This window comes from Anser brachyrhynchus, assembly GCF_964034855.1.
Source record: "Anser brachyrhynchus genome assembly, chromosome: 1".
NCBI classification, from domain to species: domain Eukaryota; kingdom Metazoa; phylum Chordata; class Aves; order Anseriformes; family Anatidae; genus Anser; species Anser brachyrhynchus.
The window spans coordinates 159,512,111-159,584,199 of NC_137694.1; the positions used below are offsets into that span (position 1 = coordinate 159,512,111).

General features: G+C 35.9%; 2 long non-coding RNA genes across 4 annotated transcripts; one reads left to right on the plus strand and one right to left on the minus strand.

The window, feature by feature from the left end:
* Positions 1-30,180: 30,180 nt before the first annotated feature.
* LOC308188346 lies at positions 30,181-35,709 on the minus strand. Of its 3 annotated transcripts, XR_013945428.1 has the most exons (5): positions 34,140-35,709; positions 33,955-34,040; positions 33,702-33,721; positions 33,212-33,257; positions 32,084-32,990 (listed from the first exon to the last, which is right to left on the minus strand). It is a non-coding gene; the product is annotated as an uncharacterized lncRNA (long non-coding RNA). The 3 variants fall into 3 exon arrangements; XR_013945426.1 differs by lacking the exons at positions 32,084-32,990; positions 33,702-33,721 and adding an exon at positions 30,181-32,075; XR_013945427.1 differs by lacking the exon at positions 33,702-33,721.
* Positions 35,710-35,828: 119 nt separating this feature from the next.
* Positions 35,829-38,765, plus strand: LOC308188352. The gene is made up of 3 exons (XR_013945437.1): positions 35,829-35,959; positions 36,724-37,006; positions 38,714-38,765. It is a non-coding gene; the product is annotated as an uncharacterized lncRNA (long non-coding RNA).
* Positions 38,766-72,089: the final 33,324 nt, after the last annotated feature.

A 72,089-nucleotide genomic window follows, 5' to 3' on the forward strand; every position in this document is an offset into this window, starting at 1 on the left:
CAGAAGTTTGAGAGGAAAAATGCTCTTGTTTAAATTGGTAACTAGAGAGTCTCAGCCAGCAAGAGTCCAAACAGAAGCTCTGTAAGAAAGCAAAGACTATGAAACAGAAGTCTTTAAGATCACTTGTTTCTCCTTTTTGATAGTATTTATCCTTGGCTTCCTTACTGTGATAACATAACGCTTAGTGTTGCTAATGTCCCCTCTAGGTAACTTTTTGGGGGGACTGTGCACTGCAAAAGGGTACAGGCAGTTTTAAAATGTAAATCAGTCATTTATTTGTTAGAACACAGAAAAATAGATAAGATTTAAGGAGATACCAGGCTAAGCATTTCTGTGTTCAACACCCCTGGTAAAGCACCCAGGCGCCTTTGCTGCTGAGGCAGGCATCTGTACAGAGCATTTTCCTAGATGGATACTTAGCGTTGCTGACTTGCCATCTTTCCCAACCTATACTGGTGAATATTGGATTATGTTCATTAAGTTTCTAAGTGAAAATTAGGGGATATATAAATTTATTTATTTATTTATTTTTAATTTTCCCAAGGACAGACCAAGCACTTTTACTTGTCTCCATAAAAAAGAACTCCATGAGATAATGAAACTATTCTGGATCCTCTCCTGTTATAGGAAATAAGCAGTAGTAGGCCAGAACCTTACAGTAATCTCCACTAACACACTCTTAATAGCTTTCTTTCCAATTCTTTAAGCACCTGTGATGAGCATTGCTTGATGTCTGTACTAGTGTCACTTAAGACCTTACAACTGTGTTTTTGAAAACTAGACCACAAGTTTAGGTTGGTCGGTGACTGAAAAGATGTTCAGCATTACTTAATTGATTTGTTAGATATTTGACAAATTACAATGAAAATTATCCTTTTGTTTTTGTATGGTGAAACCATGTCCAGATTATGAAGACAATAGCCCTTTATGAGCATTTTCCATGTTTAACATGTCGTGGTTTAAGCCTACAGGCAACTAAGCACCACATAGACTTTCACTCACCCCTCCCCACCACTTCCCTCCTGCAATGTGATGGTGGAAAGAACTGATAAGAAAAATGCAAGACCTTGTGGAATGAGAGAAGAACAGCATTATACAAAAGAAAAAGGAAGGGGAAAAAAGAAATGAGATAAAAAAAAAAAAGAAAAAGAAAAAAAAGGAAAAAAAAGGAAAACAAAGCAAGTGATGTCTTCCCCCTTCCCCCTTCCCCCTTCCCCCTTCCCCCTTCCCCCTTCCCCCTTCCCTTCCCCCTTCCCTTCCCCCTTCCCTTCCCTTCCCTTCCCTTCCCTTCCCTTCCCTTCCCTTCCCTTCCCTTCCCTTCCCTTCCCTTCCCTTCCCTTCCCTTCCCTTCCCTTCCCTTCCCTTCCCTTCCCTTCCCTTCCCTTCCCTTCCCTTCCCTTCCCTTCCCTTCCCTTCCCTTCCCTTCCCTTCCCTTCCCTTCCCTTCCCTTCCCTTCCCCAAATCACCCTTCTTTTTTTTTCCTAAATTGTAACGATTTGTAGCAGATTTTATCATTGTTTTTTAAATGAATTATGGTTTCATAAAATTATATTTCATAAAATTATATATTCATAAAATTATAATTTTATAAATGTTTGGAGTCTTGGGATACTTACGCTATTCAAGACTGTTAATTACTATGGCTGATGAAGTCTTTTCAATTTTGGCGTAAACAACAACAAAATTAAATAAAGAATCACAGAATCACAGAATCACAGAATCGTCTAGGTTGGAAGAGACCTCCAAGATCATCTAGTCCAACCTCAGCTCTAACACTAACAAGTCCTCCACTAAACCATATCACTAAGGGCTACATCTAAACGTCTCTTAAAGACCTCCAGGGATGGCGACTCAACCACCTCCCTGGGCAGCCCGTTCCAATGCCTAACAACCCTTTCGGTAAAGAAGTACTTCCTAACATCCAACCTAAACCTCCCCTGGCGCAACTTTAGCCCATTCCCCCTCGTCCTGTCACCAGGCACGTAGGAGAATAGACCAACCCCCACCTCTCTACAGCCTCCTTTAAGGTACCTGTAGAGAGCGATGAGGTCTCCCCTGAGCCTCCTCTTCTCCAGGCTAAACAATCCCAGCTCCCTCAGACGTTCCTCGTAAGACTTGTTCTCCAGACCCCTCACCAGCTTCATTGCCCTTCTCTGGACTCTCTCGAGCACCTCCATGTCCTTCTTGTAGCGAGGGGCTCAAAACTGAACACAGTACTTGAGGTGTGGCCTCACCAGAGCCGAGTACAGGGGCACAATCACCTCCTTAGACCTGCTGGCCACACTGCTTCTTATGCAAGCCAGGATGCTGTTGGCCTTCTTGGCCACCTGAGCACACTGCTGGCTCATATTCAGCTGCCTATCAACCAGGCCAAAAATCAAACCAAATCAAACCAAATCAAACAACAAAAACAAACAAACAAACAAAAAACCCAAATCAAACCAAAAACCTATCAACCAAAGCCAAAATCTTAATTTCTGCTGTCCACTCAAATACCATTAGTGAAGCACACAGCTGAGACACAAGAATGTACTTCAATAAATCATTTAATCCAATCCCATGTGTTAATTCTGCAACTTTATAGTCACTGTCAGATACATTTGACTAATCTTTCCCTTAAAAACGTCTTGGAAAGATGACTGAAATAGACTCTACTAGTATTTCACTACTCATTCCATCATATATATATATATTTTCCTATAGTTTTCTATAAGTCTCACTACTATCTGTCATCAGAACATAGGTGTTGTCAGCCTCTGCTCTGAAAAAGTATGGCTACACTCCTCATACTCTAATATCTGATTTAAAACTGTATGAGAATGGGAATGAGATTTTCAGTCAGAATAATAGAGTTCATATCCAGATAGCCTCATGAGGGATTTGCCTGCCTCAACCAATCTGTCTGGTATCGTTATTGATACTCTAATAGTTCCTGAGGCACCTGCAGATGTTTAAAAGATAACGTGGAACATAGCCCTTTGGCTTTCTTTGTGACAGCTGGAAACTTGCAGGATGTAGTAAGGTACAGAAAATGCATTAGACATCAATTTTTACAGAACTGAATCCTGCCTACAATGTCTAAATGAATCTAGTTTTAAGGCTGGGAACCTAACGGCGTGGTCTATAGAAGTGCCTACTTTACCATGAGACTAGAAAATGCTGACTGTATTAGTAATCTCCTGTATTATGGTGGAATCTAGATGCCTAGCTCACATGTAGATAGATACATGTATTAAATCTATTTAAGTTTAGGTGAAACCTATTCCACCCAGTTTACCCAAATACCATGATAGTGAGCATGTGATAGCCACCTGGTTTTTGAAACTTCTGTCAGATTTGACTTTAGTGTAAATCCCAGAAACCCAAAGTAGAATTCTCTCTCAATTTAGGGAGTTTATTATTCATGTTATCAAGGAAATCTCTACCATATATATGCCTCAGGGAATCTTATGGCCCCAATATTAGTGGCAACCGAAAATGAATATCAGTAATGTTTATAGTTACTCAGATGGATCTAGGAACGCCAATATTCAGAAACTTGCCCTGCTTCATAAAGGCTGCAAACAGGGATGTAGTTTTTTCTTTCTTTCTTTCTTTTTTCTTTTTTTTTTTTTTCCTGAGAAAAGTGCCTAAATATTGTTAGAACAACAGAGTGTCTGTTTTTAAATACATTTAGATGTAAGAGATGTGGGTTTAGATGATTGCTACAAATCACCTGCACTAAAAATATCACTGATTAAAACTATATCAATAAGGCCCAGTCTGTTAATCCTATTGAACAGCTGGCATTAAAAAACAAAATAAGTTTATATACTATTAGAGCTTTTTTATTTTATTTTATTATTATTATTATTATTATTTTCACTAAGAAAGCTGTTACACAACCATGAGTAATAGTCTTAAATCAGCAGTCCAGCAATTCTCTCCACCTCTCCTGAGCAAACATAATTGTTGTTGCCAGGTAGAAGCAATATCTAATGTAATAAACAAGTACTTATTTGCTGTCTTCCATAGTCTTGTTCTTCACAAAAACAAAATAAAACACAAAACAAAACAACAACAAACAGAAAAAATCCTACAGAACTTCTTCAGAAACTGCCTAGAAACAATATAAGGAAAATGGTTCTCTTTCTGTGAAGAATGTGTAGCTTAACGGAATTTGTTACTTTTAAATCTTTTAAATTATGCAAAAGAGTATATAGGACTTCTCTTAATATTAAATGTAATTTATGAGAGGCTGCTTATGCTTGATTGATAAGATAACAGCACTGATAAGAATGAGACAGTCTTTTAGTTTAAACTGGGTGTGAACCTCACAGTTTACTGAAGAAAAGGGGCTTTATGGTTAAAAGAGTCCTAAAGAGGTCATTTATTAAAATGACCTGTAAAATAGTTTTTCTCCACAGTATTTTTTTTAATACTCCATCAGTATTAAAAATATTAATCTGTACTTTTTTTTTATTTTGATTAACATGTTTATCCAAAGTGTGATGTACAGCTGAATACTTAATATATAGGATTCATATCATCTGCTCTGAATGAGTGGCTAAAGATGTAATGAAACAGGCCTGAAGGTGACTCACTGTACTTATTATAGAATCATAGAATGGTTTGGATTGGAAGGGACTTTAAAGATCAGCTAGTTCCAACCCCCCTGCCATGAGAAAGAACACTTTTCACTAGACCAGGTTGCCCAAAGCCCCAACACTTCCAGTGATAGGGAATCCACAGTCTCTCTGTGCAGCCTGTTCCAATGCCTCACCACCCTCAATTTAACAACTAATAAGTAATATTCTTCTTACCTACATATAAATCAATGAGAAAAATATCATGACTTTGATCGATAGATATAAAAAATGTCAGTAGTTCTTAAATGCTTCAAGCTCCTAAGTAGTCATTCTCACATAGCTTTGCCATAATATCCGTAAATATTTATATATATACAGTTCTATGATGGTTGCTAAAAGTTCATCTCAGAAAACTATGCAGTATATGATTTTTATACTTATAAGCATCTCAAGATTCATTAACTGCTCAATTCGGTTCAATAATTTTGGAAAGCTTTCATAACTGCTTTAAGGCTTTTTCAACAACTATATTTTACAAATATTTCAAATAGATTACTTGATTGAATAATGTATTAATTATATTTGGTCTAAGGGGTGAAAAAGCTTCTGGTTTCTTTCATTGCAAATTGTATGGATTTCCATTCATGTGGAATTAAACTGAACATTAGATTTTAAATTAGACTGAAAATCTTACAGTTCTATTTTCAGGCATTTGAGAAGTAAAATGATCAAAAATATCAGTTTTCAATAAGGGTAATGAGTTTTCCATACTTCTTATCTGTTATTATTGATGTACCAATATATCCTGTATAAGGATCTTTATAGATTTTTATAGATTTTTGTTGTTGTTTTGTTTTCATTAAGTGTCTATCATTTTCCTCTTTATAAACACATTGAAACTAGTCATAGTTCTATGGTACAGGAATTAGAAGAATTTCTGTTCAGTTTTTAATCTTATTTTTGTTTTAAAGATTTTTTTTAAGATTTTTTTAAAGATAATTAAAACAATTTTAGTTTTCAAATTTTAAATCTTGGTAGCCTCATGATTTTCAATGATAACTTGACCAGGGCCAGAGGAACATGCCTGGCAATTGTGGTGGTCATGCACTGTCACAGCATTTCCCGCCAAGTGGAATGAAGTTTGTAGCATCCTTCAGAGAAGAACTAACTGTAGAAAAGAAACTTTATGCCTCTCCATTACTTCCCACTTTGTGCCAATAACTATGCTTCTGTTGCAAGCAAATTTGTCTACATTCAGCTTGCATACAAATTATACATACATAAAATATGTCAGGTAACATCAGATAGAGATGTATCAAAAGTAGAGTGAAAGGAATCTATATAAGGATACACCCAAAATCCTTATAGCAAAAGCCACTATTTCTGCTGCATATAAAGATGAGAACAAAGTGAAAGAAACAACTTTACATGGGACTAATTAATTTAACAAGCATCCTCAGCTTGACCTTTGAAGAAATGGAAGTCTGAAGAAAATGTTAAGACACAAAACTACACATGCTCAAGTTACAGATAAAAATTGGAAATAAGAAAGGAAAGGATAGGTAGGAGGATAGGTCGAACTGTAGCAGAATGTAAAGGCAAAGCTACTTTCTGAAGGAGGGAAGATCTTTTCACCTATTACGAGCTTAAACTTACTTCTAGCACACTTTGCATAGAAGAGATTGTCTAAGCAGTCAACTTTATCAGGGAACTTAAATTGCTGCAGATTAGGGAAACTATTTAATTGAAAAGCCATTCACAACTCCCATATTTCCTGTGAGATAACGCTTTTGTCCAGTCTTTCTTATTTGAACATATACACTAGGGAAATAAATTTTTCTGTATAACATTATTGTGGTTTTATATGTTTCTATACTGATAGATATTCATCATGGTAGCAATTTAGATTCATATTTTGCTTTCCCCCTTTTGGTAATATTAAAAAATTATTATGCTTCATGGGTCACAGTCATCATAATGTTTGATAAAAAATACTGAAGAAGAAATATGAAGATTAATTTTTAAATAAAGTTTTGAGATATGAAAGAACTTCACCAGAATCATCACGTGAGGACTGCAGACAAATTTTTACAAGAGACATAACAGACTTATCACTTTAAGGCATATAAGTGTGTAAAGTTGAAGTTCTCAATATATAATATTAGGAGAAGAAGAAAAAGCTTTCACACTTATTTATTTAGTATCTAACGTTTCTGCTGGGTTTCTGCATTTGTATGTCAAGCATACAATAAACAGATGAAAATGGGTCCAGAGGAGCCATGGCCTTCCTTTGGATGGTTAGTAGTTCCAGAGGAGCCCTCCAGAGGGCCCACAAAGATGGTCAGAGGGCTCTCCTATGAAGAGAGGCTGAGAGGGCTTGGGAAGAGAAGGCTCCATGGAGAACTCATTGCAGCTTTTCAGTACTTAAAGAGGGCTTATAAGAAGATGGAGAGCAACTTTTTGCTTGGGCAGATATGACAAGACAAGGGGGAATTGTTTTAAACTAAAAGAGAGAAGACTTAGATCAGAGGTTAGGAGGAAATACACTCAGAGGGATGTGAAGCACTGGCACAGGCTGCCCAGAGAATTTGTGGGTGCCCCATCCCTGGAGGTGTGCAAGACCAAGTTGGATGAGGCTCTGGACAACCTGATCTAGGGGGTGGCATCCCTGCCCATGGCCGGGGGGTTGGAACTAGATGATCTTTAAGATCTCTTCCAACCCAAACTATGTTTCTATGATATGAAAATAAAAAAGATATATTATAAAACATATTATAAATTAAAACATATAAATAAATAAATAAATAAATAAATACAATAAGTAAAACATTATAAAAACATATATTATATATTTTTAGTAGAACTAATGATGTATTTCTGTGGTTGTATTTTTTCATTTACTTTACATTTTTAAAACTGTTTTGAATTTTGAGTCTTGAATTATGTATTTTGAATTGGGACTTTAAATGAAACAATAATTCATTAACCTTTCCGATTTCCAACATCTCCCTGAGAACTGGTTTAACCAGTGAGTCTATTTTTTGAAAATATACACAGTTTCTCATCTGAAATGACTGAAATGGGAAGACCTATTTTTTAATAATGAAGTATTCTCCTGGGAAATTATTAAGGGTAGAATAGTGCCCCCCAGTTCACCCCAGCTCTTAAAAAATTATAAAGGAAATAAATAAACCAAACCATTGTCTTAAAAAAATGCAAGAAGAATCACAGTTTGCTATTTGGAAATGGTTTCTTTTTTTTCTTTTTTTTTTTTTTTTTTTCCTGTGCAAAGGCTTCTACTCTCTAGCCTCTTCTTAAGGTCACTATACCTAATACAGAGACTTGTGCTTATTCTACATTGCCAAGGGGTCCTTGATAGCTTCAGTAGCATCTGCAGTTAGATACTGAAAAGAAAGTAACTTCTAACCCATCAGGAGATTTTTCAACATTTATTCCTGGAGTCTTTGAAATCACTAACTAAAGTTCTAAATTATCAACTTCTAGAAAATTATTGTATTCCCCAAGCTATGACTTATATTCTACAAAAAGAACCAAGGTTTCTGTGTGTGTTGTTTTCCTGACACCTGACCCACCCAGTCATTGCAAGCACAAAGATCTATTTACTTCATTACTTACTGCTTTTTCTTCGAAAGACTCCATGAGTTCTAACTGTGTTGAGCATGGATTTTTTTGCAAAGCAGAACTTTTTCAAACATCCAACACAGTTCAACAGGAACTGTACCATTAGATTATTTCTTTAATATATACTTGTTATTTAGTTATTCCCTTGTGGTTTAACCTGGCAGGCAGCTCAGAACCACACAGCTGCTCACTCACTCTCCCCAGGTGGGTTGGGAGAGAGAACTAGAACAGTAAAAGTGTGAAAACTCATAGGCTGAGATAAAGACAGTTTACTAGGTAAAGCAAAAGCCATGCATGCAAGCAAAGCAAAACAAGGAATTCATTTGCTGTTTCCCATTGGCAGGCAGGTGTTGAGCCACTTCCAGGAAAGCAGGGCTCATCACGCGTAATAGTTTCTTGGAAAAACAAATGCTATCACTCTGAACATCCCCCTTCCTCTTTCTTTACTCCTGCTTTTATTGCTGAGCATGATGTCCTGGCTGTGCCCCCTCCCAGCTTCTTGTGCTCCCCCAGCCTCCTCACTGGCAGGGCAGCATATCAAAAAGTCCAAAACACAGCATAGTGTGAGCTTCTATGAAGAAAATTAACTCTATCCCAGCTAAAACTATTACATCCTTACAGTAATTTTTGTTAGAAATATTTTTAAAACACCAGTGATGGGAATCAGCTTATCCTCTGACTCTAATCAAAACATAGTTCAGGCAGGATACCTTTAGACCATGGTCTCAACATTCACTTTAACCTGGGAGTGAATTTATTCATCCTGTATCAGCTACAGGGCTGGAACTTTCCTGTAACAACATCACTGAATTTATAATACTTTGCTATTCTTAGAACTTGATAGCTAAGCAGAACGGCAGCAATTCAAATTTGTGCCAAGGATCTTGAGGATTAATTTAGAAAAGATATTATCAATTTGATAATTGGATTCATTTTGTAATTTGTTATAATCCTTTTTTTTTTTCTTTTTCTTTTTACTAAAAAAAGATTTTATAATCCTCCTGACAAGACCCAATAGACAGCAACACAGTCCAGAATAAAATTTAAGGGCTTGCTTCTGAATAACCAGCTAAAGTTTCCCTCAGAAAACCTGGGATAATTGAATTAAAATTTCAGGTACTCAGATAACTAATTCTTCCACATGCAAACACGAATTGAAGGTTTAATAAATAATATTTTTGTTAAAGGCATACAAGAAACACTAAAAAGTTTCAAAAATAAACAGGGTAAAAATAACTTATTCTTAGAATATAATAACAATAGTTCTACAGTCTTTCCTCTATAGAGGCAAAGAATACCATCTAGTAGACTTGCCCTTCCTGAAGTAACCTTCAATTAATTTTAAGGTTTAGAAGGTCTTGTAGTGGGAATTGCTTTTGTTAGCTGTCCCCATTTACATAGGCTCTTCTGGTCTACTTCCAGAAGTTATTTATTCTGCTAACAGATCCCACTGCCCATCCCATACACTGTTCCTCTGTCTTCTCAACACGGCTCTATCTACTCTACAGTCTTCCAGCCCCTCTAGAAAACTCCAAAAGATGTGCTAACATATTTTTTTCATGTTAGTTTAAGCACAGACAGAATTGGAAAATAAATTTCAAAATAAATCCCATTTCCCATCAAACAGGAGGTGTATATGCAACTTATTCCAGTTTTTCCTAGCTTGAAGGAGACTTCCAGAAAAACTACTGCTTTCTTTACATCTTGATTTTTCACATGCTGATATCATAATTTTTTTTTTTGTTAGGCTGGATGACCACACACTTTACTACATTTAAACAGAGAAACAGAGTTAGAGAATTTAGACTTCTATACAATGTTACAATTACAAACGCTTTCATGGCTTTCATGCTATCATGTTTTTTTTTTTTTTTTTTTTTTTTTTTCAGGAATGCTTTTCAAACACAGTGATACAATACAATCAAAACTACCATATTTGAGGACTACCACTGGCCTTTCAATTAGTTTTGTTCACATTCCCCCAGTTGTCACTCAAGCAACTCCCTTTCTGGGGCTCCAGTCTTCCCTGGAGATGTCTGAAATGAGGGTGAAGGATGGCATGGTTTGCCTATAGTTTAGGCCTCAGCCATTAGGGTTCCATATGATTAGTGCTTCTGGTGGTTACATATATGAGATAATAAAATCTGCAAATTTAAGAGCTCTGTGGTTGTTGTTTTCCCTTTACATTATACTGAAATAGGAGTCTTTAGGATCACTATCAGCCTGACTCTTCCCTGTAGGATACTTAAGATAATGAGAACTTGTGATGTAGAGTCCTTTTTAACCATACTCATACAGACTGCTTTTTACAGATTATGCAACATTAAAATGGCAAGGCAGTATTAAAAAAAAAAAAGAAAAAAAGTCATTATTTCTAAGAAAGACTCACTTGTCTTTGATCATGATTATATTTTAAGGGATTCAATTTTCCTTTCCCATAATAAAATGCAGTCCTGACTTGCTGTTCTACAATTTTCTGCAAGTGTTCATTTTCTGAATTCAGTCCAGTATTTGTGTAAAGTTTGAGTAACGTAAAAGAGGATCATAGTATTTTAATTTCTGATCTGTCAAATTGCTTTTCCATCTTCCAGCCAAATTTAGACGGTTTGTCAGCTGAATCTGCATTTTTAGTAGCAGTGGCAGATGTAATGAGAGCTATTACTACCTCTCAGATGTGACAACCATCAGCTTTCAATCCTCCAGTGTGCTTCTTGTATACTGAACATGAAGTAAGTAAACTAAATGAAAAGGACACTACTAAGACTTTTAGTGCACACATTTACATCTAGAAGGTCAGATTATACCTCATTTGAAACTTGAAGCATATGGTCCAGACTTTTCCCTATGGACTTTCTTGAGGCTATTATAAATATGTGGTAGGTTTGTTCTTTTATGTGAAGCTAGGGCATCTGTTATGCTGCTCTAAATTTACGTATCCCTAAACCAACAAATCAGAAGGGATCACTGTGGTCAGGACATAGGACAACCCTAAATTAATAGTTAATTAATTTGAACTGCAATGTATGAATAAAAATTGCAAACTGTTCAGCACTGTCCCCCATGATATCCTTGTCTCTAAACTGGAGAGACACGGATTTGATGGATGGACCACTTGGTGGATAAGAAATTGGCTGGATGGTCACACTCAAAGAGTTGTGGTCAAAAGCTCAATGTCCAAGTGGAGATCAGTAACAAGTGGTGTTCTTCAGGGGTCTGTACTGGGACCAGTGCTGTTTAACATATTTTTCAGTGACATGGACAGTGAAATCGAGTGCACCCTCAACAAATTTGCCAACAACACCAGGCTGTGTGGTGCGGTCAATAAGCTGGAGGGAAGGGGTGCCATTCAGAGGGACCTAGACAGGCTTGAGAGGTGGGTCTGACCATACCTCATGAAGGTCAACAAGGCCAAGTGCAAGGTCCTGCACCTGGGTCAGGGCAATTCCAAGTACAAATACAGGCTGGGTGGAGAATAGATTGTAAACAGCCCTGAGGAGAAGGACCTGTGGGTGTTGGTTGACAAGAAGCTCAACAAGAGCCAGCACTGTGCTCTTGCAGCCCAGAAAGCCAAAGGTATCCTGGGTTGCATCAAAAGAAGTGTGGCCAGCAGGTCGAGGGATGTGATTTTCCCCCTCTATTCTGCCCTTGTGAGACCCCACCTGGAGTACCGTGCTCAGCTCTGGGGCCCCCAGCACAAGAAGGACATGGAAGTATTAGAATGAGTCCAGATGTGGGCCACGAAGATGATCAAGGGGCTGGAGCACGTCTCCTATGAAGACAGGCCTAGAGTAGAGAAGGCTCTGGGGAGACCTTATAATGGCCTTCCAGTACCTAAAGGTGGCCTAGAAGAAAGCTAGGGATATCTTCTTTGTCAGGGGTAGAACAAGGGGGAATGGCTTTTAACTAAAACAGGGTAGGTTTAGGTTAAATATAAGGAAGAAATCATTTACTCAGAGGATGGTGAGGCACAGGCAGAGGTTGCCCAGGGAAGTTTTGGATGCCCCATCCCTAGAGGTGTTCAAGGCCAGGTTGGATGGGGCTTTGAGCAACCTGGTGTAGTGGGAGGTGTCCCTGCCCATGGCAGGGGGATTGTAACAAGACGATCAACCCAAACCATTCTATGATTCTATGAATAAGGATAAAAAGCTCTGTTGCCATCTGTGGTCCTATAGGAATTCTGTGTTAAATGCATGTGCTTGTGTTAACATGCAGGTAGAAAAGGTCTTGAAAGAAACATCATGACAGTATAAAACTGTTTTCTTTTCTTTTCTTTTCTTTTCTTTTCTTTTCTTTTCTTTTCTTTTCTTTTCTTTTCTTTTCTTTTCTTTTCTTTTCTTTTCTTTTCTTTTCTTTTCTTTTCTTTTCTTTTCTTTTCTTTTCTTTTCTTTTCTTTTCTTTTCTTTTCTTTTCTTTTCTTTTCTTTTCTTTTCTTTTCTTTTCTTTTCTTTTCTTTTCTTTTCTTTTCTTTTCTTTTCTTTTCTTTTCTTTTCTTTTTTACATTCTTTCAATAAACATATGAATGTTCTCTATTTCCAGTTCTTCCTAATAATATTTTGCTTTTAAACAGAAAACAGGAAATATTCTCTCTTCAATAAAGTGAAAAATGACCTAATATGTCAAAGAAATGCCATTCAAATTTTTGTTAAAAATGTTAGTTCAGATAAAATAAATATACTGTGGTACTACACTGCAAGGATGTAAGAGCTTTACTAGACAAAGAAATATTTAACCAAAATAACACATTCTGTTGCATAATTTGTATCAGTGAACTTACTCAGAGATACATATGTATGTGAAGGTCTGAACAACAAAGAAACCCAAAAAACTGGATATATTTAATACAATTTTTAGGAACAACGTTACTATTATCTTTATAAACTGTGAGAGTTTTACCCATGGTCCCTCTTAGATTCTTTTAAACATTAATATGTTTTCCTTAGTGGATAAAACTTTTCCATTTAGTATGAGAAAAAGAAGAATACTGTCAGACTGACAATTCCCTAAAACAACGTGCTAGAAGTTACAAAATGCTTTAAGGGGAAAAGAAGAAAAATACTTTTTTTGTTTTATTAATTTTTTTAGAGAATTATTTTCACAAATGAGGCTACTTTGTACACAATGATCAAATAAACACGTTTGGCTGTTGAAGCACTATTGCAAAGGAACCTGATGGACAAGAAAGAACAAAACTGAATGCTGAATTTCCACTGACTGGTTCTTCCAGGAACAGTGAGCTTTTTAAATGTAGAATATATATATACAATAGGAATTATACTTATGTGATAGAAATTATAATTGATTCTATATGCCTGGCCTAGTTAGCTCACACAATTCTATCTGTTCTACAACATTCCTGAACAAAGTTTTTATACTTCTGCGTACTTCTTAGTTTATTGAACATTAATCATTTGCAGTACCATGAACACAGACAAAAGTTAAATCCCTGCATAGATGGCTTCTGTCTACAATTTTAAAATGTTTCATGGCAGTGAAAGGACATTTATTACATGACCAAAGTCACTTAAAATGGAGCTCCACATTTTTTCTTATTCTTTGGGTTTGAAAAACTTAAAATGGTATTGGAATAAAAGGGCAACAGTTCTTACATGATTTTTTGACAAGGAACAGTAGCAAAATATGATGTCATCAAAAGAGTTGTGCATAGGTACAAAGTAGTTTTCAGTAGGAAAAATAAATTTCTAGTAGTAACAACTTTTTATGTGATTTTTCACTGCCCTTGAAATGGTCAGAGTAATTTAAAAGAGCATTCTAGTGTTTATATATGCCTGTCTTCTATTATTGCTTATTGTCCATTATTCCAAATAAAGTTGTTCAGCCTGAAGAGAAGAAGGCTGGTGTGACTTCATTGCAGCTTTTCAATATATAAAGGGGACTTATTAAAAAGATGGAGAACAACCTTTTGTTCTCCAATGACAAGACAATGCAAACAATGCAAACAATGACAAGACAAGGGGGAATGATTTTAAACTAAAAGAGGGGAGATTTAGATTAAATGTTGGAAGGAAATTCTTTAGTTAGAGTGTGGTGAGGCACTGGAACAATTTGCCCAGAGAGGTTGTGGATGCTCCATCCCTGGAATTGTTCAAGGCCAGGTTTGACAAGACCCTGGGCAACCTGATATAGTGTGTGGTGTCCCTATCCGATGCAGGGGGGGTAGAACTAGATGATCTTTAAGGTCCCTTCCAACCTGATCCCCTCTATGATTCTGTGATGACTGTATGAAGGCTCAGTCACCTTTAAAAATACTTGGAATGTTACTTACTAACAGTTTCACCGTAGTTCAGCAGAAATTGAAGAGGATACTTACAGAACAACCATTAACAAGATAGACAGACTTATCTTGAGAAAAAAAAACACACATAAAACATCAATAATTGTTAATTTTGAAGACACTGTTCATAAAGAGGCAGGATATGGTCCAAGACCTGATGAAAAGAAATATGTAAGGTTCTTAACATAGTTCACGTAGACTGCACTGTCTTCTAACACCTTTGCATTCCTCAGTCTGGATTCTGGCTATAACCTGCCATCAGATAAATCCCATTTTCATGCCTCTCTACAAAATTAAAATCACTGAACTTATAAAGCTAAGAGAAAGAAAGATTCTTGAGTGTACTGTTAGGGTCGGGGGGGTGGGGTGGGGTGGGGTGTATGTGCTGTAATACCATGATACTGTGTATAACTTAGAGACAGCAGAACCCTGTAGTTGTGATTACACTGCTAAATAAAGGAGGGCTGGGAAATGGTCCACAGTCCAAACCCAAAGCAAAACAGACTGGTTGGCACCCATACTTATGGGAAGAGGGCTTTGTTATGGAAGATTTGTTTTGAAGGGAGCTCTTTAATATCGCCCCAAAGTGATTCTGACAGTGAACAGATTGTTAAATACTATGGATAAGGGAACTAGTGTAGGCATCCTAAGAAGCCATGTCTGTGATTAATTTTGTGCATGACCTAGAAAGGAAAAATAGTTATACTAGGATTGCTACTGGACTGTGCTTGGTACAAAAATGTAATTGAGATTCAAGTAGAGTCAAGACCATTTTTCCTTCCTGGGTGTGTTATTAGCTGCCACGTGATGTAAAAGAGCCTGAAATACTATGATTTATAGGAAAAAAACAAAAACTTCTCTTTTCCCAGCTGTATTCTAATTAAGTTCTTCAAAAGCTCATTTATTTATTGCTTTTATGGTTGCTGAGCTCAGACAGTATTCTGCAGTATTTGGTGCCAAAATGCTTCTTAAAGTAATCTGTTAAACGAGTGTGACTTTTATCAGATAATATCTTTCTTTTCAAATTCTAGATTGACAATATTTCTAAATGGAAATATAAACTTTTGAATCAACAGCTAAAAATTACTATAAATTCATATTTTGCTGGCATTGAATTCCTACTATACATATCAGAATCTTTGAAATGGCTAATCCACTTAATATTTTAGTTTGCACATTAAGTGGATTCACAAAACAGTGCTTATATGCAAGTGAGAAAGATACCACAGGAAATGGCAAATTGGTGATTACCAGGTTTATGTTTTTTTCTTTTTTTCTTTTTTTTTTTTGATAAATAGTAATTTGACAAGTATATTTCATTGTCAATATATACGTATATTATTTTGAAATAATTACAAAAGAAATTTGATATTGTAAGTATTCTGAACTATTCAAATGATTTCATATTGATATAGCTTCGCTCAAGTACTAAAAATTGTTTTCCAAATGGGTTCATGTTTTAAAAAAGAACAATTTTTCGTATTCTGTAAAATTTAAAATTGCTAAAACTGCTTATTCACTGCTGGCACTAGAAAAAGGACGAAGTCACGTAGGAACTCTTGAGTAAATCAAAAAATATTTTTCAGTAGAAGTTTGCTGAAAATTAGGGAAATGTGTTTTCCAGGTTGACTAAATTCACAGTTTTACTCCTTTATGTACTGAAACACAGGTTACAAGCTTGGAAAGGTCTTGCCTTCTTGTATGGGAAAGCTTGGTTGCATATTTCAAAATGTAAATTCTTTATGAGGACATAAATAATATTTGTAACAAAAATAGTGCGAATAAAGCATTTAATTAGGAGTCTACTTCTTTACTACCACAACGTTCTAAATGTACACAAAAATGTTATATAAAACAAGAAAATACTGAGAAAATTAAAACATAGCCTATGTGTCAAACCTTATAAAAAAACATGTCATAGAGGGTCTTGGTATGCTTGATTTCTTCTAATGCACTTGGACTGTTCTACGTGTCCTTTCAGTCTAGTCTGCCCTTTCTGATTTTTGCCACTGAAAGAATATAAGTCCCATAAACACTTATTCTCCAGTAGTTTTCTTCAGTGTCAGTTTTTGGTCAAAAAACATAGAAAGGGAATTAATCTGCCTTCTGAGTGTGCTGTCCTGGCATTTTTTGTTATTCAGCTCTTCAGTAGTGATTGATAGAATCTATCTTGTGGAATCATTTCTTTTATGCCATGTCTATCCCAGAAAAAATTTATTTGGAGACATTTATTAAAACGTTTCTTGAAGAAAATATAATCCTGAAAATGCTATTGACCAGGCCAGTAGTGGTAGTACGATATAATACTGTACCTTTGCCATACAAGTGACAAATAATTCATGCAAATGATAATAGATACCTGAACTCCTTCAAGACATACTGAAGCCTTTCCTATCTATTTTCTATGTTTTTCTATATTGTTTTATCTCTATCTCTATCTATCTATCTGGATATTTTGATTTGATTTAAAAAATCAAATTGAAATGGTTTGACGTTGTTCAAAAGATTTTTTCTGGAACCTTTAATTTTATGTTGTACCAATATTTTGACATCTCATGTAAATTCTGTAGGAAAAGAAATGTCAAAATATTAATATTGAAATATAGAAAAAAAAATCACTGGCTCAAGTTCTTTATAGTACCCATCACAAATATTTCCAAGCATAATGAGGTTGCAGTCCACACATTAGAAAAAAATCATAAGTCATTGTAGATGAATGATAACTAAACTGGGATAGACAGCTATGTATAACAGAGCATGTCACTATGACCTAGAGCCATGTCTTCACAGTACCTGTCAATGGGTTTTCTTTGGGACATAATATAACATATATAATAGTATATATAATACCAGTGCTAATGATATACTGGTGCTAAAAATAGTGTTTTGTCCCTGTTTAATTTACAAATACGTCCATAAACCACGGGGGTAAATATAATGGTTGATTAGCTTGTTATGAGTTCAGATGAAGCTTATATGTGTATATGTGTATCCACGTTTACATAATAAGGGTGCTAAATCCTTCCACACAATTTCAGTCACATACTTTCAGATCATCTTCAGTGAGGCCAGACTGGATCTTGAATTGAGACTTAAGACAGGCTGGCATAAATGAAAAACTGTCACACAAGTTGATCAGGTGAGCCTACTCTAGTTAAGTACATACATATACATATACATATACATATACATATACATATACATATACATATACATATACATATACATATACATATACATATATACATATACATATACAGCAAGAGTCTAGGCTTGTGTGAATTTTCTTAGTCGGTTTCAGGGCAAAACCAAATGGATGAGTTTTCAGCAGCAATTTAAAATGTCCATTTGTTTTTTACTGACCATTAGCAAGACACTATGTACTCAGTAACTGTGGCTGGGAGTCCTCTAACAAATATGGATGGCAATATCTGAGCTAGTCATTTATATCTTTATGTAAACAGTAGGAATGAATAGGCACTGAGTAGGCCTACCTGAGTTGTCTAAACATAAACATCTTGGATTATTTTAGAGCTTTAGAATGTCTGTCTGCATAGGGCTGGCGTAAGTCAAAGGAAGTCTGTCACAAGCTGTAACCTTTAGAATTAGCAGATGGTGATGAGATGGAACCTCTTAGTATATCTCAATTGGCTTCACATACCTCAGGTTAGGCAAGTGAATGTGACCTTCCAGTAAAAAAAAAATCTTGTCTACTTAGATTTGAATGTTAAATTAGACATTGGATTAAAATCAATTTAGATTATATATTAATTATAATCATATTAGAATGATATGTGTTAGTAATGACTTTTTTAGCTGTATCTGTTTGGTCAGATGAATCCAAAATTTATCTCAAATTTATGTGATAAATGACTGCTGAGTTTCTTAACCAGTTTTGCAAGACTTCTTCTCAGCTGTCACTACCTGTGATCTGCTAATTCCTTCGTTAAGATATAAAATACCTTCTCTAAAAGTTAAAATATCTTCTTTATATAAAGCCAAGATAGTAAATGGAGATAATCTCAGATAATATTAGCTGTCTAAAAGCCAGACATCTAGTCAAAAGCAGTATTTTAAGCTTACTGTTTAATCAAAGCTGGGGGAGGGGTGTGGGAAGAATATATAGAGAATAATTCCTCTATCTCAATGACTGAGTGTGGTGGGTTGACCTTGGCTAGCCACCAGGCGCCCACCACACCACTTTGTCACTCCCCCTCCTCAGCAGAACAGGGAGAGAAAGTTTGTTTTGTTTTATTTTATTATTTTATTTTATTTTATTTTATTTTATTTTATTTTATTTTATTTTATTTATTTTATTTTAAGAAAGAGCTACTGGGAATGATTTCATTATTTTCCAGTCTCTGGAAAAAGCTAATTGCATTAGTGGCATCATTGCATCTAGATTGTGAACTCTAGTATGGTATTGCAAAGCTAAGTGAAAATCAAATTAAATCCTACAATTGCTGAAAGCATTCATTAATTAAACAGTTGTACTTTCCCTTATAAATGCTGTTCCTATATCACAGTAAAGTAATTTCAGAGAGATTTGCTTTGAACAAACTGACCAGGACAGGAACATCATGCTATCCTATAATACCTACGGTGTTGCACTGTTATGAGCTATACTGTGGTATATTCTCATTAGAGAAATGAAGAAAATGACCAAACCAAAATTTGCTTTACAAATAATATTCTTGATTCTGCCCCATTCTCTTTATTTCATTCAGAATACTTTCAGATTCCGAGTATTTTGAAATATATCTACTTATTTTTTTTTTCCCAATGAATTCTTCCAACAGAATATTGCAAAATTGGAAATAATTGGCTATGTTTTTTTTTTCTCATATCACATACATATGTTTTACTTTCTCTGTAGTTAAATTGAGAGTCTTAGTATTTGAATGTGAGTGAGAATAAAAGGACTAGTTACCGTCAAAAATTTTTTTTTTTTTTTAATGTTCAGTAACTACATCCAGTTCCAAATGCCACCAAACAGCTATTAGACAGCAAGCCCTTTGAACAAAAACTCAGTGGTGCATTACACCCCTGATTAGATGCACTCTTTTCTGAAAGGGCCATTATTCTCAGTAGGCATATTTCATTACTATTAATCTGAGCTTAAATCATAACCATACTCAATGTTCTCTGTTGCTCTTTCTTAAAATTAAGCATATAAGAAGGAAACATCTTACTATTTCAATGCCTGCGTTTATCTTCAGTTGTAACAAAGCAGTATTCTCAGCAGTGTTCAAGTGTCATATTGTTTTCAATTATGTTTTAGTACTGGATTCTGTACCTGGGTTACTGGATGCCTTTTCTTTAGTAGGTTCTTGCCATTTCCAAAGAATAACATAGTAATATATTACTGTCAGGATTTAATCTGATGCATGCTGTTTGTCTACATCTTTCAGCAAACAATATCAATAAAATATGCTTTCTAAAAAATATCAGATTGGATGACGCATTTCAATGCTGAAAATAATTAGTTTTATCAATGGCAAAGGAAGATTTGCTAGTTATATTGGACCTTTGATTTAAATATATTTTGTGATTTGTTAGTGAGCAAGTACCGAAAAAATGTCCACCGTTTATTTTATTGACACAACCAATTTGCATCCTTATGTCTTACAACTCCATAAGACAACCTTATTAGAAATTAAAAACCTACACAATCACATAATGCTTGCTTTAAAGAATAATTTGACATTATGTGAAATTGAAATTATCTACATTTTGCTCACATTAAAATATCAATAAGTTAATATATAAAACTTTATAGAAATACTTCTTTTATGCAATGTTTTCTTGGGAAACAATGCGCTAACAGATGAGAAATGTAAACTCCATGGTTGAAAGATTATCCAGTACCTCTTCTTACATAGTTGAGTTTGATAGCATATGAAGGTATACACATACATGTCAGGATCCATGAAGCTGTTGCTATAGTACACACTTTCCTTTTGTGCATTACCTTCAGCCTTAATACAGATCAAATTCAGTATGTTTGCGAAGTGCCTGTTGTGAATGTGAGTGACTGTTGTGATTTTAACTTCTTTGAAAACTCTGAACAACTAAAGCATTTTAACTGTTTTAGTAGTTCAGTGACCCAGGAGGCCTTATATGACAGCACGCATTGAGAGACGAAATCTGAGTATTTATGTAGATCAGAAGAAAATGTCACTGTTAGAGAGAACTGGAATTTAAAGTGACATCTTAGTCAAATGTTTCTCTAGTCTTCACACTGAGTTTGGGAGCTGGGAGGTAGACTTTGTTGTTTCTATATTAATTTTCCTAAACTTTCTTCTAGGCTTGATTTTTTTATTTTTATTAGTGGAAAGTCTGTTAGAGTTACTACATTGCACTTTTTTATCTGTTCAGAAAAAAGGACATATAATTGTAATAAAGTTTGTCTAGTCTTCTATGAATGATATGTAGAGAGAGACTACCATTCTTAACAGATCAGTATGGTCATCTGTAGAGTTAGCTATCTTAGGATGGAAATATGGAGTTAGCTATGTCTTAGGGGACAACCTGAGGGCTTCTATTCAGTTGCTTAAGAGCAGTTGTCTAGAACTATAGATGGTTAGTCCTGTGTCATATCTGCCACTTCTGCCAAGTATTATGGCATCCACAGAGCCTAGCAGTTATGAAATAGGACCCGGAAAAACCATATATCTTTCTGAACATAGTCCTAGTTGCCAAACTGTACATCTGGAGATTAGCGATGTCACTCCAAACTATAAGAAGGTTAGGAAGGGTCCAGGGAATTACAGGCTTGTCAGTCTGATCTTGGTACCGAGGAAAGTTATGGAGAAGATTATCTTGAATGTCATCATTAGGAAAGGCAGGTCCTGCCTGACTAACCTGATCATCTTCTTGTGAAGGTATGTAGAAGGACAGTGTCTGCTCCTTCAAAGGTTTCTGTTCAAGGGCCTTTTTCCCAGACTAAAAGGGATAATTACAAAGGGAGACAGTGATAGGAACAACTGGTCAGTCACAACCGTTTATGAGAGCATTTGAGAATGTGGGAATGTTTATTCCAGCAAGGTTATCTGACTAAGGGCTTGTAAGGTAGGAGACAATCACAAGAAACAGACCTCCTGCTCACAATAATTGGTGGGATAATGAGTGACATGTCACTTAAGGATGAACCTTGCAACTGACAAGATTGTGAACCAAGGGGACCTGGTCTGGGAAGGTGAAGAAACTGCAGATCTCTGCAAACCCACTGGGGGAAGGGAGAGCAAGAGGAACAGAGAGCGGGGATAGGTAGAAAAGGGTATAAGAAGATTGGTTGCATGTAAAACAGGGATGCTCAGTATAATTGGATGAGCCCTGCACTTGATCAGTGCAGTATTGGGGCTAGCTTTGTTTATCTATCTTGTATTTTCTCTCAATTAAATCTTTTCTTGACGGTATCTCTGAGTATTTATACTTTCTCTCCTGTGTGTACGTGAACTGCAAGGATTAAGTGCCAGCTACCGGTGAGACCTGGAAGTGGGTGAGTGAACCTCAGCGCCTGCTGCTGGAGTCAGGTCAAGGAATGGGCACCCCAGCCTGTGGTGCCCACTACTGGAGTGAGTGCAGGGGTCTCAGTGCCTAGCCACTGGTGGGACCTGTGTGTGTGTGAGCGGAATTTGTGCCAGCTACTGGAGTCAGGCCAGGGGTGTGGGCCTGTAAACCGTGGTGCCAGCTTACTGGAGTGAGTAGGGGTCCTAGCATCAACAGTTGCAGGGGCCATAGCTCTCAGACTTTGTGCCCTGAGTACTAGCTACTAGGGCGGCTGGCATGAGTGGACTGAGTGCTAGCTACTGGAGTCAGGCTAGAAGTGTAGGCACCTGCAGCCTCTGTGTAAGCCCCAGAAGTCAGACAGGAGAGGTCCATAGGCCGGAATGGCTGGAGGAGGCCACGTTCTCGTTGCTCTTTACCTCCCTTAACACTTACATTGCAAGATGACCTGCTTGGAATCATAGAACGATAAAATCATTAAGGTTGAAAAAGACTATTCCTGATACAAGCCAGGATGCCAGTGGCCTTCTTGGCCACCTGGGCACACTGCTGGCTCATGTTCAGGTGAGTATTAACCAACACCTCTAGATCCTTTTCCTCTGCACAGCTTTCGAGCCACTCTCCCCCAAGATTGTAGCATTGCATGGGATTGTTGTGGCCAAAGTGGAGGACCTGGTACTTAGCCATGTTGAACCTCATCCCATTGGCCTCTGCCCATAGATCATCCTGTCTAGCTCCCTCTGCAGGGCCTTCCAGTCCTCCAGCAGACTGACACTTCCCCTCAACTTGGTGTCATCTGCAAACTTACTGAGGGTGCACTCAGTTCCCTCATCCAAATTATCAACAAAGATATTAAAAAGAATGGGCCCCAACACCAATGATTGAAAGTCTGTGGATGTTGCCTACTTGGATTTTAGTAAAGCATTTGACAATGTTTTCCACGGTATTTTCCATGGTATTCCACGTCTGCTCGTAACTTGGACAGGTATACAGTTCACTAGGTGGAGAACTGGGTCATTGGCAGGGCTCAGAGTCACAGCAAATGGTGTTCAATACAGCTGGTGGCATTCCCCAGGGCTCAGGATTGGGGCTAGCTTTGTTTATAATTTTTATCAATGATCTGGATGAGGAGTCTGAGTGCACCATCAGTAAATTTGCAGACAGTGGCAAGTTAGGCAGGACTGTCATTCTTCTTGAGGACAGAAAGGCTTTGCAGAGGGATCTGGATAGGCTATTTCAATGGGCTGTGTCCAATTGCATGACAGTCAACAAGGCTAAGTGTTTGGTTCTGCACTTGGGCCATAACCACCTGATGCAGCAGTACAGAGTTGGGGAAGAGTGACTGGAAAGTTGCTCAGCAGAAAGGAAACTGGGTGTCCTGGTCAAAAACCTTTTGGATTTAAGCCAGTAGTGTTCTCAGGTGGCCCAGGGGGCCAATCACGTCCTGATCTGCATCAGAAATAGTGTGGCCAGTAGACTAGGGGGGAAGGGATTGTCCTCTTGTATGCAGTGCTGGTGGGATCACACCTTAAGTATTGTGTTCAGATTTGGGCCCTTTATTACATGGAGGATATGGAGTTGCTCAAGCATGAGCAAAGAAGAGCAATGAGCCTGGTGAAGGGCCTAGACAACAAGACTTTTGAGGAGCCACAAAGGAAACTGGGGTTGTTTAATCTGTAGAAGAGGAGGCTGAAGGGAGACCTCATTGCTCTCTACAAATATCTGAAATTAGGTTGCAAGGAGGAGGTTATTGGTCTATTTTCTCAGGTCATGAGATAGGATATGAGGAAATGATCTCAAGTTGATCCAGGGGCTTTTTAGATTGGATATTAAGGTGGTCAAGCATTGGAAGTGGCTGTCCAGGGAAGTGGTGGAGTCTCAATCCCTGGAGGTGTTTGAGAGACATGTGGATGTGGCACCAAAGGAAACGGTTTGATGATAGGACTTGGTATGTCAGGTTGATAGACTTGATGATCTTGAAGGTCTTTTCCAAACTACATGATTCTATGATTCTATCTTAGAGTTTTTCAATGGCACAGGATAACAACACCCATTTGAAGTGGTCCCCTAATGTCAGCTAATTTGAAATATTTAGTGTCCCAATATGCCCTACTTTTTTTCATTATATACACATAATGAAAGAAAATTCTTTCCCCAAAATAAAATAACCAAGAGTATGAGCAGAAAGAGAAATGTTGAAGTATAGAATATATACTGATTCCAGTCTATCTTGGAAATTAAGATGAAGGTTTCTTTGTACTGTAACTAAGGTCCTTGCAAGATTCCTTGAACTTTGTAACTAGTATGCCGTCAAAACTGAAAATGAGTACTTGACAATATATTCTGCCCAAACTTGTAAATTCAGTGAAAATATCAGTGAAAATAAGTCAGTCCCATGTTACAAACCTGTAGAATGTCTGAATACTTGTTCAAAGACAGATACGGATTACAAGTTCAACATCAGACATCAGTTTAACAGAAGAGTAGTCACAGAGGTTGCATAAGTGCTAGATTTACTCACTTAAGCATGCTGACTCTTGCATGATTGAACAAGGAAAATACTCTATACTCTTTAAAAAGAACTGTGAATTCCAAAGAGGGTTTGAAATCACAGTCTCTGCTTTATAGTTCATTAGGACAACAGGGCTGCACAAGGAACTGAAATTCCTTTTAAGAGCCTAGAAAAAAAAAAAAGAAAAAGAAAAGAAGATCAAACATTTTTATTAAAGCAATAGCTGTTCACTTATCTTAATGTCATTCTAAGTATGATGTTTTTAAGCAAAGTCCCCATTATGTTGGTATTCAAATCTTTTCTGTGACATGAACTTTTAGAATGCATTTTGTTAAAATATTTAATTGCAGACTTGATACTTCCATTGCAGCAATGGCACATCTTGTATATGGAAAAAGTACATTAGAGAAATACTTACATAGTTTGGACATTGTTAAAATTGAAGAGTTATATAAAATAGTTATATATATGTAATAAAATTAGTAGACAATTAGACAATATTAGACAATATTTATACTTTTTCTATGTCTTAAACATTATTCAATGAGAAGAAAAAGGCTTAGGTCTACATGGCCAGCCAAGTCCCCGTAAAGAGCAGTTTAGACCTGAAGCACAGTAGTGTTAGCTCTTAGGTGAAACCATAAAATCTGCAGAGAAAAGGCTAGAATCTAACTTTTGGAACATTAAAAAAATCTTCTGCAATGTAACTTATGAGATATTTTGTAATATTCACTGTGTATTTTTTTTTCTTTTTTTTTTTTTTACTAAGGGATGGAGGGAACAAAAAACAGGGAAGTCATTCTTAACTGAATACAAGTGTTTTAAGCCATTGTAGGATGATCCTTCTGTGAAATAGATTAATTTTACAGGAACATACTAAAACTTTGTTAAGGCTCTAATTCTTGATAAAGTATAGAAGTTAAGTGTTCATTCTGGCTTTTAATTTCCATGTTATTTCTACATATATATATATATTATTTCCATATATATTTCTATTTCTGTCATCTTTTGACAGACACTAAGGACCTCATTCTAAAACTTTCTCATATCTATTCATTCTTATGCAAGAAATACCAATGATAATAAGCATCCAGGTTTCAGAGCTCTCCTTACAGTCTGGAATGAAGTCTGGGAGAAGGTTTACAAGACACAGTAAGGCAAGAAAATAATTCTGAATGGTGTAATAAAACAGTTCCTGTTGAATATAGCAATGGTTTTACAACAGTGATTTATTTTAACCCCCCAGAACCTGAACTATAAAATGAGATCTGTACAACTATCTAAGGTTGTCTACTACCTTTCCCATATGCTTCTTAGGTCTATAAAACTAAGACTCTTCATATTAAACTACTTGTATTATTTCAACATTTGCAAGTTTCTGATGCATCAGTTAGGCTACTTGTGTGAATCTCCACACAAGAGGATGTGTAAGTTTCAAAGTCTTTACAGAACTTAACTGTAGTGTTGCACGTGGCTTTTTTTCTTCTTCTTTTTTATTTGTTTATTAACTAGGTTCTTGCCAACTCCACCAAGCCAGACTTATGTTCAAATAATCAATAAAAACAAAGATAGCTTTGAGATTTCCATGTTTTTATAGATTTTTAGCCCAAGTGGTGTTACTGGATGCAAAAAAAAAAAAAAAGTTATAAATATTCCTTTTGGAACCTAACTAGGTGATCTACTGTTCTCTTCCATACATACTTGGAAGTATTTATTCTAAAGAGAGAGGTGCTTTTATATCTTCCTGCCTCTATGAAACAAATTTAAGTAGATAGGCCACCTGAAGGTCACCTAAATTCCACTGAAAACACACACACACAAAGTATAATTTTTCTAGCAGACATGTAACTCAGAGGAAAATGGAAAGCCTTTGAGGCTTTACCTACGTAAGCTCTCTAATGAATATACTTTAAATTTTTTTCCAAGAAAACTTTTTCCATCCTTCCTGTCAAAGATTATGGAGTCAAAAAAAACTTTTAGCAAAGGAGAAGACATAAAGGATCCTGGATCCAACTAGTCTGGAGAATTGAGATGAGGATCCCTGAACTGTTTTATTATTATTATTATTACCATCATCATCATCAGTATGTGTCCAGGCACCACATTTGCACTATTCTTTTATCCATGATAGACTTCTGAATGCCACTTGTGGGATCTGTTTTTTCTTCATCTGCTTTTCAGTTAACACCATGGTAAACAATACACCTGCAGCAGCTTTCATCCTCCAGCTTTTGACTTTTTACTTCCTACTAACATATTTCATTTGTATGCGTTAGAAAAAACAATAGCATAGACATTTGGAAATTGTTCAGGTAATTCATTGATGTAAGGACAACATCATTTTGTGCTTTATTAGGAAGATTAAGAGAAACATGCCACTCCATAATGTTTTGTATACAGTTTTATAATTGTAACAACAAAAGAGTTATCTGAAAGGAATACATAAAACTGAAATTATTGTGTTTTGACCAAAGAAGAAAACGTTTTCTGAATTATTACAGTATAATCTAAAACCTAACTTAAGGGGTCACCACGGGATCAAACAGCACACATGACCCAATTTTCTACTAACAGGGAGACAAAATACAGGTCTTGTACTTGACAATCATATGCATACTTGAGTTTTCAGCTTATATGATGAGACAGATCATCCTGCTGTGCACTGTTTTGGAAGCTAAAGAATACAAGGCATGAAGTAGCCAAATCTGGTATTGTAATTGTAAAAAGCAATTCAAAGTCAAGAAAAAGTGTAAAATTTGACTTATTTATAATTGCATGGATTTTTAGAAGAACAAAATGAACATATCAGGTAAGCCCCTATTACTTGAGTTAAAAAGAAGAGAGTTAAAATTAAAAGAAAAACAAACAAAACAAACACAATCAACAAAAACAACAAAAAAACCCACAGAACATTGAGTCCTTTCAGCTCCTCAGTTTTTCAACTCAGTTTGAGCCGCCACTTCCTTAACATATTTTCAGATTAAAAAAATGGATTTATGCAAGACTTATGATTTCAGTCCAGTGTTTAGAAAGCAGGTATACATGTCATCACTGACACCAAAATCAAAAACTTATACTTGAGGAAAGGGGGGAAAGACAGATATTATTGCAGAGGGTGCTGTTTAAGAACTTGTATAGGACTTTTGTACAGGACAAATACTTATTCATAGTCTTAAGCATGCAAATTTTGAGTAGGCCCACTGAAATCAGCAGAATTACCTGGTACATACAAAATTAATTATATGTGTATATAAGACCAAAAATTTATTTAGCAGGCAGAACATTATAAGAAAGCTTTCACTATAAATGCCCACTCTTTTTAGAGAATAGACATGATTTTAGACTCAAGAGTTTGGACAAATCTGGTGACACAGCACTTCATGGATGCTGTTAGAAATAGCAGGTGTGCCAGTATTTTAAATTTTGATAGGCCATATGTGGAGTAACTTAGCATGGTGCTAGATAACTATGTGAATTATGTTATGCAGATTGACAACAAATTTGGAATTTCTGAAACACAGTGAAACTCATTTAAGTATATATTACCTCATACATGATTTACAGGTTGATATAGCTGATTATCAAGCCTACTGGATTCCTTCAGGGACTGTAGGACTTGTATCTACTGAAACTCCCACTGATTTTACTAGGAAAGGGATTACCTTTAGTCAGTAGATACTTATAACAGCATAAATACAATCCCAACTGATAAACCAGAGCAGTATTAACTTTAATATTATTTGAAAATAGTTTAGTGCTTTTCAAGAACCTAGTTCAGGATTTTTACTCATAATAAATTCAAGTAGTAAAAACTGTCATGCCTGTTCCCAGAACTCAAGGGAAGCTACAAAAATATATCAAAAAATATATTAAAAAATAGAGACAAAAATCAGTGCTTTAATGCCAAGGTTATCTTTTAGTTTAAGAAAAAGAGCAGGAAAGAGAAAATGTCAAAACAATCACTGTTTTGAACAGTTCTGAGAAAACAGCGGAATTGAAATCAAAACACAATTTTTTAGAGCAAGTTTTATCTCTCAATCACCGCATCTCAGGTGTGAATTCTTAACACTTATCCTCAATAATTTTTGTACAGATTTTTCCTTTAATTCTGTACTTTCAAGTAGTTCTGAAATCTTATTTTGGCAATTTCATTATCTTTACCGAAAGAAATTCCATTCTATTATTCTAACCGATTTTACATTGTGTGTATCAGTATATATTTATTCAGACAACTTTTTGAGATTGTATTTTTCAAAGTCTGTAGCACAGACAATATTCTATTAAAATGGTGTTATTCACCAATTCATTATTGTAGTATCATATCAGTATACTGCAGTTTTTATTCAATAGTTGTCTGATGGGGAATAAACTACTTTTTTTGTGCAGTTTAAAATGACTTTACTAACCTCAAACTATCAGACTATTTTTTTTATCATTTATGCATTTTTATTTTATGATAAACCTTTGCAAATTTCTTTTTATAGCAGTAAAGATAATAAATAAAAATTATGATACTTATGATTCAGTGTTTTCTCTAATGCTTTTCACTCTATAACACGTTAGGTGGAGAAAAGACACTTTTATTTCAGTAATGCTTTCACAGCTGTCTCCCATAAAATCCCCATAGAAAAGCTAATGATGCATATGCGGGACAAGCAGACATTGAGTTGGTTTGAAAACTGGATGAATGACTGGGCACAAAAAGTTGCAATCAGAGTCACAAAGTCTAACTGAAGGCCCATGACCAGAGGTGTTCTGTCTGGACATCAGGAATTTTTGTTTTCTCGTGAGGGTGGTTGAGCATTGGCAAAGGTTGCCCAGAGGGGTTGCGTAGTCTCCCTCCTGGGAGTTATTCAAAAGCCATATGGATATGGTCCTGGTCAACCAGATCTAGGTGGCCTTGCTTGAGCAGGGGAGTTGGTCCAGGTGACCTTCAGAGGTCTCTTCCAACCTCAACCATTCTGTGATTTTGTTCTCTCAGTTCTCATTTGGTAGATATTGCAAATCCCAAACCGACAGTCTGTCTCCCCTTTCGTGTTTGAGTAGTCCATCTGAAACTTGTGAAATATCAATACCTGGTACCTAACAGCCCAACTTTTAGGCATTGCAGTCATGATTATTGTGATGCCAAGGTCTGTTCCCATGGTTTGACTTCATTTATAGGATGACAGACTACACAGTACTGAGACACTTAAGGCTAATCGTCACTAAAAATTTGAAACTATCCTTTCATTTGTAAAGATGGGCTCTCCAAATAAGTCTCACATTGAATGACAATTGAGAAGAAATACATAAAAAAATATTCAGAGCAAAGGCTCAAAAGTGATGGCTACAGGTTAAAAGTTACAATTTTTTTTTTCATTTTTTTCAGTCTGAATAAGAAAAATAGGGTATGATTTAACCAAGTGTGTTGATTTTACTGTGATTTTAGTTGAAACCCTCACGTAAAAGGAAAAAAAGTATGGGAGTACCTTGAAACTAGGTCTATTTGGAAATGGTATTTTAAAAATTGTACATTTCAGTGTTTTGATTTTATATGTCATTAACTGCTTTCAGGTTCTTCAGCTTTTGGGACTGGCACATTTTTACCTGAACTGTAACATTCTTGAAGGAGAAACAAACAAAACCAAAGCACAGTACTGGACCAAAAGGTAAATTTATCCTTCAAATACTATAATTATTTTCACATAGATAGAACTGGAAATGTTTATGTCACTGTCCTGAAAAATCTCTATTTGTATGGTTTTATCTGGTCAGGGAAAAAGTACATTCACAACAGATTGTTCACCTATTTTTTCCCAGTAATCTCTGGAGAGAGATACTTAATGAATCTCAGGGAAACTCGAGGAATAACCAACATGTAATCCCTTACTCTTTCATCTCTGAGTCTCCTAACATGGGTATAAGTGTACATAGTAGCTGGATTTTGGCCAAAATTCTGCCAGGAGAAGGTGATAATGCCACTCTATAGAAACAGCTGTAACCCTTTTGTGTTCAGAAAAGGGTATTTACTATATGTAGAACTAGCCAAAACCCGTAATAATTTCTGTGGTTCAATTATACAAAGGGAGAATTAGTGAAGTTATTTACATTAAATTGTTTCTATTTGAGTTAGTGATTAGGCAAGACTAAAGGCATTTCTTTTATGTGAATCATGGCTAAGATGGTTGAAGAAAACAGATGAGAAAATAGCTTGTTCGCTTACATAGCTGAAAATTTATTAGAATTAAAATGTAAATATACTTATTCAAACATTTTATTTTTAATAGATCATAAAATAACAATTCACATCACTATATAATTATTGCCTTGGACTGTAAAATACTTAGATAAATATGTGTTAATATATTTATAGCTTGTCTCATACCTTCCTAAAAATGCTTACCATTTGACAGACTCCACAAACACCTGTCATCTTGTCAGACTACGCTTTGCATTTTATCTTTTGTCTCTTCTTCATAAAATCTATGATTCTTAATGAGATTTCTCTTCAGAGAGATTAGAGCACTATAACGCTGTCATTCAGACAAGATTTTGCATCCTTTAGAAAAAGGATTCTATAATTTATTTTTGTCTAAAACATCTCTAGTATCATTATAATTGGAAAAGGAAAACAGATCTTGATAAACACAAGTACCAATGTATTTGCAGATACCTAAATGCCTGGTTAAAAATTCAACTGGAAGCTTAAATTCCAGGTAATTCATTCATCAGTATCAAATAGAAGCAAATCGTAAAGTAAATTTATAGAACCTTATTGATTTTTGTTTTTCACCCAGTCAATCCTCTGACTTTATCTTGTCGTTATGTAAAGACTTAATTTTCTTTTCACATTATGTACTTTTATGCCCTCTGAATTCCTGTTCTGTATTCCATTTCAAGTATTTTTGATATTGTTGAAACAGTAGTTGTGATATTTTTTAAGATCAAAAAGTCCTTTCTTAATAGGAATTAAATATACCCATCCTCTGAAGCACAAGTATTACAATGAGGTCATTTCACTCAGCATGGTGTAAACTAAGCACAATCTGCATTGACATAGCTTAAAATGAATATTGCTTATTTAAGGATAATGTTACACCTCATAACAACTCTGAAGTTGGAGAATGGGTTGTAAACAGAAGTGATCCAACTGGAATTTATGGTCACTTGAGAAAATTAAACTGCCTTTGGCTTCAGAAAATGAAAGTGTGAAGTCTTTTCTCTTTGAAGAAAAATGATAATCAGAATTTCTTCACACTTCCCCCCAAAAGAAGAATAAAGCTGCATATAGACATGTAGCGTTACCACATCTCACTTTATGAGAGCTACATCATGATGAGATAAAACAGCATTGCTATCACAGTCAAATACTATTTGCGCTGACTCCACTGAAAAATCTAGAAGACAATACCGCTGTAGTCATATGGTTATATGACTCCATCCTAGAAAGTCTTGTTTGTTTTGTTTGGATTTGATCTTGATTTCTTTTCTCCTCAATGGGAAAAGGGCATGAATTGCTTACAGCTACTCTTGCTATACGTTTTTGTAAGGCAAGATAGAAAACATATACCTGTTAAGGAATAAAAAATTAGCGGGGATTGAGACATGATCCTTCCTGAAGGATCTGGCTTTACAAGCTTGCACTACAAAAGTAGAAGTTGCAAAACCGATACTTATATTAAGTTTTAAGTATTAAGTTGTTCAGCCCTATCCTTGAAATCATTGTTTTCAAAGTATTCCTTGGGCAAAGCCTAGTGCTTCCAGTAATTTGAAAAGAAATAGAAATAGAACTGATTTCATCTGTGGATACTCAGTTGGTCCCAACTAATTACTGCAATTTTGATTGTTGAAACTGATGAAGACTCTGAAGAAGAACATAAGAAAATTCACTTAAAATAATACTACACTGTATTAATAGCGTTCTTAAGAACATCTTGTAGAGAAATTAATATCTAGCCCAGGGAAGATTACCATCATGAGTTCAAACACAGCTTGCTATTCTTGGAAAAATAACATTGTTTATATTTTTCTGCATAAATAGATGATATACACAGATCTTTTGTTGTTCTTCAGTACAAGATTCCAAGGTGAAAACAGTTTACACAACTTAATCATTTTAGTATTGAGTGAAAGTGGATTAAAGTTTAAAGTAGATTAAAGTTTAAAGTTTTAAAGATAAAAACAATAAACTAAACTAATTGATTCCAAGACCTCCTCACAAGGTCTACAATTTAATTTCAAGTATTGAATGTATGTGTATTCTCAATTGTTTATGAAGGGAAAATGAAAATTTGTGCTAGTGGTCAAAGGAGCTAGAACTAATTTTGCAACTTCTTCAGATATCCACAAGGAATTTTGTCCTGCCCCCGCCCCCCCCAAAAAAAAAAACCACAACACATTGTGGCATAAAGGTATAATTTCAGTTCACATCAGAAGACATTCTTCTCACTGCAGTACAGTTAAGCCCCACAAAGTGCCAAAAAACCTGCCAAAAAGTAATGTATTTACAAATTAGTTTTACATGTTGGCATTAGTTACTTGTCTGACCTTGCATTCAGGGCTTGATCTATCTGGAGGGGAACACGTAATGCTGTGCAAGGTTGTTTGGTTGTATGACTGACAACATGACTTTAAAATTTTGAACTGTTTGTATAGAAGCAAAATACAGAAGAGTACACTATCCCCAAGGGAAACACAGAAAACTACCTGTTGCTTCTCAGGTTTAAAGTCTTCCCTTCAAAGGTGTAAGCATCTGTTAAGGTGTAAGAAAAGGTGTAATCAGCTGTTTGAGTACAATTCTTACGTATACATGAACATTTTCCTCTCCAGTTTCTAACTTGCAGTGCAACATTTTTCATCGTACTCTTAGATCAGGATTCTGATTGTAACAATGGTTCCTAGTGCAAGTTTCCAGAGAAGAGAGAAGCAAACCAGTCCTGACTACTTTGAATGAGATGGAGATAGCAAACAAATGTAAATGAAGAAAATAAACCTGTGGAAATGTTTTCAAGTAATTGTTATTGTCCAAAATCTTTAAATTAGTTAAACCCTGAAAGTTAATTAATATCAACTTCGGTTGCATCACTAAATTTGAAGTAGTAAGGCAGACTTGCACCATTGCAGAGCCTCAGTCACAGTTTAAATTGACACTGTCTCTAACTCTACAAGAATGAAAGAGAAAAGCATATCTTCCTACCTTGTCAGCTCCTGGCAGACCTAAAGAAAAAGTTGTTAAAAGGTAATGTTTCTTAGGACATTTCACCAAATATGTAATATTTGGTAGTAACTAGACAACAAATGAAAGGGAAGATGAAACAGTAGAAGGTACTTGCATGGCCTTAATTTACATGGCAATTGACAATGACAATCTGCAATGGTTTATAAGGACCTGTGGACCTGTTGTTCAATCTTAACAAATACTTAAAAACATTCTTCAAAATCAACCTTACCTGCATGCACTTCAGCTTCTGAGGTTGTTTTACTTTTGTTGTTGCTTGTTTGTTTTTTGTTTTATTTTTCAGGGCTGGGAAGAAAGCTTAGAATCCATGTAAGTAACTTCACAGAAAACAGTCAAGGTGAAGGAAGTACTCAAACTCCTCAACACTAAACAACTGTAGAACCCAGAAACACTTACCTGCCAGCTTCTGAACTTCAGTCACTGCTAAACTACTTCCCAGTAAAGTAGTACCACCAGGGTTCTACTGTATTGAGAAGGCACCACCAATGTAACTAGCTCATAGAGTCTCTAAAACTACTTTACAGAAACAGTAGAAAACATGAAGAAAAAACAGCCTACTGAACACTGAGTTCATTTCACCATAGTAGAAAAACACCAAAAATAACCCAAGCCTCAAACTTCCCTGAGGAGACAATTCCCCCCAACTCCTCATGCTTCCTATATAGCAAAGGTCAAATGATCCACACCTGGCAGATTTCACTTAACAAGGGTGGAGCCAAGGGACCTTGTGGAATAGGCTCATCTACCTGGCTTCAGTGTTTTAAGGTCAATTGCTCCTTATCGCTAAGACAAATAACCTGACAAGGGGCTTAGTTGTTAGAGTTGACCTAATGAATTAACTGCAAAAGATGCATAAGGGTCATATTTCTGTTAGTCATTCTGTGAGGAAAATTAGTACAGAGCCTGTGAAAATCGTAGAATCATTGAATATCCTGAGTTGGAAGGGACCCATAAGGATCATCAAGTCCAACTCCTGGCACCACACAAGTCTACCCAAAAGTTTAGACCATGTGACTAAGTGCACAGTCTAATCTCTTTTTAAATTCAGACAGGCTTGGTGCAGTGACTACTTCACTGGGGAGCCTGTTCCAGTGTGCGACCATGCTCTTGGTGAAGAACCTCTTCCTGATGTCCAGCCTAAACTCCCCCTGCCTCAGCTTAACACCGTTCCCATGGGTCCTATCACTGGTGATTATGGAGAATAGGTCACCTGCCTCTCCACTCCCCCTCGCGAGGAAGTTGTAGACTGCAATGAGGTCCCCCTTCAGTCTCCTCTTTTCCAGGCTGAACAGGCCCAGTGACCTCAGGTGCTCCTTATCATCTTCCCCTCTAGGCCCTTCACCATCTTCATCACCCTCCTCTGGACACTCTCCAACAGTTTAATGTCCTTTTTGTACTTTGTTGCCCAGAAAGAAAAAAGCTAAAGAAATGGTTGACTGCTCTGTCGAATCGTGTTCCTGGTGGAAAAATTCTGGGGACCAGATCTGGGGACTAGTGATTCTTTAAACATCACTCATTTTCTTCTTACTGCTGCTAAGCACTGAGCTGATGTTTTCACGAAACTCTTTTTCTTGCTTCTGCATAGTAATGGTCATCTCCAAGCCCAAGGTTATACTATCTGAAGCAGGAATATATTCTCCATGTGTGTAATATTTTACATTAATCTGCAGTCAACTTCATCTTCCATTTTATTGCTTGGTCAGTCTCATAAGGTCCTTCACAATTTCCCCTATCCCTACTTCCTTTAATAACTTTATATAATCAGAAGATTTTCCACCCTTTACTCACTTTTCTAGATACATACATGCACAAAGCTGTTTTAATACATATGAAAATATTAAAATATCTTCGGAGACCTCTAGGTAACTTCCTTTCACTGTGATAACTTATCTTTAACTCCTACCCTCTGTTTTCTGTCTTTGCACCAACTGTTTTATCCACATAATGGAGTGTCATACATGTCCCATTCCCCCACAGCCTTCATTCCCATCTGGTAGCGATGACGGTATCTCTATGACTGCAATCATCATAAGATGTGGGAGCATAATGCTGCTGCCAGGTGCAGTCCTGTTCTAGTGTGAGATTCAGGCATACATTATGCAACTAATTCAGCTCCCAAAATCTCTGCCAAGAACAAACTGTGCCACCTGATGCCAGAGAGACACCCCAGCATGGTTCAGAGAGAGTATGCCTCAGCGAGAGTTCTCTATTTTAGAGTATGGCTTAATCCTTAGCTTGTTCAAAGCATTTTCACAGTGATTTTAGATGCTGCTGTTTGCCACTGTTTGTTCCCTTTATGAAAATTTGACCTATTGATTGCAATCAAGTCCACTTATTAAATTTGTTGTACAGTTTATATAATGAGTCCATTTATCAAAATAAGGTTTTGCTTGTTGTGAGATATTTCTCAATTAAAATGATTTATAAAGTCTAGCATACTGACAATAAAATTAAATACTTCAATGTTGTATACATAATGTTGTATACATAAGGCAAGGCACTGAATGTTACAGTTTAGTTTATTGGCATATACATACTGTTTTCTCTTGGTTTATATGCTAGCATTATTGCTTTTTGGCACAGATGGAATTTACAACAGATGCGGTTGTTTTACTTCCTTTACTTGCAAATATGTACATGATCAACAGGAAAATTTAACCAATATAGTATTTTCCTGTTACAGTTTAGCGGGATCATTCCCACCATGCAGGACAACAACAATAGTAGCAAATTTAGGAACTGAGTGTACTTAGTATATAAATCGTTCTTTATCTTTAAATGCATTTATTTTTAGTTGCTACTCTGTGTTTCAAATCTCACCTTTCCTGTAGTACTATGTATTGCCAGGTTTGAAAATGAAACTATTTTTGAATCATCAGAGAGCAAAAAAAGCCTAAGCAATCAAATTTAGGTGTGAAAGACACATTTTCATGATTCAGTAACTTCAAAGTAGCTAACTCATATTTTCCTATTCTTTCAGAAATTCAACTTTAAATTGAAAATCTTCATGGAAAAGTTTATCTCAAGGCTCTGTGGTCTGTTCTGAAAAGCTATGCAACAAGAAACAGTGCTTAAAAGAATCCATTGAGGACTATACCTTTAATCATATTATTATGCATATTATGCTCTAGTTCTACATTTATTCACTGTGGACATTGTGAACCTATTTCTTCAAAAATATATGGAGGACAGAGTACATTTTCAAAACACATTTGAACTTTTTGTCCTAGATAAAACAAGCACTTGAAAACTGTACACACTAGGTAATAATGGTTTTATTGATGTCTCACAAATCCCAAAGAAATCTAGTACTCTGGAAACTGGATTTATTATACTCCTTCATATGTTTTTCTAGAAAGCCATTTCTCTCTCTCTCTTTTTCTCTCTAGATGTGGGAGTGTGTAATACCTTTACCCAGTACTGAGACAAGTACCTTTTTGAGCATCAGGTCAGTCTCAGAGGTAGAAAATGAAATGTCTTACCTCTAAACTCTGACTGATTTCTGTATATTCTGACAAAATTTAAAGATATGTTATCTTCCTAGAAGTTTAGAATCAAACAGAATCTAATTATATGAAATAAAAATAAAGAAGATCGAAAGTCCTTTGCAAGCCTTTAAGAAATGTCAACCCTCTCACTCTGGAGTTATCAATAACTTTAGTGTCACAAAGCAGATTTTTTCTTTTTTTCCCCTGTAGTTTGAACTGTTTTTCTTGTACTCTGAAGTCCTGGATCCACTATGACAGGAGACGGGAGGTTCTGTAATGATTTCTAGAATACCTTGCTGTCTTCCCAACTTGTTTCCCATCATTTTGTGATCATAAGGTCTCAGTTAACTTATGATTCAGAGTTTGGCTCCAAACCATAAATATTGTACAAATTATATTATGTTATCTGTAAAAATAAATCTGGAAACAACTTCATATGTCCGTTAGCTTATGAACAGTATATATATATATATATTTCACTATGCACTAATATACGGAAGTAGAAAGAAGAGTAAAAAATATTCCTAATATTAATGAATTTTATTTCATCATATTTTACATCTTATTTTTAAGTCTGACAGCAAAATGGATCTGCATTTAATATTCACTGCTAGTGCCTCACAAGGTAGATGATATATATTATTATTTGAGATTCAAGAATATCTATATTTCTCTGTAGTATACAGTTTCCAACATTATTTTGAAAGCTTGCTTTTTCTGTAGAATGAAGTTGATATATTCAGTAACAGAGAGACTGTTTTTGAGAGTATATTAGTTCTAATTTGGAAGTCTAATTACAAATGCTGCTGGGAAGGTCATATTTCAAAAATAATGATGTTAAATCTCTCCTGTAGGAAAGGTCTTATGGTTTTAGAATCTCTTTCCTTTTACTTAACTGATTCATAATTCCTTGCCTTCATTATGAACACGTAAGCATTGCATGGTAGCATGATAAAATATTCAAAGCTTTTGGAATCAATTACTGTTACTTTCCTTCTGATCTAAAACAAAAAGTTGATGGATGTCAGTTCTTCAACTTTGAGATGTTTAAACAAACAAAAAAGAGGTAGATGATAACGCCAGAGGCCTAGTGGGCTGATATAACAAAATACTTCTCACGTCTTAAGACTGAAATGATACACTAAACTTTCTCTTCAGAACGCAACTTAATGGAAGCATAATGTAAACCTAGATGCAAAATGTTTCACCTTGAATTTTGGTTTTAAGTTTCACATTCTAATTTTTTCAGTTCCCTCACTGGACCAAAAAAGTACTGATTATATAAAGTAGTTTCAAAGATATCTTTGTACAGAACTCAACTATCAAGGTTTTATCTAGGGGAAAACTGCAAAACATTTTATGTTTCCTCATTTTAGATTCAAAAGGAAAAAGACAGTCATCCTCGCCTAACTATTCAAACTATTTTGATGAAAATTTTATCCAGGTTAAAATAATGTGTTATCTCAACTCTTTATTCCCCAGAAATATGGCAATAGTAAGCTGCAAAGAGACATCGTTTGCAATATGTTGGATACCTTTTACTCAATCCATAGACTGAAGATGCTGATAGGTGTCACACTATTTAAAAAACAAGTAAAATATGGTAATATTTTATTATGGTATAACTGTGGAAAAGTACATTTCTGTCTTTAAAATATAGCATTTTATATATATATATATGTTTTTATTATTATTTTAGGTTTCTAGAGCAAATTAAAATCCTCAACTAACTTCACTGACAATAACTTTTCTTAATACAGCTGAAATGTGAAACCATTTTCAGGTGAGTTCATGAATGCTGAAGATGTCTTTGTAGTCTTTAGTTACATAGGTTAATATCTACGTGAAAGCTTAGGTAGTCTCAACACTCAGTCCTTCCTTTTATTTCTGGAGGTGTTAAAAGGGCACTAAATGCTATTTTCTATAGAAAGATGAGAGAAATAGTTATTCTAATTTCCAGAGCACTGAGAAAAATAGTGATCAGTCAAGAGCATTTGAAGTTGTCTATTGATAGGTGTGGAGCTGCTCCTAGTTCCCCAGAGGACAAAGGGACTAACAGAAAGAATAACATTTTGATTAAATAAGTAACTGTAGCCCTTGTGCTCAGAAAGGGCAGTGAAATATTTTTATTTACCTTCCTGTGATTTATATCAGATTCTATATTTAATCCCTCCTATGTTTAATTTCCTTTCACTGCTTGGACAAGAGAAGGGTTCTAGCATTTACAGTATTAACTCCTCTTCTTGTCCTTTTTGATGACATAGTTTATATATTTTCTGGCTCTTCCATAATATTCAAAGGTCTTTTCTCCTCCAGGCTTAAACAGAAGGTATAACAATGAAAACTTCTTGTAGAAAGACTGAGAGATCTTAAAGAAAAAGTTTTTCTTGTTTCTGACTGCAAAACATAAAGCACATTTGAACAATAAAAAAATAAATCTTCCCTGTGACCATCATCCCTGGTAGGCACCTGGACAAATTTTGTATTAAGTAATTGCTTTTGTCTTGCTCCTTTGAGAACTTCCTTTGAGGTTCCAAGTGTCTTCAGTTCATGATGAACTTCAGGGACGGGAGAGAGGTTTCTGAGACTCTTGTTGCAAACAGTCACCATCTTTCAAAACTGAGTCCTCTCCAATAACATTTAATTTGTAGGATATCATTTATATTCATCTGATATTTGTGGCATTTGTGAATTTAAATATGCATTTTAATCAATACTGTTTTTATATGGCAATGAGCTCTAGATTAGCAAAGTAGCATCCCTGTTATATTACAGTTCATTTCTTCCCTTCTGGACACACAAAAGATAATTGAATTCATAGAGTAATGTCCTGAAAGCATGTGTTATAGACTAGTTTCCTGGATAAACTAAAGCTTGATTAGATCTCTGAATATTCTTAGATTGTGGCCAAATGCCACTGCTATTAAAGCTGAATTTTAATAGAGGCTAATGCGGGCTTTGGATAACATCTATAATTCAGTTTAAAAAGTTCTTTGACATTGTTCGTAACATCGTGAAATCACTATCAATGTGTGTGTTAAGTTTTAAATCAAAAGAAAATGAGGCAATGAAAAGAAAAGCTTTTTACTTACTAGATCCACATCACAGGATTCTGTGACATGTGACGTATAAAGTGAATAGAAATTATTAAATATTCTTTATCTTAAAAAGAATATATAAAACATAAAAATAAGGTATCAAATACAGATGGATAAATTAAAAAAAATGAATTTAAATTCTCCTAAAATAAGAAATATAATTTTAAATCATTTTTCCCTACACATTTATTAAAGAAGGTAACCCATAAATCTCTAATGGCTTACTTTCAGTAAGTAGTCAGGATTACTTTCTCAGATTTGTAACTGAATCTAGTGCCCAGTCTACACATCCACAATTATCTAATTTCTCTACAAAAGATACAAATACAAATCAATCAATCAAAAGATGCAAATACAAAGCAATTTTCTGTGTTTAAAGACCATCTTAACACTTATGATGAAATCCAGTTTTTGAACATCCAGATTTAAATTCAGAAGACTAGATGAGACAAAAAACCTCTGCAGCCTTTTTGAGAGGTGAGAAAAATTCTGGTGAAAAATTTGAGAGAGATAATTAGATATCTGCCTATTGTCTTCTGTTTGAGGTTGGTGGGATCCACAAAGCTAGTGTCCTCCTTCTAGGTCTTTGAAGTATCTGATTATGCTCAGAAATATCATACAGAAATACCGAACTTGATACTGTATTTTATTTTATTTTTTCCCCTAATAGTCTTGATAGGATTGAAATCTGCACATTTTCATTCCCAGAGTGATTTTCTCATCAACAGGGAATATCCAGTGAGACTCCAGTTTTTCTGTTGGAAGAAGGTCACCATGATGTCAGGAATGTAAAAGAATTATGTGTTCAAAAGAATAATTGAAGAAAAGGATAGAGGATATCCAAAAGACTTTGATGGGCAAACTTCAGCTCCCACTCTCTGTTTCTTCTTTGACCTATTCACCAATGTCCTTAACAAAAAAAATAAAAAAATTCTCTTTGCTTGGATATCAGATATGACCCAACTCTAATTCATAAATCTGCAACCTGAGGTAGATATAGTTTTAAGAATAAAACAAACCCTTTCAATTTATTTAAGATGAACAACCTATCACACATACAGTTTCCTACTTGTTGATATGTACACCACATGAAGATTTGTGTGGTCTCTTTTGTAATCAAAATATTGCTCCCTGATGCATATTAATGTGTGCTTGTGGGAGTCAGAGGATGTCAAGTAGAAAAGAGTAACTGTTAAGGGAAGTCCAGAATTAATTATAACATAAATGGATTAAATGCATGTTTCAGAGAAAACAGAGAATAGGACTAAGCAAGAAAAATGACTGATGTTGCTTCCCACTGTGCATGCATAGGAGTCTGAAGAACATATAACTATTAATTTTCTACTAATTACACCACGGCTTCCAGACTTGTCCGAGTAGCAAACTTTATAGACTAGTTTTTGCATAAGCAATCACTCTCATTCCTTTTCAAAGTACAAATACATATATTCTCTGCATCAAGTCTCAGGCAGAATCAAAGTCATGAAGTGCAAGACTTCATAGCACAGCACCATGTGTAATCAGGTTATTAATTTGTTATGTTCTTTTATACTTTCCCTAATTAGTACTGCCAAGCTGCTTAGGCATCATTTGCTCCAGAAATTCAGTCACAGAAGGAAAGGGGAAAGGTGTTTCCCTTTGAACTGAATTTCAGAGGTCAAATACTTACACAGCTGATAGGTTTAAGGGTGGTTTTTCCTTTGTATGATTTCTTTTTGCTATTTGAGGCCAGTCAAGAAGTCATGAACTACCTGAGTCAGCTCTTTGTTGTTCAGGAAAAAAACAGGCGTCCCAGGGCTTTAACTGCTGTTTTGGAATTTCATACAAAAATAGACCGTATTTTTCAAGGTGAGCATCCTACTCTTCATCAAAAACAAACAAACAAACAAAAAAACACCCTCTTGAAACATTTTACCCTAAAATAAATAATTAGTACATACTGATTTGGAAATTTTGCATACACACACAACTTTGATTTCATTCTTTGTAAAGGCAGGATGTCAGGAACAAGGAGAAAGAATTAGCAAGTGAAAGATTAATAAAATCATCTTAAATTATTTAGATTTGGATTAATGTAATCAAAGTGTATGACAGTTATCTTTCATGTTATATATAAATTTCATGCATTTTAGGCACATAGCAGAGAAGTTAGTCATTAGAATGCTACCAAAATTATCAGTTTCTGTCTATTAACCCAATGCTTTCCTAGGGTTTAAAATTAATTTTCCTGTACATGTATCAACACGGCAGCAAAGAAATCTACTACAGAGTCATGGCTCCTAAAAAAAACTGTTTGGGGTTTGTGTGGCAAGGTTTTGGTAGCAAGGGACAGCAGGGGTGGCCTCTGTGAGAAGAGTCCAGAAGCCGCCCCATGTCAAATCAGAGACAGTTCCAGATGGCTCCAAAAGGGACCCGCGGCTGGCCGGAGCTGAGCCAATAAGTGATGTTGTTTGCACCTCTGTGAGAGCAGATTTAAGAAATGAGAAACAAACAAACAGACAAAAACTACTGAACAACAGCAGCTGGGAGAGCGAGGAGTGAGAACCAGCCCTGCAGACACCAAGGTCAGTGCCGCAGGAGGACAGGAGGTGCTCCAGTCACGCAGCAGCAGTTCCCCGGCAGCCTGTGGAGAGGCCCCTGGTGGAGCAGGCTATCCCCCTGCAGCCCATGGGTCCCACGGTGGAGCAGATCTCCATGCTGCAGCCCGTGGAGGGAGCCCAAGGTGGAGCAGGGGCAGAGAGTGACCAGGAAGGAGTGCCAGAGCTGAATGGAATAACCGCGTTAGGGACTGACCACAGCCCCCATTCCCCATTCCCCTGCATCACTTTTGAGGAAGATGTAGTACAGCGTGGATGGGGAAAAGGTGTTTTTAGTTTGCTTTTAGTTTCTCACTGTTCCATTCTGTTATAAATAGGCAATAATTTATATTAATCTCCCCATGCCAAGTTTGTTTTGCCTATGATGATAACTGGGGAGTGATCTCCCTGTTCCTTTTCATCGTATTTTCTCTCTCTCTCTCTTTTTTTTTTTTTTTTTTTCCCAAAGGGAAAGGCCCTTTGGGGAGGGGGAGCAAGAGAGCAGTTGTAGTGCCCAGATGGGTAAAATCAACTCACAAACTTATTTAATAATTTAAAACACTCTATTGGTATGAAATATTGACTACATAAAACTGAATATAATTGCTAAGTGTAGAGGAAAATATAACTATTTTTTCCATATGATTGGATGGTCAATATGGGATTATACAGATAAAAATGGTTACTAAATTTGAAATGTAAAGACGTCATGACAAAATCAGAGACATTCAGAGAGACAGAAGGAAGAAATGAATGTGACACAACAAAACAGAAGTCCTTTATTTCAATTGCAGATATTGCAACCAACCTTAATAAAGTATTTACATTTTGTAAGTAGCCTACTATACTGCATCTCTCTTAGTGATAAATCAAGAAAATGAAAAATGAATTTAAACTCAATTATTACACCTCACTGTCTCAAAGATGTTAGAAATCCAGCACTGACAAAACTGTGCTGATGAAGAAAGAAAAAACAAATCACTTCTGGTCTCTGAGTTCCTCTTTGCAAATGCCTGCTGAATTCAGATCTAATTTTAAGACATAGAGGGAATGGTCAGACAAAAAGATCAATAGATTACAACCAGCATCTCTGATATCAAGTAAGTGAATTTAAAACAAACAAACAAACAACAACAACAAACATAACAGCAAACACAATTAACAACACATTCTGAAGCATAGGTCTATGTGCAGAGGTACATATCCAGGCATACACACTACATATATACATACGGACACACTTATATAAGCATATGTGTTCAACTTGTGATCATTTCTCTAGCAATTCTAATGAATTAGGTAATTGTGAAAATGGGAGTATGCCACTCAGTTCCTGTTGACTCAGGATCTGCTGTCTTATGAAAAAATAACATAGGCTCTGTGTGTGAAGCAGCATCTCTGACGCTTAGTGACATGTGATCACTTAATTGATAATATCTTACCTTTCAGGACTCCTGCTGAGCTCAACTGTTAGAAAACTGCCTTTCATGCCACTAGCTGTCAATATGTGCAAAAAAAAAGGAACGTTATGAAAATCATGAGACAGGAGAAGATGCCTTGTTAGATGCAGACAATCATCTGCTCTTATAAAAGGAAAGGCTTCCTACTCATGGTGAGTTCTTGCAGATTCCATGAAGCAGACTGACTTTCTCTCTGTAAGACAAAAGTTGGGTACTGTCAGAAAATAAAATCAAGGAAAAATATAGAAGCTGTCATTGAAAATGATCATCTTTCTTAGAAAATGTGGTGGAGTGCAATACCGTCTTGTTTCACCTACTATGCTGAATCCTTTCAGATTTTCTTTGTCTTCCATATCTAATTACAGATCTCTTTCCATATTTTTATATATTATATAGAAACACATTTCTCTACTTCTCTCTTACCATATTTCTGATGCCCTCTAATCCTCTATGGACTCCATCCAGCAGCCCACTAACTATTCCTTTCATATCTTTTATTCTGGTTGATGTTAGGACATCACTCCTTCAGGTGGCATTCAAAAGCACGTGCCAGTCCCTGAGGCCTCTTGAAACTGGAATCACGCTCTGCGTGCTCTGGAGCCCTTTGTAAGGCCCACAAAAGTATTGCAATAATTCACATCTCTTCAGAGACAGGAGCAAACCAACCAGCCAGCCAGCCAACCAACCAACCAAAAAACTGGAAAAAAACCCTGGAAATATAGCAAAGATCATCCTTTTTTCTTCTTTCTTTTTCTTTCTTTCTTTCTTTCTTTCTTTCTTTCTTTCTTTCTTTCTTTCTTTCTTTCTTTCTTTCTTTCTTTCTTTCTTTCTTTCTTTCTTTCTTTCTTTCTTTCTTTCTTTCTTTCGTTATTCTATATATATATTTTTTTTCAGAATGGTTTGGAAGAACAAAAATAGGAAGCGTCTGTGTTCTGCCAGTTTAGTAGTTTATAAAGGTTATGTCTTTCCTTTTATAAAAATAATGCATGTAAATAAAGTAGATTTATATGTGATGTAAAATCCATCAAAGATGTTGCAGAAATTTTGCCTGAGGATCTTAACCAATGTTAAGACAACATTTCTTTCTAAATTAAATAGAAAGATTTAATCTTGGAGTATTAAAAGACTATATTCAATACTGCAAGCAGATTTCATTTTCTTTTTTTTTTTTGTTTTGTTTTGTTTTGTTTTCTCCTGGCTTTTATGTTACAATCTTGGAAATAAGCAAGGTCTTATTTGAAAGCAGAGTAGTTTTTAGTAAGCATAGTGTTTTGCCCATTTCTAAATGGTGAAACTGAATGTTATGGTTCCAAGTAAAACATTTCAGTAGTCCAAGACAGTATGGTGTGCGGTCAGCCTTTTTTTTTTGATCCTTCTCCATTTATTTCTCAGTACAAGCCTTATCAATTTAGAGTGTCTGTGGAGATGTGTTAACTAATTTGGTTACTAAAAAGTTTTAGGAACATGGAACCAATATGAAATGAGTAAAGAATCATTTACTCATAGTGCTTTCAACTGTATTTCATTTTCCATTGTTCACCTCTAAAATGTCCATCTAGATTAAAAATAGTTGAGATAATTACACAAAGTCTGATTCTTAAATTTTCTGTGGTGGTGCAACAGAATGCCCAGATGATTTTTCTTTTGCAAGATGACTCATTCACTAGACCTTTTAATGGAAATGATAGGGACAGGTGATAGTTTCAACTTCATTACATGTCTTAACTATGGACACTTGTGACTGGTACCCCATGCTCCTGAACCCTGGCAGTATGGCTAGCATAACCAACAATAAGGCAAATATCTATAACATGTTAGCAGGCTCTTAATGTACACTTCTGTCCCCTTCTCTTTCCCCTTTTCTTCTCTATGGGGGACACCCATAACCAGAGTGATAAAGAGCATTAGTATTGTCAAGACCCAAGTGCTGGGTCACCAGGAAGGTATGGGGAATATGCACCGTCAGGGTGGTTAAACCCATCAGCGTTGTCAATAAGTTGGGTTACCAGGAACTGGTGACACCTGTCCCAGTACTGGGAAGCACAACAGCATGGGAAAGCATAACAGCACAGGGAGCACTGTCTATTAAACCAGGCAGTAGCAAGCCCAAAGTGGGACTTAGACCAGAATTGCTATTGGACAGCAAAACCTCCCCATCTCTCCTCTCCCTTCCCTTCCCCTCCCCTCCCTACGTCCTACCCCACCTCACTTCCCAGTGGCCAGGGACACCTCCATTGTCATTTTCTTCATCAAGTGAGTGACTCATTCTTTTACATGAGGTTATGGTTGTATTATGGGCTGATTGATAAGAATTTGACTTGATCTGCCGAGGGTCTGTCCAGGTGACAGAAAAGCCCGTGTAACTGAGAATTCTAGAAAATCTGTGCACCTGTAAGCTACTTTAAGTGCTAGAAGTAGTAAACAATAAGATATGCTGATTACTATTTTTTTTTCTTATGTAATAATAAATCTTTAATTATAACCACAACCCTGTGTCTAGTTATCATTCTGCCAAGGATCCCTTAGGAATCTGTCTGTCCTCCGTTATGTTGGGTGACAATACTGCACAAGCCTTTGCAGAATTCTCACAAATAGTTTTTCATTAGATGCAATGGATGTCCCTAGACTGGAGGACCACAAAGACAATTGTCTTTGATCTCTCCCAGTAAACTCTAGGACGAACAGAATCATCTGGGTCTTCTTTCAATTTCTGTTTGTGTAATATCTAGTATGTAATGAACTCCATATATACAAATATGTCACTAAAAGGATCATCCTACCCATACAGTATTAGGGAAGCTTAACTTTGTCTGGGAACATGAGAGAGAAAGGAAAGATATCATGGCAAAATTTTTTTGAGTCACCTTTGGCCACTTGGAGTTACCTACTTTTCAGCCACTGTGTCTCTGTGCATCCAAAATCAGCAACAATCCAATAAGTTTTTAGGGCTGTTCATAAACTTGAAACATCATTGGCAGGTGTTTTCAGCAGAAAGTGTAGTCCTAGACATCAACCACTACTTCTCTTGCCAGCAAGCATTATCTCTTTTTAACAGGATTTAGGCTAATACAGCCAACTTTCCCTCAGGGCTCTCTTTATGCCAAGAACAGAGTTACTAGAGAATCAGCTCTATTTGGTTTTGGTGTGGAAACACAGAACTGAGCATCACTGTAATACTGATAACAGTGGAGCTCATCACAGCTCACAGTTCCCATTTCTGATTTACATGTTTGTGTAGCAAGTAACAAGACTGAACTCTGCACAATGATACCTGTATTAATCTTAAAAGTGGAAGAGTAATTAATGAAACTATACAGTTCTGATTCCATTGAAAAAGTTGTGAATGGAGCTATCCTACTACAATTACATAAAAATGTGTCCAATCTGTAACCTCAGTTTGTATAAGTCACGAGTAAAAGCATGAATACTGTTTTTGCACATAATAGTATTAGCAGTGATGTCACTTTTGGCCATTGCATGAACTCATCTACCAAGTTAGTTATCTCTTTCCCACAGCCAACTCTGAAGCACCTGGTTAGTTTTTACTGTTGGAGTTTGTGTTATTATTAAATATTAAAGAATAATAAAATAATCTTTATTTTATATTATAAAGAATAATAAAATAATATTTAATATTAAATTAAATTACGATAATAAATAAAATTGCAGAATGGGAGATAATTAGAAATATTGCTATCAGAAGACCAATTTTTGAGCATTCAAATGTAAAATACTTTTAATAGGTCTGCATTTTGGATAAGTTTAGCAACTAGTAGTGGCTGAGAGAAATGAAATGGAAATGCTTCAGAAGACCTTCATTTGGGTGGTATCCAAGCTTATTCTTATTTCAAGTTGTTTTTTTCTGACAAACTTTATTTCCTGTCTTCATACACATTTGTCATATCATCAAACACATGGACCATCATAAAGTATGGATACGGTTCACACATGAATATAGAAAAAAATCAGCTCTGCTATTAATACAAGGCCTTGGCACTACTTGTTGGATTTTACTAGTCATGAAAGGCACAGATTAATTTATTTGATTAGACATACTCCATGGAATCTCAAGACCATGTTATTAAGTGACTGTGAAATAAGAACACCAATGCATTAGCATTTTCATGTTCTTACAAAGCTTTGTGACCCTTAATACAACATGTCAATTTTGGTAGGTTTCTCTTTTGTGTATGTCAAAAGACATTTGCACACTCTCTTTGTTTAGCTGTAAGTTCTAATATAACATGTAAATAAATTAAATATTTGTCTTTCATCATATACATATTTTCCAGTGTTAAAAATTGCAATTTAATTAAAAATTTTTCATGTATTTCTAACATTTTATTTAATGCAAACTACCTTGAAAACCGGGGTTGTCATGTAAAACAGCAAAAAGTCTTTTCATTCTTCTTCAAAGAGACCGTACTTATTCAAATATTGGGTTTCATGAAAAAATCAACACCTCTGATGGTTTAGCCAAAGTTTCAGAAGTATTTTTTCCAGATATAACTCATGTGCATTCATACCTGCAATGAAGTGCTATCAGATTCCGTTGGGGCTGCCCTCCTTTATCCATTAAATTACCTCAGAGGCAAGATAATACTTCTGAGGCAACCTAAATTTCAGGTGAACTTCTGTAGACAACCTTTTGATAAAAGCGATGTGGCTGAGCAGTGAGCAGAAGATATAGTGGACTTATCAAGTTTTGTCCAGGTTTAGAGCAAATGCTGAGAATCCTGACAACATCAGACAGTGCTGTCAACATTGTTCTACTCAGACTATACGGGAAACATATTTAATTCTCTTCAGCTGCAGCCACTGGCCACTGGATAAACTGTAGCTTTTGCAAACCGTGAACTGAGCACCCAGATGTAATCCCATTCTTCCTTCACATTTTCATCTTCCATCATTGCTGCTGAACTAGGCAGAACAATAAATAGTTAGACTCCTTTAAAGTTATTCTTTTAGAGACCTTATTTTACTTGAAAATGCTTACTTTTGAAGATGTCTTTTCACCTTGCTTTTACAGAATTGCTAAAACAATAAAATCCTTTTGAAGTGAAAATAACCAAAATTAAAGCCTCCTCTGTTTAACACACTTTTAAGAAATCATTTCAAGCCACAAAATGGCTTAAAAGCAGACATTTTGTCAGGAGCTATGAGCTTCAGAAAAGCTGAACACAAGTTCTCTAGCACATTTCTAATTAAATATGCAATTAAAAAACGTTCAGTGGCCCCTAAGGCTTCCAGCCTAGTTAATAGAAAACTTCTCATCTTATTTTAACAAGTAAGATAAAACTTTTTTTTTCTTTTAAAATATCCACTGTTAAATAAAAATGCCATTCTACTTTGTTTCTTCTCTATGCTTCAAGAACTTATTGAACACTGAATCAAATGGCAGTTATCATGTTTTTAGAAGGAAAAAAGATAATAAACATTAAGTAAGATTTTTGAAAAGTTACAGTAACACAGACTGGATTTAGGGAGTGACACTTTAACAGGGAGCATAGTGATAGGACAAGGGGTAATGGTTTTAAATTAAAAAGGATAGATTTAGATTAGATATAAAGAAGAAATTATTTACTCAGAGGGTGGTGAGGCACTGGAACAGGTTGCCCAGAGAAACTATGGATGCCCCATCCCTGGAAATGTTAAAGGTCAGGTTGGATGGGGCTTTGAGCAACCTGGTCTAGTGGAAGGTGTCCCTGCCCATGGCAGGGGGCATGGAATTAGGTAATCTTTAAGGTCCCTTCCAACACAAACCATTCTATGATTCTGTGATTCTATGATTTCTGTTGATCAATTTCTTTTGGTTGAGTAATATGCAAGTTACATAAAAGAGTAGTGTGTATTATGTGAAGTATCTGGTTATTTTAACTTATTTGAAGGCTTGCATTTTAGTATAAGAATTCACATCAGAAGTGTATTTATTTCATTTGGACTACAAACCTTGTTCCAACTTCTTTTTTGATGGAAAAGGTATGGTGCAGATTGTAGAAGTTCCATTATAATAGCATTGATTAGATGATGTTGTACTTTTAGTTCTTCATCCTCCAAAGGATCTTGAGTTCTGGGCTTTGGGACTGAAGCATAGATGAAATATATACATGGAAAAGGGCATGCATGATGGATAAGAGTACTCAAAATACAGGGGAGGAATGGGCACAGTCCTGGTTTCAATGTGGAAGTTAGAGAAGGCCAGTGTACAAGGAAGCACTGGAGAACAAATCCAACAGAAATAAGTCAATGGAAAGTACTCAGGGAGATGCTGAAAGCATTTTGTACAGCCAAAGAGAGGATAAGATAATATCAATATGAATAAACATTAACACAAATCTACACTGCTAAAATTCCTACACAATATTGTTGCTTTTGAGTTATGGTGATGGAATAGTTCACATACCAATATTAATCATAATAATCAAGGCAGTTAAATTTTCTGGCAAGTAATGCATTTCATTTGTTAATTGCGTTCACTGTTAATGCTTTTTCACATATAAATCCTTATTTGTTCTTAAAAGTCATAGACATCACGTCCATAGATTGGAGAACTTATCACATAAGTTGGTGCGGCATGGAATGGTGAAACCATGTATATGCAACTTTTAAATTCTTTACCTCATATCAAAATGACTCTAAATCCTGCAATAAATGTTTTGTGCTATAGTCAATTTTCTGTCACAAAATATTTTCTGTAAAAGGTTCCTACAATGTTACAGTTTTTCTTTTGATATTATTTCTTTCTTGAATTTTAAAGAAAATGTATTATTGACAGATTTGTTTAGCACAGTAAATATTTGAAGATGTTTTCCCTTAAAGGTCATCACTATTTCCCTTTGTGCATCCCTATTCTAGAAAGTGAGCAATTTCCAACTACGTAGAAAAAAATCTATACTGTTTCAAAACTTAATGAAATAGGGTACAGAGGAAACAGATATATTATTTCTTTATATCTCTTCAGGTTTGGATTTCTCAAAGCTTCTTTTTAGTGATTTAGCTTTAATAGGTGTTTTTTTTTTGTTTGTTTTTTTTTTGGACAAATGATTCATGTCTTCATGTGGCTGTTTCAACATCTGAATGTAATGTAGATATGTGATAAAGTATTAATTTATTAACACTAAACAGCAAGAGAAATATATATCTTATGATAATTGTGCATTTTCAATTAGCGATGACTCTGAAAAGGGAACTGCATAGACACAGTCAAATAAATCTAACAAAATCAATTTATAATTTACTCAAGGAATGATGACATGTCAAGTAAAAGGTTTTCAAGATCTGATTTCCTAAAGTCTTTGGAAGTACAAAAATGTACAGCACACTTTTCTTCCTGATCAGCCGGGCCTTATCCAAAAGACATCCTTCTCCTCTGCAGCTGCTTTTAGAAAAAATCTTTGGATTTTCTTAGCTTTGCACATATAAAACTGCTTTGCAACCTGATGGACCTGTGATCAGTCTTTTGCAATGACTAGAGATATAGACTTTGTTTCTCCCATTTTTATTTTATTTGCAACTGAGTTTGGGAGAATAATATACCAGAAAATCATAAATTCAACATTCCCTTCTATATTCTGAAATAATAATATTTTTTCTATATATGTATATGTACTCATGTTGTGAGGATATCTAATTCTGTTTCACTCAATGAGTTGTGGTGGTTTCACAGTAATGGGCAGCTAAACTCCACCATGACTGCTTTCTTACTGCCCATCTTCAAAGGAAGAGGTAGAGAAAATATGTTGAAGAAGGACTCAAGTGTTGAGATAAGGAAAAGGAGATCATTCACCAGTTATCATCATGGGCAAAACAGACTCAGATTAATATAATTTATTGCCTATCACTAGCAGCCTTGAACAATGAGAAACTTAAAGTAAACTACAAACAGCTTTCTCCCCACCCACCCTGTACTATGTCCTCCACCCTGAGTGGCACAGCGGAACAGTGGCACAGGGAATGGGGGCTGCGGTCAGTCCCTAACGCTTCGTCTCCACCGCTCCTTCATGGTCACTCTCTGCCCCTGCTCCAGCGTGGGGTCCCTCCCATGGGATGCCACCCTTCCTGAACTGATCCTGCATGGATTTCCAAAGGCAGCAGCTCTTCAAGTACTGCTTTGTCATGGGTCTATACCACAGTGTCCATTGTTCAGGATTGGACTGCTCCAGCATAGGTCCCCCACAAGCAGCAGCTCCTGCCGGAACTCCTGCTCCACTGTGGGCTTTTCTCCATGGCCTGCAGGTCCAGCCTAGAGTCTGCTCCTCTGTAGGCTCTCTGTGGGCTGCAGCATGGACCTCTGATGTGGTACTCCATGGGCTGCAGGGGGACAGTCTGTTCCGCCATGGTCCTCTTCAGAAGCTGCAAGGGAACTTCTGGTCTCAGGCCTTGAGCTCCTCCTGCCCTCCGTCTGCACTGACCTTGGTGTCTGTGGGATTGTTTCTCTCTACATTTTCCCACTTCTCTCTCCCAGCTGCTGTTGCACATTTTTTTCCCCCTTTTCTTAAATCTGCTTTCCCAGAGGCCCAACCAGTGTCGCTCACTGGCTCAGCTCTGGCCAGCAGCAGGTCCCTTTTGGAGCTGGCTGGAGCTGGCTCTTCTCTAACATGGGGCAGCTACTGGGCCCTGCTCACAGAGGCCACCCCTAACAGCCCTCCCTCCTCTACTACCAAAACCTTGCCATGTAAACCCCGGAAAACACATGGATTAAATGTGAGCTCTTTTTTGAATGATCTATTCTGAGATTAACTCAGGGAAAATAAATACTTCAGTGTTAAATGAGAGTTTTTTGTTAAGCAACTCTTTGAATGCCTTAACTAAAGTAATAAACTAGTAGTAATAAAGTAATAAACTATTGGAATTGTATTTCTGTATTGAATATTCATGTTACTGAGTTAAAAATCTGTTTTAGCAAGATTTTCTAATATTCCCAAAAATGTTCTAATTCTCTAATCGTTCCCTAAAACACTAGTGTGAATAAATTAATCAAATTCCTTACAGAGATGAACCCATGAGATGGAAGGGAGAAAGGTGAGAAGTGTTACTTTATTAGGTATCTTGATCAAGATTTATTGCCATGGAATTTGAGTTTTGATTTGGAAAGACCTAGGATTAAGATTAATTTTACATAATTAATAGAAGTACAGTTTGGGAACCTGTACCTTAGTGACCTACCCAAACACCAATTTATTGCTCTGGGATGGTAATAAATACTTCTAGACTAAGTTTAGTTTAACCTATATTATTCTAGAAAAAGATGAAAGATGTAAGAAATTTCAAACGAGAATGGAATAAAGACATACAGAGAATGACAAATAAAAGTAATCCTCTTTAGACAGTGAAAACTAGAGAGATTTCTGCAGTGACGGCAATTGGACTGTGTTAGCCAAGTAGGAGAATAAAAACAGAAAAAAAGGTAAAAGTTGAAATATGGTCAATATGTCTGAAAATATGATGTTTTCAATGCCTTTGAGGATAGTTTATATTTGCCTTTGTATGGATGGTGATGTAAAGAAATGCTAAGAAGTTCTTTTAAGTATAAGGAGATTAATAATAACTGCTGAGTTGTAGTTAAGAAGATGGACAACATTGACAATATTCCTGAAGTAATCTGCAGTTATCTACAGACCTACAAGAAGAAAAAGCTAACTTATTGCTGTTGAGGCCTGTGTCTCTCTACTAACTGCATTTTCAAATATCCAAATCCAAATCAGAAATACATCAACTGCTATAGATTCAATATTATTGACAATATTCTGAGTAAATGGGTTTGATGCCAGGAAAAGTAATTTGATCCTGCAGGAATATGACAAAATAATGTCAACAGTTGTCAGAAATTTGCTGAGTTGAGCTGAGGTATTTGGCTGGTAAACTTGGAAAGCCAAAGAATTATGAGTCCACTCCAAACACAAAAAAAGATAAAAAGACAAAACAACAACAACAAACAACAACAACAAAAAATACAAATCCCATAATGACCACCTTTTCCTCATTATCAAATATTTATTTAGCTAGAGTCACAGACTAACATTATTTAAAGAGAAAAAGCCTAGGAGAAGTCTAGACAAAGTTATTCGTTCCTCCATCTTCACAAGATTTCTGATTTGCCATTAATCTTTGTCTTAAAAGTTGTTAGATTTACAATTTTAAAAATGGATTAATTTAAATAAAATGCCAAATGTTTAGCCCTCAATAAATTACAGACCTTATCAAATACGTGCATACATCCAAACATATTAAAATGATTTTTAGTACAGAATTAAATAATATGAACATCATTTGTACCATACAAAGACATATTCTTAGCAAACTTAACAACCGGACCTTTGCAAAAATTATCATTTTTATTGCATAGCAAAGAAACAAAGTAGCTTTAGTTCTATTCTTTAAAAAGGTCAAATAGGTTTAGCCATTTATCCATCATAATAACTATGGTGCTACTATAAGTAAATACTTAAATACCTTTTCTTCCACCTTAATTTTCATGGGGATTCACAGAGATTTAGCAGCAAGACTCCCATTAGAATATATCATGTATCTAAATGAAGACTTTCTACCCTGAAAATTGAGATGTTAGGACACAATTCAGCAAGAATATATTCAGGCAAGTAACCTCATGTACATTTGCATTCTTCGTGCATTCAGTGGAACATCTGAATTTTGCTAATATTTTCTGGATCTAGCTATTAAATTTTACACAGGAAAACAAAACAGCTTGCAACCCTAATTCTAAACACAATGATTTTTAAATAGAAATGTATCATTCATTTACTATAGTATTGTGGATTCAATGTTTCTGAATTAAGCATATTTTTCAGTTATGAGAAAATTAACTTTCCAGCATTGAGAATTGACTGTTTTTTCCTCACTGAAGTTTTTCTTACATATTCAGCTGGCAACTACTTACTGCTAAAGATTTCTACAAAACTGAAATCAAGGACTATCATATATGCAACAAAATTGTTGAATTGATGAATTTTTCATTTTAATCTGTACACAAAGGAAGACACCATGATGTCTTATGTAAGTAGAAATTTTAGCACCTCCTAACGTACATAAATTCTAAATAGATTATAGATTATACTTTGTATCTCCACCTCTTGGGACTTGTTGCCGTAGTCTGAAGAATTAGTTTAAAACGACTGCATTGGAAGAATTCTTTGGAAAGGTTCCCACTGTTTTCTACAGACATTGTTGGCTCACACTTAATATGGTGGGTTAGAAGACAAATGAGATTACACATGTATATGGAAAACAAGACACTAAAATATTTTTACCTAATATTATTGGAATGACCCCAAGGTGTTAAAAAAATATTTGAAGAATTTCAAGATTCTGTTTAATTGTTTAATCTGTTTTTATCTGAACATGTATTTGTAATAAACACATACTTGGATTCAGACCTGCTCCTGATCTTATTACAAAAAAAAAAAAAAAGTTTTCATGTTCAATGTGGGAGTAAAATTTAACTCAGGAATATATTAGAATCAATAATTAAGAGGGATGACATATGAAATAAGAGTTTCCATACCTTAAAGTATTCAATCACCTTGTTTTAAGTGACATAATCTTGCAGTGTTATCACCCAACCATAGTCATGGTGGTCACAAAGTATATTTAGTTGAGATACTGTGAGAAACACTCAAATGATGAAAGTAGTTGTATAGATGAGGAAAGTATCATATTGCTGACTTGTCACTGTCTTTGAAAAAGGTTCAGTAATGGTAAATTTCAGGTTTATTCATGTTGCACTTGCTGTGATAATGAAATTGGGGACTAAGCAGACAAGAAAATAATATCAACTTTGTCATAACTTATTCATATTTATATTCAAGACTAACTTTGACTGTTCTGAATGACAAAGAAAAAGACTAGTAATTCAAAGGTAATAATGCTTATATAATGCTTACTTTATTTTTCTTATGCCTTTTATTTATTTATTTATTTATTTTTAAGATGAGGTAAAAAACATAATTTCTTACTTCATCCTTTATTACCTACAAGAAAAGAAGATTTTGATCAGTAGTTGCTTACTGGCCCTATTAACATCTCCTTTATTAACCTCCCTTTAAAAATGACAGTAAAAAATACTGACCTAAATATTAACAACATTTTTTTTCTGCACATGCATAAAATCTCCATCCAAAAAATAAATAAAATAATAAATAAATAAAATAATAATAAATAAAATAATAAATAAAATAAAATAAAATAAAATAAAAATAAAATAAAATAAAATAAAATAAAATAAAATAAAATAAATAAAAAATAAAATAAAATAAAATAAAATAAAATAAAATAAAATAAAATAAAATAAAATAAAATAAAATAAAATAAAATAAAATAATAAAATAAATAGGGTATCTATCTATCTGAGCTGTTGGGATCTGTCCCTGGGAGAGGAGTTTGCAGTATTGAGCTCAGCTCTAAATCCTACTCTGTAATGAAGTGGATCCTGAATGCACAGGAGATTTTGAGGAATGGGACTCAAACTGGCCACCTGGATACGTGGGTGGGTAACTGCAGCCAGACAGCACGAAGCTCTGGGAAGAGAAGCATGCCCAAGCAATTAAGGATATGGTTTCATTAGTTTCATTATATGGTAGAGTTCTGGTTTCAGCTGGGATAGAGTTAATTTTCTTCCTAGTAGCTGGTATCATGCTGTGGTTTGGATTTAGGATGAGAGTAATGCTGATAACATGCTGATGGTTTAGTTGTTGCAGAGCAGTACTTACACTGAGCCAAGGACTTTTTAGGTTCTTCTACTGCCCTGCCAGTGAGAAGACTAGGGACGCAAAAGTAGCTGGGAGGGGGCAGAACCAGCATAGCTGCCCCAGACTGGCCAAAGGGATCACAGAAGCACAGAATCATAGAATTGTAGGGGTTGGAAGGGACCTCCAGAGATCATCGGGTCCAACCTCCCTGCCAAAGCAGGTTCCCTAGAGCAGGTTGCCCAGGTAGGCGTCCAGACGGGCCTTGAATATCTCCAGAGAAGACGACTCCACAACCTCCCTGGGCAGCCTGTTCCAGTGCTCCGTCACCCTCACTGTGAAGAAGTTCTTTCACATATTGGCGTGGAACTTCCTGTGATCCATTCTGTGGCCGTTGCCCCTTGTCCTGTCCCCACAAACCTCTGAAAAGAGGTTGGCCATATCCCTTTATCTCCCACACTTAAGGTATTTATAGACAGTGATAAGATCCCTTCTCAGTCTTCTTTTCTCAAGGCTAAACAGACCCACGTCTCTCACACTTTCCTCATGAAAGGATATTCTATATCATTTGGCATCATGATTAACAATAAAACTAGGGAGGCCATTGCTTTGAAGAGGGGCTGAACAGTGGGTGGTGAGCAATTGCATTATGCATCACCTGCTTTTCATGTTCTATTATTCCTATTCCTATTCCTATTCCTATTCCTATTCCTATTCCTATTCCTATTCCTATTCCTATTCCTATTCCTATTCCTATTCCTATTCCTATTCCTATTCCTATTCTTATTCGTATTCGTATTCGTATTCGTATTCGTATTCGTATTCGTATTCGTATTCGTATTCTTATTCTTATTCTTATTCTTATTCTTATTCTTATTCTTATTCTTATTCTTATTCTTATTCTTATTCTTATTCTTAACCTTCATTTTCTGCCCTATTAAACTGTCTTTATCTCAACCCATGGGTTTTTACCCTTTTTTTATTTTTCTCTGATTCTCTCCCTCATCCCACTATCCCACTTCTGGGGTGGGTGAAGTTGGGAGTGAGTGAATGGCTGTGTGGTGCTTAGCTGCCTTCTGGGTTAGACCACAGCAGGTAGGCATTGTTATTTTATGACCATTCTGTTCTAGCCATATATTGCATCCTTACTTTGATGGTGCTAGTTCCTCAGTTGCAGGCAGGCACAACTATTAGTGAAATATGCTGTCAAATTGCATCAGGATCCAATCCAACTGAAAAAAATAGATACTCATATATTTAGTGAAGGTACCACAGGAGGTCTTTTAATTATTCTGATATTATAATCATATAATATTGTTCCAGTTGCATTCTGGATTGTGTTCAACAAAAGCTCCAAAGTAGCACGGCATTGCTAGTCAGTCAAGGGAAGTGATTGTCCCACTCTACTCTGCGCTGGTGTGGCCTTATCTCAAGTACTGTGTGCAGTTTGGGTCACCACAGTACAAAAAGGACATGAAACTACTGGAAAGTATCAAGAGAAGGGCTACTAAGATGGTGAAGGGACCAGAGGGGAAGACATATGAGGAGCAGCTGAGGTTACTTGGCCTGTTCAGCCTGGAGAAGAGGAGGCTGATGGTGGACCTCATCGCGGTCTACAGCTTCCTCACGAGGGGGAGTGGAAGGGCAGGCGTCGATCTATTCTATTTAGGGACCAATGATTGGACTTGAGGGAATAGTGTCAAGCTACGACAGGGGAGGTTCGGGTTGGATATCAGGAAGAGGTTCTTCACTGAGAGGGTGGTCACACACTGGAACAGGCTCCCCAGGGACATAGTCACTGCACCAAGCCTGTCAGGAGTTTAAGAAGTGTTTGGACTGTGCTCTCAGTCATATGATCTGAATGTTTGGGTAGACCTGTGTGGAGCCAGGAGTTGGTCTCAGTGATCCTTATGGGCCTCTTCCAACTTGGGATATTTTATGATCCTATGATTCTGTGATGATTCTAAATTTATTTGTTTTGATACTTGCTACTAACTGTATTTTTTTCAGTTACCTCTCCTCAGCCCACCTCACAACACAGTCCATGATATTTGTGTCTGCCTGCAGCTGGGGAGGTAACGTGTTGTTATTGTCTCTGCAATAAAATATAAGGCCAAACACTCCTTTGTTTTAGTTTTGTTTCAGTAGGGCTCCCAGATTTAAACCCACCAGTTCCACTTCTACAAAATTGCGCAGAATGCTTTTTCTTGTTTTCAAACTACTTCAGAGCTTCACTATTGACAATAGGAAGAATTTCAAGGACAGTATAATCAAGGAAAAGTATGATAATTTTTATCTTTATTTTTTTGTGTGTTTAGGAGAGATGGGCAATGTTCTGTTTCTTTTTATTTTCTGAGTTTATTTCTGAATTTCCAATTAGATAAGGCATTTTATGTATTATGCATAAAGATGCACAGTATAAACTGGCTGTTTGGTTTGAGAAATCTCAGACTACAAGCCAATGGGGCCTATAGAAAACTACTTGTTTTTTCTTGCTTTTCCTTCTAGCAGGATTTCAAACTTCAATGTAGCAACAACAAGAACACTGTTGCACCATTCATTCCATTGTCCAAATTTAAGTATGAATCTATTTTTTTTAATGTTTTTGGTTATCACTCTGGATTAGAAAATCCAGACATTTTAATTTTTGTCTATTTTTCTTCTACAGTCACAAATCATGTAAGTTATGCTAAAATACATGTATTCCTTAAAATTAGAAAAGCAGAATAAAAATTTAATCTATCCAGAGATGATACAGTTCAAATACTTTAATGCTTTTAGTGATTCACATTCTCCAGTCTCATTATTTAATATCTAATAAATACACAAAAACTGTAGCTTCTTTTAGCTGTCTTATTTAATTTTTAAAGAGAAACTGATCCCTGTGTAACTCCATTTTGAGTGCTGGCATTTTAATTCCACTGAAAGCTGCATGCCTCTTTTATTGGCATCTTTATTCTTGAAGACTGACAAAGAAATCATTCTGCTACATAGCCATAGGATATGAAAACAAAGGGCATTGGAAAGTCATAGTTTGCATAAATGCACACATCTTGACAAAGTGGCAGAATTTTCTCTTCTTATCTCCATTTTCATTTCAGTGAATAATTTAGTCTTAATAACATACTCCAAATTAGAGAGGCTCATTTTTTAAAAGCAGTTGCACTAGTATTTCTATGGCTGTTTTATTATGAGGACTTTTTTGAAACAGTAACTGTACTTGTTTGCTCTTTAGAGGGAAAATCTCAGCAAAAATACAAATGAACTACATGTCAGTGCTCACATACTGTCCCTGTCTACCTTAAGAAATTCTTCCATGTGCTCTGTTCTGAAATATGAGAAGATCTGGGGTGTTTTTGATAAAATTTACAATGCCCAAAGGAAAAAGAGATTCCCAGGAAACAGTCACATTTACAGCCACATCTTTGTTTCCTGTCAAAGTCCTAAGTTTTTTGCTTAAAGATATAATACAAACTCATCTTATGATTCTTTTGCATAATATGAGATTGAATGCTGATTTGGACATATATAACTATGATTGCAGTAGATCTCTATGGGAAACATTGTTCTCATATAACTTACACTATGTCCTGATAGAAAATCAGAGAACTTTCCCTCTGTTTGTGACAAGCAGGAAAGTAATTGCTTTGAAATGAATTGCTGCTTTTTAAAATAAATGTGTCATGCATTTTGAATGCCTATGTACCATACAAAACTATATATGAACCTGATGAAGCAAATAGGTTTACTACTGAGAATACTTCCTCTGAGTGAATATTTTCTGTGTGCCTCAGGTTCATTTTCTGGTGTGGTGGAACACTTAATGTCTGGGAGACTATTCACACTTCAGTGAAAACCCACAAACAATTTCAATAGTATTGTATTTATTATTTTTATTTTATTTCATTTTATATATTTTATTTTATTTATTTATTTGTTTATTTATTTATCTATTTATTTATTTATCCTGGGGTTTGTTGTAGTCTTGAGTGAAATACTACTGAAGTGACATTCCTAAACTTACTGGAAATAAGACTGAATAGAATCATAGAATCATAGAATTTGGCCTTGTGATCAGCAAGAACTTTTACTTGGCCTTGTTGAACCTCATGAAGCTCACACAGGCCCACCTCTCAAGGCTATCAAGGTCCCTTTGGATGGTATCCCTTCCCTCCAGCATGTCAACTGCACCACACATCTAAGTGTCATGGGAAAACTTGCTGAGTGTGGACCCAATTTCACTGTCCATGTCACCAACAAAGATGTTAAACAGTACCGGTCCCAATACTGACCCCTGAGGAACACCACTCATTACTGATTTCCACTTGGACATTGAACCATTGACTACAACTCTTTGAGTATGACCATCTAGCCAATTCCTTACCCACCAAGTGGTCCATCCATCAAATCCATGTTTCTCCAGTTTAGAGACAAGGATATCATGGGATGCAGTGTCAAATGCTTTGCACAAGTCCAGGTAGATGCTGGCTCACAGTTAACCTCCTGTCCATCATGACTCCCAGGTCCTTCTCCACAGGGCTGCCTTCCGGCAGGTCAGCTCCCAACGTGTACTGCTGCATGGAGTTATTCTGCCTTAGGTGCAGGACCCTGCATTTGCCTTTGTTGAAGTTCATGAGGTTCCTTACTGCCCAATGCTCCAGCCTGTCCAGGTCCCTCAGAATGGCAGCATGGGCCTCTGCTGTGTCAACCACTCCTCACAGTTTTGTGTCATCTGCAACCTTGCTGAGGGTGCGCTCTGTTCCATCTTCCTAGTCACTGATGAATGAGTTGAACAAGACCAGACTCAGTACTGATCCCTGGGGGACACCGCTAGCTACAGGCCTCCAACTGGACTCAATGTTGATGATCACAGTGCTCTGAGCTCTGCCATCCAGACAGTTCTCAATCCACCTCACTGTCCACTCATCCATCACACACTTCCTGAGCTTGACAGTATAGAAAGCCTTGCTGAAATAAAGGTAGAAAACATCCACCGTTCTCCCCTCATCCACCCAGTCACTTCGATCCCTGGGAAAGATGGAGCAGCTAATCCTGGAAACTATTTCCTGGCACATAAAGGAGAAGAATATCATCAGGAGTATTCATCATGGATTCACCAAGGTGAAGTCATGCTTGACCAACCTGCAAAACTTCTATGGATAAATGATCAGCCAGATGAATAAAAGGAGAGCAGTGGATATCGCCATTACTGGACTTCAGTAAGGCCATTGACACCCCCGTAAGACATAGCTGTTGAAGTATAGGTTGGATGTGCATACAGTAGGGTGGATAGAAAACTGACTGAGTGACTGGGCCCAGAGGGTAGTGGAAACATTATTCAAAATCTAGTTGGAGGGCAGTAACATGTGGAGTACCCCAGGGGTCTATACTGGGTCCAGTCCTACTTAACATCATTAATGATCTGGACAATGGGGTAGAGTGTACCCTCAGTAAAGTGTAGATGACACAAAATTGGAGGTATGGCTGATTCGCCAGAGGGCCATGCTGCCATCCAGAAGACCCTTGACAGGGTGGAAAAATGGGCTGACAAAAATCTCAGGAAATTCAACAAGAAGTGCAAAGTCCTGTACCTGGGGAGGAACAGCCCCAGGCACCAGTACATGCTAGGGGCCACCCAGCTGGAAAGCAGCTCTGCAGAAAAGGACTTAGGAGACCTGGTGGACACCTGGTTGAACACGAGTAATCAATATGCTCTTGTTGCAAAGAAGGCTACCAGCATCCTGGGCTGCATTAGGCAAAATGCTCTCAGGAGGTCAGAAGAAGTGATCAGGCGATCCCTCTGCTCTACTCAGTACTGGTGAAGCTGCAACTGGAGTAGTGTGTCCACTTCTGGGCTTCCCAGTAAAAGAGTGACATGGACGTACTGGAAAGTTTCCAACATAGGGCCAAAAAGATGATGATAGGACTGAAGCATCTCTCCTACAAGGAAAAGCTGAGAGACGTGGGACCATTCAGCCTCAGAGGTCTGAAGGGGGAGCCTCAGGAGGCACAGGATCCCCCCCCTCAGCATCAGGAGGTTCAGAGGGATCTTGTCAATGTGCATAAATACCTGAATGGAGGGTGCAATGAAGATGGAGCCATGCTCTTTTCAGTGTTGCCTAGTGACAGGACAAGAAGAAACAGGCACAAACCGGAACACAAGAGGTTCCGTCTGAACATCGTCAGGAAGCACTTCTTTACTGTGCAGGTGATGGAACACTGGAAAAGTTGCCCAGAATGGTTCTGGAGTCTTCACCCTTGGAGATCTTCAAAAGCCACCTTGACATAGCCCTGGTCAATCTGCTGTAGGTGTCCCAGTTTGAAAAGGGGGGTTGGATCCCATGACCTCCAGAGCTCACTTCCAATCTCAACCATTCTGCATTTCTGTGACTCCATTACAGATATTCTCATCCCTTATTTCTTTTTGTACACATTTTTTAATTATCTTTATCATGAATCAAAAGACTTAAAATTAAAAACTGGAGAGTTAAAATTATGAACTACCTGTTTTTAGTGGTCAGAGTTAAATATCATAAATGTCTATAACTTACACTGGATACATTTTTTCTCCCATTCATCAAAAGGATTGTATGAACTAAGACAAGGGCCATTAAAGAGAATGGGACAGTCTCCATTAACTTCAGCGATGGTTCAACCAGATCATATTATATAACTGCATATGAAGGTAAGATATGCTAAAATCAGTTTTGCATCTCATGCCAGTCTTAACACCAACCAAATTTAAAAAGCACTGTCAATTACCAGCATAGAGAAAATATTGAAAGTGAACTTGTTTGAGAAGCATGGAAGTCAATGTCTGTTAAAATATTAAATTATAGAGTTCTTAAAAATGTTATCCTCCACTAGTTTATGTATATTCTATGAATGTGTATATATATATATATTTGTAGCTTTATTTTAAGTATAACAGAACATGTTATGTCTAGTTTTTTTATAATCTCTGACTGTACTCCTCTTACTGCTTGTTACAAAAACAGTGCCTGGGATGTAATAGCTCATAATAATAGAGGCATGTAATATTCTGATTTTGTAACAATATGCTTTTTCTTTTTTTTTTTTTTTTGTGTAAGAACTGCTGCTAATATAGCTTCATTTTTTTTCATTGCTATGTCTGAAGTATTATTTCCTTATGGCAAGGAAAGAAAAACTGGAAAAAAATAGAATATGTCCTGGCTGATTTTTGGATGTAGGTATTTACGCTAAGAATACGTGAGCAGGAACTGTATGTTACTTCAATGTCTCTAACAATGGAAAAAGACAAAATTTAAGTTCTGTGGAATTTTTCTTTATTGAGAATTTTGATATGAAAATGTAACAAAGCATGGAATAATGGATGGTACTTTTACTGGAGGTGAAACAACTCTGGAAACAAACAAACAAACAAGATTTTGAAAAATACCAAGCTTGATTATTTATTCAATCACTCTCAGATGACCCCTGAAATGATAGCACATCCAAGTGAAAAACACAGTTTTGCATCTATTAAGATGTTTTTTTTGTTTGTTTGTTTGTTTGTTTGTTTGTTTTTAAGGAAATTGGCCTTGTAGTCTCTCTCTCAAAAAGCAAAGAGCAAAAAGCAAAAGACCCTCTTACTGGTCTCCTGTGAAATGAGAGCTGTATTAATATGCTGACTGACAGGAAAGCACTCTCTTCTGCATACATATGTCTGTGTCTTGAAACAACATAAAAGTATCATGGAGTTTCTCACTGCAACAAATCTTTAGTTGTATTTATTTTGCTTTCTATAAGCCACAAATAGTTTACTGTAAAGACTGTTGGGAAGTCTGTTTGCTTTATCCATGGCACAACAGCTGATCACATCATAGCTTAGAAAACATGATACTTCTCTGAAATTTAGGAGGAATTTTCTGTATTTTCTGTATCTGTGTATTAAGCTCATTTATCAAATGGCACTTTACCTGAAAACAGGATGTGTGAAAACTTCTTAAAGAATTGTACAAATCAATAAAGTGTACAGTCCTTATCAGTAAGTAGTAATAAAGTATGCTTTTCTCTTTCTAGTTTTATTTTTATTTTAATATCCTGATTGATAATGATAATGAGATCATCTGTTTTCACTGTTGATTTTTTCCCAATAATGCAACCAAATTTTAAAGTTTCATAACGGGAAAAAAAAATCAGAATAAAAACAGAACTGTTATTCTTGATTTGTGTGCGCTTATCCCCATGTACGGAGAATTTGCTCAGCCTGTGATGACGCTTCAAAAAGTTACACCAATCACATTTCTGCTTTTGTGAAGACTGAATTTTATTAAAACCTTTCTATCACATTTCATCTTCTCTTATTGCTTCCAGATCAGAATCTCTAATGCCGTACTTCAGTACTTCAAACATAATGGATGAGATCACCACAGATCTTTTGTTTTTCTGTTTCTTTTAGTATTTAACTGCTCTTTCAGTAGAAGATGAGCTGTGAATGCCCAAATGGAGAAGGAATTACAATCCTTCTACAGTCTTAAGTCTAAAAGGCAACAATATTACTGAAATTGAATTTGTAGCCTCTTGGTAATTAAGGTGAAGAAAAAAATTTAAAATAAGTTTTTATCTTAAAAATATTTAGAAAGTTTGCTTTATTATAAAAAGACTTCAGGAAGATCATTGAAATACAATCCTTTTAGACTAGACTGCGTCACTTAGTCATCTTCAGTAGCATTGTTCCCTTCAAGTTGTCCTATCACTGTTAGTCATATTATTTGTGGACAAACACACTACTTAAACTGAGGGTAGAAAACCTAATTTTATGTTAGTTATATATTTTTCTAAAAATAGCATTAAAGATAGCATTTAGAATACCTTTTTGTTCAGAAATTGTAAATCAAGGAAATTAATATATTTTTAGTTATAAACAACATATACTGTTTATTTTTTAATAAAGTCAAACCTGTATATTTAGGCGATATCTTCCTTATGCAAGTATGCTGAAAACAAATGATATTTCACTGAAATTTGTGCATTTATTATGTAATATGATGCTTATCTGCAAGAAATCTGAAGATAACATATTCTCAGCAGAGATGACAATTTATGTTGACTTAGGGGATGATGTGCTTTATTTCACAAATATTAATGTGAAAACTTGTGCCAATCCTTTTGGGCCAAGCACAGAAATAAATACATCATTGAAATTTACATATATAAATATCATTTTCTATCTAAATTTCACAGCTACACTGAAAAGCCAATCTGTTACTTCTGAAGTCCAATGTTCTAATGTAGATCGAGGCAAAGATTAATAAACATCATAATTCTGTAAAGCTATTAGTGGTTATGTCTATGCTGAACTATGAAAAACTATCTAAAGATCTTTTTGTTCTGATGAACAGCATCAGGATCAGATATGGTAGTTGCAATAGGAAAATGTTTATATTTTGTGGATTTTCTTGGAAATTGTAAGATGACAAATGATGGTTCCCATTTATATAAGAGGCCTAACTGCTGTTTATTTTTACATTTAAACTGTTTTAGCAAAGGTGACAATAGATTTGCTGCAGTCATGCAAAATTAGAAAAGCTTTACAATAGCATCTGTAACCATGGTGATATAAATATAGCAGGACAATCATGAAGTCCAACATGAATGAACATTGTAAATAAACTTACTTTTATGAGATATAAAATCAGTTTTGTTTTAATGAACCTGTCTGTATTGTCCAACTGCAGAAAAATCCAGACTGGGAAAAAGTAAGCAGTTCTTTTGAAAGTGTAAGGTTGATGATTTTTTACTCAGAGTTAAATTCTGTTTAGCTCTTTATTAAGCTCTTTATTAAGCTATTATTATATAAATATCTTTATTTAGCTCTTTGTTAAGCTGTTCTATTTAGCTTTTTATTAACATCTGGCTTAGCAAAGTCAAGAATGCTCCTTGCTACCTGCTAATGTAATATCTGTTTGTTGCTGTAAATCCTGAAATATTTATAGCAATATTGATAACACAAAAACCTTTTCTTCATACTGCTGAATGGATTCATCTACACTTCCCCTGGCAAATGAGGAGTGAAACAACTGAGTGAGGACCAGGAACATCTCTTCATCTCCTTTTCTGATAGGACAGGAAGACACAGTTCCTCCACTTTCACTGTTCTGTCGTTGTCCTTGTTCCTGGTTCCCTAGAGCAGGTTCATAGAATCATAGAATCAGTCATAGAATATCCTAAGTCGGAAGAGTTCCCACAAAGATCATCAAGTCCAACTCCTGTCTTTACACAGGGATAACTAAAAAGTAAATCATATGTCTAAGAGCATTTTCCAGATGCTTCTTGATCTCTGGCAGGGTTGGTGCCATGACTAATTTCCCTGTGGGGCCTGTTCCAGTGCATGACCACATTCTCAGTGGAAAATGTTTTTCTAATATCCAGAACCTCCCTGATGCAACTTCATGCTGTTTTCTCACAAATTTCTCTTCCTGCATGAAACCATATTTTCAACTTAATAAGTCAAGGTCCCACCTAGCTTTCAGGTAGAAGAATATATGTAGCTTCTTTGCTTTAAGGCTCACCTGAAGTTCTAAACAGCACAGTATTATAAACCTAAACACAGGATTGAGTTCTCTGAACCCATCACCAATGTGATGCAAACCATCAACATTCGGTTAGCCCAATTATGATTTTTGTAGGTCCGTGCCAACTGAACTATTCTATTCTATTCTGTTCTGTTCTGTTCGCCATTTACTTTTATTGCGTAGCAACTTGGTATCGCAACTAAACATGTATGCAGTATGAATTAACATAAGAGAATGCTAAAAAATCTGGCAATAATACATAATAAAGAGTCAGTAATTATTCAGAAAGCATATATTGTCCAAAGGTGTCATGAAGTTTTGCCTACAAAACAAATTTGCCAGTCTTGTAAAAACAACTGGAAAAAAAAAACCAAACCAAACGAAAACATTCAGTGGCAACAGGCTGAAACAAAAATGGCCTACTGTCTTCACCATCAGTCCAGATCGAGGAGCTCCAGGACAGATGAAATCTCTTCCCCTAGTGCAGAATATTTCAGCATGCACACCTCATTCTTGTTGTCTCCCTATTTACACACTCCTTGTGTGGCAAGACCCCATAACAGAAGACTGGATCACAGTCTGGGTAACATGGACTGGATCACTGCTTCTCGGTTGTTTGTTGTGCCAGTGCTAGAAGCTATTTTTCCTTTGGGCAGCTGGCCCACACAGCTTAAGGCTTCCTGTCTGCAAGCAGCCAGAAGCTCCCTCCCAAGGAAGGTTCCTGCAGGATGCCATGTGCAGCCAGCCCCCAGATGAGGAACCTGAAGATGATCTCATCTCCCAGGTGAGATATACCATGATAAGCCATTGAAGCATAGTGCTTACATAGCCAGGGACTAACAATAAAGCCATTATTAACTGTATTGTGTTATTGGTATATTTCCTTTATGTTTGCTTGTGGTGTAATGACCACACGGAGGCCAGGGTTCTTTAAGGATCCATAACTTCTACTTCTTTATTGAGGGCATAACTTCAACCTATTGAGGACAGGCTCCGTTCTTGTACCATTCATTCTACAGCAGTACTTTTCCACTAACTATTCATTGGTCAAACATCTTTGTCCGGCAACAGCAAACACCCAGCAACTTCCATGTCTTAACTACTGGAGAACAAGCAGTCCGAGACAGCAAGGCGTCTCCTGTCTTCTGGTCTGCAACCTATATGTGGCAGTGAAGTCATGATCCTATTTCTAGAATGTAAGAAAGACACAGAAGATGAAAGAGAGAGAGGCAGAGAGAGAATGATTCAGAACTTATGAAAGTTCTTGAAATATTCTGCAAAATGGATTTCATGGTAAATCCTTTTGTAAATAACTGAGATGATACTGAGCAAATCACTGAAGTTTCTCCTTTTGCAGTAGTGCACAGAATCCTGTGCACAGAATAAAGCAAAGGCTCTGTGAGGAAAACAGCAATATACTACAATGTAACTGCCACTTCTAATACTTAGTCATAATAAATTACAATTTAACTTGAGACTTAGAATTAATCTGAGTAAGATCATTTTGTGAGCTCTGCGCTTATTACTGATAAGATTTAGTATACTTAAGCATAGGATATATATATATATACATATATATATATACACATTTACACCAAATAATCCCTTTCTACAATAACAGCAGCATGTACTCAAGAAGTAGCCTCATAGCTCACTACAGATGTTCTAGAACCACATAAACTATGGGATGGTAGCTAATGTGATTGTGTGAAAGTATCTCAACTTTTGCCTTTCTTTCTTCCGCTGGTTTGTCTCAGATATTTTTAAAAATCTCAAATGGTTCTCTTCTGAGCTGCAGGACTAGGTCTAGAATATTCACTTATTTTCAGAGCCTTCGAGTATTATTATAGAAGAAATAAGTAATAAAGTTAATAAAACTTTTAATTTTTTTAGAGTTTGAGCCAGCAGGAGTCTCTCTTGTTCTGTTCGTCACAGAAACACATTCAGTGTTTCAGAAGAAAAGGTTTCCCAGGTGATAAAGAACAGTAAATTTTAATATATTACTCATTGCAGAACTAATTACAACCATTGTAATACTGCTTACATCTATATGTTTTTCTTTTTCAGCACGAAAACTCTTAGCTGTTAATGTGTTTTTATTTCTTGTTTTTAATTTCAGTGTTTTAGGCAAATCATCCTGATGCAGACTACATTAGTCATCATTCTACCTGCTGTTTTAAGGAGTATAGAGAAAAGTATAACCACTGACAAGTCTACTTCAGGCTTTTTGTTTGGTTGAAGGTGCATAATGTATGTAAGAGATATTAAGATAGTACTCTATCCATGATAAACTGGTATCAGCAAACTTCAAACTTCAAAAATGTTATTTCTGCATAGGTAATGTGTTTGGCTGTTTACAGTTAAGCTGACAAAGAATAAAATAATAAAAGACATATTAAGAAAGTTGCTTTTCTCCTTTTAAAAAGAAAACATGAGGTAAAAATATTATTCTTAGTGATAAAAATGCAATAGGCATAATTTAGAGAAATTTACAGAAACGTGTTTATTGTTGGTTAAAAAGTAATATTGACAGATTGGTGCTAAAATTCTTAAAGATTTTTAAGCCCTCGTGAGTTTGAACACATTTAGGAAGGGTTATGAAATTACACTAACTTTTCTGAAAGTTTTCAAATGTGAAAATGAACTTTTACACACTTATTTAAAGGAACAAGTTAGTGTGGGATTTTCTAAAACTGATTTTCCCCTAGCCTTCCTGTCCTTCCCAAAATGTTCTGTGAGAAACCCGGTCCTATGGGAGGAGAAAAGGTTTACAACCATGCAAGATGCAACCTTAATTGGTATTCAGAAAGAATATTAAGCATGTTTAAGCCAGAATATGCAACATAATGCCAATGAGATTGTCTTTGCTGAATGTATGTAGTAATGATTCTCCAAACAGAATATAATTCCTCGATTAAGTAATGACTGAAGAGAGAGAGCCTTAGCAATTCATCCAGACATTTGGGATTTATACAAACTGGGCACAACCCCAAGATTTTAAGTATCCTCCTTGTATCAACTTGAAGCATAAGCTTTCGGAAGAACAGTATGTCTTGTGTCTGATATGCATGATAGACTGATTTACAGTACTTGCTTATAATGTAGATTATGGATTTGTTCTGAAGAGAGGTATCATGGTCTCTGATGGACTGTTTTAATGAACTCACTAAGAATGCACTTTAAAGCACTGCATCAGTTTAAAAATTAATACAAAACAGTATAAATTCAACTTGATCCCAGTGGTAGTAAGCCTTGTAGATCTAATATCAGGTTCAATTTTGTCTACCTTCATGCAGTTTGTAGGATGCACAAGTACTGAACTGACTGTCTTATTTGCCTTTTCCCTTTGGGTAATCACTATCATTTTAGTGAACTTCTGACTGTACTCCAGGGTATAGGTAATGAAAACCAATATCAGATGCATACGATATTAGACAACCGTATTGCAGTGCTGCCATCATGCATCATTACTATCAATTTGACCTTGTCAGCACATTGTGCAATATGTTCTTTGCTTTAGGTTTTATTACTGCTATTCTTCTTGTCTGCAGGAGTTATGTGATCTAATTGATCTCAAAAGCAGACTTACCCCAAACTAGAATAAGTGCTCTGTCTTCAGACATATTATTGCACTCATTTCTTGCATTCTTTCTTAGCTCATATCTGAGCAGACCTGTTATGTGCATTATTATGCACTGTAATGTATTTTGCCTTTTAGATAACATCTTGCAGCCCTTGTCATTCACTCTTCTCTAGCATGAGTAAAGAGTTTATTAGGGATGCACATTTAATCTTCTGAGATTAGCTGCTGTCAATGCATTTATACTACAATTTATTCTGAACATATACACAGTTGTAGGGATAATGCTATTCAATAAACATGTCATTTTTGCATGCTAATCTTCAGTGTATTAACATGGCATTCAGATCAATTGAAGTCAAATTGAAATGGGTTTCTGTGACCAGAAAGATACAAAGTTTTCCAGCTACAGTATCAGTGTAATATGAATGAAGATTTATATGATTGTAATACGCGGATTACCAAAGTGATTGGTGATTTCAGATTGTGAAGATACGAGCAAGAACTAGACAAGTGTTACAGCATTTGGAAAACTTTTCAAGGGACAGTGGCTGAAAGATATTTTCTTGGAAACAAAAATCAGCATTTGTTAATCACCTGTCTGAATGGTTTGGAACAGTGGAGAAGGGAGAAAGTGGATGAAGAAGAGATACTGAGATAGCTAAAAAGGAGATGGAGTTTTAAGAACAAAACCTATAAATAACTGAGAGAAATGAGAGGAGCTTGGATAAGAAACAGATAATAACATTTTATTAATTGTTTAGTAATTTTACTCATCTTCTGATCTTTAGTCAACTGGTTAGATGATAAAATCAGGAATAGTCCTAAACTCTGGATTCTCTTCTTGGTCCATTATTCTTTATTATTATATATTTATTATTATTATTTTTTTTCATTCACAGCTG